Here is a 72,089-nt window from a genome sequence, read left to right as displayed (position 1 = left end):
TGTTTGCTGCCTTGTGATCCCTCCCCTGGCCCAGGCCTGGACCTGCGTGGGTGTGCTCCCCACCATACAGAAAACTGGCAACCAGGGAACAGAGTTAAGGTTGCATATTTATTAGGAGAAGCCATCTGGCGTCAGCCTGTCTATACAAGGGGCGATCGCTTCCTAAAACGGTTCCTCCCCTCCTCTGTGTCCTGTCCTACGTGTCACTTTCGCACACACTTTTGCAACCGATGTTTTTGTAAGGTTGTCAGGTCCTTGAAAGCCTCTGTGTCTTTGAACGGTTTGTCATTGGTCCTCGACCCGGCTGTGGGCGTGGCCTTTGTACCTGAGACTCTATGGCAGCTGTCCCGCTCATTAGGATTCGTTCCCCATTCATGCTTGGGCCTATTTTCTCCTTAAACATCATATTCCCGGGTCCTGGAGGCAGAAATGTGTTAACTGTGTTAAAGTCTGTCCAGCTACCACACGTTGCAGTTCCTCAGTTTATTCGGAATGCAGTCCGGTTCTGATGCTGCCGGTCCCGGCCCGTAACACAGTTTTTAAATGCGTAGCCGTCCACTTGTGAAAAACGTGTTCCTGCGCTCCCTTTAGCCTATGTGGTCAAGCATCCAGAATCGAAAGCAGAGGGGACCCAGTGAGGTTTCAGACCCCAAACGGTGCGCGAACCCTGTCCCTCAGGATTATGTGGGTGACACGTGCAAGCTTAAGCGTTTGTGCTTACCTCTCAGGTTTTGGTAACAGACCGAGATCATGCCGCGTTTGTAAAAGCCATTCAGGTGGAAATGGCCTCCATGAAAACCCAGGAGGGCTTTTCACGTGTTTATTTGTTATATTACCTCACCACTGTTTACTTAACTGCTACAGATCAGCCTAATATGATACAAAGTAATACAGTAATGTAAGGCAAACGAATCCTGATTTATGGTGTTTTGTAAAGTGTGAAAATAACAGCCACCCTGATTTTGAGTGATGACAAGAAGCTCACCATGAAAACAGAAATGTCTCCTTTTTAATGTCTTGTAATGTTTTTTTGGCTTCTAAAAAGCCCGGCATTCTCCTTAAAAACATCTGCAGCAGAGATAATAACTTCTCATTCTCGTAGATGTTATAAAGCGTCGGCTTCCAGGGAATAGGAAAGAAAAAAATTAAATGTTTTGTGTTATAGGTGTGCTGCATAGATACAAATTTCAGAGGAATAAAACCAACTTAGTTCTCATTATTGTCCAGGAACGTTCTAGAAATGTAGTCTTATGAAGTGCCTGCAAAGTAAATACCTTGCCAACGCCATGAAAAATGACACCAATTAAGACTGAAATTGCTTGTTTTCTCATAACAAGCGTATTTTCATAACTCTGAAATCAAATAATTGCTACTTTTATATTAAGTACAATAAAATTGTAAATATTGTGCCTCACAAGAGTTAGTGTGAGCACTTTAATAGACTTTTCCGGTGACTTCTGCAAAACAAAGGGAGTGATGGAGAAAAAGTGGAAAAACCAGGATATCAGTGGGAGGAGCTGCCAAAGATGGTGGCATCATTTATTTTTCAGAGCAGGAAATGTGCTTATGACTCTCCTTTTCATTTCATTCCTGGGAGAAGTGAGCAAGAAGAAGTTTAACATACAATAATCATGATTGCACACTGCCCTGCGCTGGACCTAGTTCCTGGACAGTTAAATCGCAAACTATATGTTGTTTTGTTTGCTTTGTTTCATTTAGAACATCGATTGATGGTCGCTATCAAAAAATGGAGCCTCCAGAGGTCCAATCGGAGTTGAGTAGTGATACAACATTCAGACAATTTTACCCAGCGAGCCTCGGGGCAGTAAGTTCATTTGTAAGGGCTCAGATGATCAGACGTGATTGGGCCGCTCACGCTCTGTGTATCAAAGTCCTTCGCTCTCATCACACGCATTCTCTGAAATGTCTGCCTGCCCAAACAGAGGAATAATTCATGTTGCTGGTCGACATTTTGTCATAGGGACCAGTCAATTAGGAATTTCCAGGGGGATCTGATTATCGGGGGCAAGGCATCATTCTTAAACGTTACATCTTCACGACATATTGGTGCCTCTAGAAAGAGGCTCTAATTTAGCAAAGTATTTGTCATTCACTGGAACAGCTGGATTCACGGATTTAGACTTAGAATGAGGCAAACCTGCCTACATAGTGTATGTAGTCGTGATATTATGTGTGTAGTTATGCGATATTAAGCTATACGTACTGTACATAGTCAGGTGATATTAAGGTCTACATACTGTATATAGTCATGTGATGTTACTGTCTACATATTGTGTGTAGTAATGTGATATTACTGTTATTCTGCATAGTCACGTGATATTACTGTCTACATATTGTGTGTAGTCATGTGATATTACTGCTACTGTGTGTAGTCATGTGATATTACTGTCTACATATTGTGTGTAGTCATGTGATATTACTGTTACTTGTGTGTAGTCATGTGATGTTACTGCCTACAAACTGTGTGTAGTCATGTGATATTACTGTTACTTGTGTGTATTCATGTGATATTACTGTTACTGAGCGTAATCATGTGATGTTACTACCTACATACTGTGTGTAGTCATGTGATGTTACTGCCTACATACTGTGTGTAGAAATGTCATATTAAATCACTGTTCAGTTCTCCTAAAAGCCTTTTACTCCGCTGTTTGTTGTCATTGTAGTAATGTGATATTACTGTTATTCTGCATAGTCACGTGATATTACTGTCTACATATTGTGTGTAGTCATGTGATATTACTGCTACTGTGTGTAGTCATGTGATATTACTGTCTACATATTGTGTGTAGTCATGTGATATTACTGTTACTTGTATGTAGTCATGTGATGTTACTGCCTACAAACTGTGTGTAGTCATGTGATATTACTGTTACTTGTGTGTATTCATGTGATATTACTGTTACTGAGCGTAATCATGTGATGTTACTACCTACATACTGTGTGTAGTCATGTGATGTTACTGCCTACATATTGTGTGTAGAAATGTCATATTAAATCACTGTTCAGTTCTCCTAAAAGCCTTTTACTCCGCTGTTTGTTGTCATTGTTTTTGCGACACTCCCTCTGGGGTCGGCACAGTGGCTCTGCGGGTAGCACTGTTGCCTGGTACTGGCAGGCTGGGGGTTTGAATCATTTGCTCCCCCCGTATCGTGTGGATTTCCGGTTGCAGTGGTGTGAATTTTCACCGGACTGGCATCCCCATCTGGAGGGCTCCCCTGATCCCAGTGGCCTGTACTGGATAAGCGGTTGGAAAATGAATTCGATTTTATTTGTTTATGTGTATTTTGTTACTTTTGAACCACATTTCCACAGGTAGAAGGTCAGGTCTCTGAAACATCCGTCCCATATTTGGATTTCTGCTTCTCTCAGGTCTAAACCACTTTATGTGACACCGTATTTTGAATGGTGAACTCCGTGACGGTCACACATGTGAGCCCGGCTCCCCGCACATGGTCCCGGGAGACATCTCGGGAATGGGGAGGAGCATCCGCATACGCGGCCGGCCATGGGAACGCGGCTCATGACGTCACTCCCCAGCACACGTTTTAATTACCGAAACCACGGCCATCTCAGATCTCAGGGCTGCTTTCGTCTGTTTTTAACTATCAGGCCCGCAGAAGTAGAACACGCAAACACACTTCTCCTGGTGTAAATTACTTACCCCCCTCAAAAAAACAGGGCTATTTCATCTTCATCGTGGCCACATTAATCTTGTCTTTGTTCTCCATGCGACCCGCCCACATTAGCTGCGACTTTAACTGCGTCTGTTCGTGCGCCACTGGAGGAGGGGGGTGGGGTGTTCGTGGAATAACTCGCCGAGAAATGAATGCCATGTGCTCGCGGGATGCCCGACCGCCAGCTCCGCCGCATACTTGTGGTGGCGCCGCCACGGCCTGGGCTGGCAATTGTGCTCACGCTGGCAGGGGAGTATATTACTTAACCGTCAGACGTCGATGGAAAACTCCCCTCTCTTCCCACATGGGCGAGCCGTGTGTCGCAAACAGTATCTACTCCCACCTATCGAAGAGCAAATGGATCTTGCTATTGGCACAGGAAGCGTTCATGCTACACCTCCTTTAAACCTCGCAGAACTGTGCCGCTTCCCATCTTCACTGGACCCCCAGCGCAAACGGCCAGACTCCTCCCTGTGGTAAAGTACCTCCTCTGGAACAGCACCGCTACAGCCGCCTGTTGTGGCTGGTGTCCACTTTAATATTTAATACGCTTCTGTGAGTCTGCGCCTGTTTTCTGGGTCCCAGTTGTTCTGCCCCTTTAAGGCCATTGCCCCTCGAATTGAGTCCTGGGAACATGGTGGATTTGATAAGCCGTTGGATAAGTGGATACTGAGTTCCTGAGCGGAAATGGCTCGGCTCTCGGGGTCAACCAGGTTCCACCTGATCTGCTGTCCCCCCTGTCAGTCCCCCATCATTCCACACTGTCGGTTCCCCTTATCAGTGGTCTATCTGTCCCCCATCAGTCCCCGCTATTGGTTCCCCTTTTTAAGTGGTCCATCTGTCCCCCCTGTCAGTCCCCCATCATTCCACGCTGTTGGTTCCCCTTTTTAAGTGGTCCTTCTGTCCCTCGACAGTCCCCCATCATTTCACGCTGTCGGTTCCCCTTATCAGTGGCCTATCTGTCCCCCATCAGTCCCCGCTACTGGTTCCCCTTTTTAAGTGGTCCTTCTGTCCCCCCTGTCAGTCCCCCATCATTCCACGCTGTTGGTTCCCCTTATCAGTGGCCTATCTGTCCCCCATCAGTCCCCGCTATTGGTTCCCCTTTTTGGTCCCTCGACAGTCCCCCATCATTCCTGCTGTCGGTCTCCCATCATTCCACGTTGTCGGTCCCATCTGTCCCCCCTGTCAGTCCCCCCTCGTTCCTGCTGTTGATTCCCCATCATTCCCCGCTGTCAGCCCCCTTATCAGTGCCGCGTCTGCCCCCCCATCGGTCCAGCCTTCATTCCTGCAGTCGATCCCCCATCATTCCCCGCTGTGGGTCCTCATTATCAGTGGCCTTGACCTTGTCAGTTGCCTATCTGTCCTCTGTATATATCACCCCCATTCGTCATCTTTTCAGTCCTGTGTTGGCCCGTCTTTGGTCTTCCCATCAGTCCCTCCATCGGTCTCCTGTCAATGCATTGTTGGTCCCCCATCGTCCCCCGTCTGTCCGCCCTCTCAATCATCCATCAGTCCATCCATGGGTCTCCAGTCTCGTTTCCCCTTTATGTCCCCCTTACAGCAGTTTATGACATGATCCTGATGAAAACGTTGACAGTCATCCGTAAATTAAAATACTCTGCATTTATTCTTGATAATTCTACAAGAAAGAACAGATTCTCTGCTTCAAAGACCACATCAGGAGAGCAGTAAAAGTAGCTAGTATCAAAGGTGTTTTATTGAAATCCAACAGAAAAAGAGAATATCCAATCTGCCATGTAACCATGAGCTTTAGTGTGTGTGACTATTTTCTCATGTAAAATCCTACAGAGAAGAGCATGTCTTTCTGTTTAGGCCTTGTGATGCACAAGGGAGGTCCAGCCCCCTCCATTCTGGGATATTCTAACCTTCTAGAAGCATCTCAGGAAGCATACCAACTGCTACTGAAGGAGAATCACTGAAACTAGCTGATCTTCAGCTTGTATTAAAATAGAAGGTTACTCAGTGGTTAGAAATAATCCAAGCAATCTGTCATCCAATCATAAACCAGATCTGTGTCACATGGTGCCATGGTGGCCACGGTGCCTTGCTCTGACCCTTCCGGAGAGTGGGAAATGACATGGCTTGCTGATCATTGAGCAACTGGATTTTTCGGTGTCTCAGACACATCCTACTGGGATTTTCTTTCCTGGCATTTTGACATTCAGCTCTAAGGTGCTTTCCCAACAGCCTGCCACGTCCATCCCCAAGTTCTACAAAGCGAGGGATGCCCATCAAGGCCGGGGTGTGAGGTGGTGGAGAAGGCATAGCTGCAGAACAGGAAGTGCGGAGATGACATGTTGGAGCCTAAGGCATAAATCCCACTGTGCTGAACCATGTGATGCCGAGGGGGCACCCAAGGGGGGTGCATGGACCCCTGGGCTTGGACGAAGCTGCTGTCTGCAGTCTTGGGGGCGTCCTAACTCCCCTAGCCTCCTGCTCAGGTGATTTTGAGGAGCCTGCCAGCACCTGTGAGGGCCAAGGAGAGGAGTCCCGCTTTCTCCTTAGAGAAGGAGAATCCCAAAGCAGAGAAGCTGCAGAAGCGAAAGCTTATCGTGGTACTTCAGACTGCCGGTGTTATTTTTTATCATTCTCAAATGAAATATGTAAATCTGATTATTCGAGTGCCTTTTAATATGAAGATGAAAGATATTAATCTTTTAGGGAATCTGAGTAGATTTATTCAACACTTCATTTGTTCATTTCTCCATAAAACACCCAGGAGGAGTTTAGAATATGTGCTCTGTGTGTTTTTTTGAATTAACACAGACTTAAATTAATTATAATCACCATCCACCGAAGAACTTCTTAAAAAGTGTCGTAAAATGTTCCAAAGTACCACATTTTGTCAACAATCAAAGTCTATTAGTTGTCAATACTGCAGGGTTTTTTTTTTTTATGAATTCCTGCTCATTCTTGATTGGAGAAGATGCCGGCCCTTGGCCTGATTGGAGGTCAGCAAGAAGAGACGGGCCTTTATTGGTTTTCTCTCATGTACAACAGAGTGACATACTTAGCAATATATGAGACACGGGGATGTGACATAGACACATGGAAGAAAATTACAGTTTTATTGCAGCTGGGATGGGGTATGACAAAATGATGTCTCCGGTCCGGAGGGGAAAATACTATAATCCAAAACAAGACCCAGGCGGTGCTTAGGAATCCTGGGACTGGAGTCAGTAGTCGGGTCTGGATTCCTGGGGGAACAGCACACACTAATTTATACACACAGGGAATAAGGTGCAGGTGGACTAAATTAACCTTAAGAAATGCGGTCACCCAACTCTTAATCCAAAGATGGACTGCCCCCCCCCCAACAGTCCCCAGCATTTCACACAGATATCCCACTGGAGTGGGATTCATGCATGTGAGCGGCCATTCAGTCTAAACACTCTCTCCATGTCCCCAAATGGTTAAACAAAGGGAACCTTCTGACACAGTTTATGCAGGCTTCGCTTCTTGAGAAATCATTTCAAAGGTGCACCGTTTCATTATTATTTCGACACTGATTTCCCCAAGTGAGGTGATCTTTTCCAAGCAAAGGATATTGTGCAAAACCGTACAAACTCCCCCTTTTGAAAGAAAAAAAACATACACAGTTGGCGCCTGTGTGTGAATCATTGGCTTTGAAGCATCTAAAGACGTTATATTGTTCAAAGGTCCCCTTTGACTGGAGACTCTCTCGATCATGCCTTTGATCCTGCTCAGCTGAGAGTGAAATCGTTTAAGCGGCGGTACGGATCCGCTGGCGTGTTCGTGCTCCTTGTGCCTGTCACGCCATATGGCAGCAAGACACGGTGAGCTGCCCGCTGCATATCTGACAATGCCGTCTTCCTTTGATTGGAAAATGCTTTTCTCCAGAGACAGGTATGGTACACAGGTTCCAATTTGCACTCATTAGTACAGATGGTTACTTTATGGAAGTTAATTTGGGTGATGGGTAACACCTGTGTCTAAAGGTACAGCAGCGTTTGGGACTTTTGGGGGTCTTTTTGGCGGGTCGATCACACTCCCATGGCCCCACATGGCTGGCTCCTTCCCAGGAGGCCCGGAGATGCTGATGTTCACCTCATCACAATGGACAATGCAAACCAAGAAGCAACACAAAAAAGGTCTTTTACGGCCTCAAAATTTCTGGTCCCTCCCCCACAATGATCCGGTCTGCTCTCAGAGAATATGAATATCCAGCAGAGGTGGAAATTTCAGGTCCAGAAAAAAAAAATCCAGACCACGTCTTAGTTTACCATCTGAGACCAGCTAAAACCTGCTATAAGCATAAACTGGTTTTTAGCTATTTTTTCAGCAGGAAGATATGCTATACGTGAGGATATCCCCATGAAGTATATAGGGTAAGACAGCACGACATTCACACGAAAGACAGAGATGGTAAAAGCATTTATTTCTTGTTTCCAGTGTGGAGGAGGGATTGGTGCCTGTGGACTAGTTGGCACGCAGTACACCACTGTAACAGGTCAAGGTTTTCGCATCTTTAAATCTGAAGTTCACTGGGCGTATCTTCTCATCTGGGATACCAAAGAGCATCGAAAGGATCCCAGAGCAGGACGGATCTTCAGCACTCAAAGCTAATAGTGATTTATGAAGATTCAGCCCAGCGACATGACAGGAGTATTTGTATAGTCTGTCCAAAATACATACACAGTGATTTAACTTGAGATGTGTTACATGTCCTTTATCAAATGGAAGGCTACTGGAAAGCCTTGGTCATATTAACAAGCATTTATCAAGTTGGAGACAGAGCCCCTTAGTGGGATCGAGCAAGTCTGGTGAGGATCAGCCAGTGAAGCACTTTGAAGGGCCCATGTCTTTGCAGACTGGTCCAGTTATGTCTGCAAGAACAAAGTCCACAGTCAACATGTAACTGAGAAACCATTACTGTCCATAAACTCCAGAGATTATCATTGCTGCTACTGCTCAAAGTCTCAAAGTAACCAGAGATATATGTTAGCAAACATGAGAAATGATCTTCTCAGACTTCTCAGATCAGTCAATTTTAGAAGGAGATTCCTTCATAAAGACCTACCTGCGATTTACCCATAATAATGCATAGATGAGCCAGCCTTTTTGGAGCTCCACACCATGTAATCTTACATGTCAGTCAGACCCTGAAGATCATGCAGTCCAGGATCTTCCCAGCTACGGTGGTTCTGAGCCACTGAGCCAATCAAAATCACTCAAACTTCCGGAATAAACAAACTAACGGATGCTGGGACATTAGCTCACTTCTAAAGACACTGGGGAAGGGCCGGATAGGACTGATAAAGCAGCCCAAGGCACCTCTGTCTTCCTGCTTTGGGTAAGCAGGACTGTGAATGAGAGTGAAATGCTGGATGAGTTCAGGGCGTAGAAAGAAGCAGATTAAACATCTAGGACCTGCTGGTGCCAGATCTTTGTGATCAAGAAGCTGGGCAGCCTCATTTAGGCAAAGATACCATCCTACGGTATTACCAAATGAAAGCCTTTCGCAGGAAGTACGAGGGGAAGGTGATGACAGATGGGAAAGGATGTGTGAGCGCAGAGCCTGGAAGCTGATTACAGCAGAAACATCGAGGCTTTCCTGCTTGGAATCCGAAAGGCAAAAAAATGAATTCAAGTTAAACAAAAAATGCACAATGACTCATAGGCACAGTGCTGCGAGGAGCTCAGAAATGAACGAGATGGCTAAGGGTATTCAGGATATCCCAGCTGGCAGGGCAGAAAAGGCACCAGAAACCTTTCATCAGTGAAGCTAGTCTTTGGAGCCACGGGCTGGTCGGGGGCTGACACTGAGTGACGCAGTATAAATTGGCAATGCTACAGCTAGCCTAATTATCACCTGCTCCACCCCAAAAGAAGCAGAAATCGACAGGTGTACAGTTTGGGGCTTAATCCAGCGTTTACATGGTTATGTGACCTACAGATGCATATATCTCTAGGCCCGTCTATCTAGAGCAGACCCACACTTAGGCAGCCGGGTTTCCAGACCAGCCAATGGCACCGCTACCATGAGTTAAAAGTGCGGGATAGTGATGGCTTATTGTAGACTATTTCCAAAGGAAGCCGACCACCGGAGAGGACATAGAAACACATTATTTCACATTGTTGTTTTGTGGAATCGTCAGACAAAAAAAGCACACAGATTCCCATGGTGCTTTGCTCTGACCCGTCTGGAGAGTGAGAAACAACAAGGGCATCGCATGTTGTACTTAACACTGGATGCAATGACCGCAAAGTCTATTTTTGGAGAGTATCTGAGTATCTGTAATGTGGGAAAAGGCTGTCCTGGTCTCCCTCCTGGCTTTTGATGCACCCCAATCCAGCTGTGCGTTTGTGTGTGTGTGTGTGTGTGTGTGTGTGTGTGAATGCATGTGTGTGTGTTCGGGTCTCTGTCAGGGCTGGAGGAGAACTTCCTGCACGGATCCTCTCTGTTTTCTTTCGAGAGAATGACATTCCTAAGCTGTTTTGCTCCCCGACAGGAAGTCGGCTGGGGCCAGAAATGATTAAAGCTGATGGAAAGCGCAACAGTTCCAGTGCGGCCGCAGGTCTCCGGCAGTTCGGAGTTTGACACTGTGTCAAACACGTGTGAAATATTGTTTAATAAATTTGAATAACATGGCAATGGGAGGTTGGCCCAGGAAACTGGCCCTCCTTCCAAGATGTGCGAGAGGCTCTCAGCCATGGGAGCAGATATGCACATCTAAATAATACAGAGCAGGGGCAGATACAAAGCAGGGAAGAGTAACACCTCTCTGTCTTCAAGCAGGATGACCAGGAGCACTTGTTTGCAGTCGTTCCTCAATCATTATAGTAGATGTCCTCTTAAAGACCTCTATCTTTTTCCTTCAATTGGACCTAAAACTTGGGCCTCCTGTTCCACGTTACAGGTTGCTCTATTATGAATATAACCCAATTATCTGTGTCTATAATACAAACGTGGTCCCATCCTTCAGAACAGTGAACTTTTATGGCTAAATTAAGATTAAGATAATTAGGGGGTATCGCGTACACACCTTATATGCCACAACTTGGGTCGACTCGGTTCAGCTTCTGTCCAAACGCAGCGTTTGTATCATGAACTGTGAGACAATGGCTTGCGAGACTCGAAAACAGGCATTTGGGTGAATAAAAGGGTTTATTGAACTAAACGGGAGTAGGGAAATAAAATGAGACTGCAAGGGGTCAAAACAAGAAGGCGAATATGGGGAAGGACGCAGGCAGACAGGAGGAGCGACATCTATGACTGGACTGGGGCTGATGGAACAAACAGGTACTTAAATATAGTGATAACAAGGGGTAACAAGTAACAGGCATGGCTCATCATGGCCATATCAGGAAGGAGACATGATGGGCAGGATGTAACAGTACCCCCCCCCCCCCCCCCACGTCCATAAAGTATGAACATGGGAGGGGGATAAAGGGGACTGAACGCAAAGGCAAACACAGAGGTTCTAGTACAGATAAGACTGAGAGAGTACACAGGACAGATGCCTCACAAGACTAGAGGGGCAGAGCCACCGGAGAGGACAGGACAGGACACACGACACAACAATAGACACGAAGCAGGCAGGGGCCAGACCAGGGACCAAAAGGACAAACACCAGACATCAACGGGGACAAGGGAGCAGGAGAGACAGAGACCAAAACTGAATATAGCACACCTGGGAACACCACACGAACAAGACCAAGGACGTGGGACCAGACACATGACACAACTAGGGTCACGGAAAACCAAGGCAAAACCAGGGACAACAGAGACGACATCCAACATGACACACACAAGGAGAGGGCAGAGTGGTAGAGGAACCACAGCAACAGGGACAGAAACACAGGAGAGGGCCACAGGGGACACAGGCCATGACAAAACAAAAGCAGGAACCAAGGCATGACCGGAGGAACGGGGAATATCTGGGAATTCTCCTGGACTCAGGGGAACTGGTCGGTGCCCCAGATGCGAACCCTCCTGATCCTGTTCATGGGCAAGGCGGTGTCTGTCTGGACCATATGACCTAAGGGACATATGACCCAAGATTGAGTGGAGTGGGCCTTTATGGGATGGGCTTCAGAGGATCGGACAGAGCGGACCCCTGTGGGCCGGGCTCAGGAGGCTCGGGCTGAGACCAGGGCTCTGACTGCACCTGGTGGTAGATGGGAGATGGGAGATGTTGGTATTGCCAGCTTCTTCTGCTTTTGCCTCCTTCGGGGAGAGCTAGGAGCTGCAACGAGCTGGTTGGCTAAGTGGATCCATGCCCAACTATCCACCGCACGTCATCCTAACCCTAACCCTAACCCTAACCCTTTTTTGCCTTCTGGGCATTAACATCCGGGGTGAGTTTTGCTAGCACCTTCCCCGTCTCCTGGAAGAGATCCTCAGTGATCCTCTAGACCATAGGATTACTCCTCCACTCTAGGTAGGTATCCAGGAGGGAGAAGAAGTCTTCAGCTCAAAGGCGGAATGGCTCCCGCAGTGCTGGTAATCGCTTGGTCCTCGAATCCGAGGCACTCGGGGTATCCGGTCTGCTGGATGCAGGGAGGCATGGAAGTCGGAGTGGAGGGGCAGACTGCTGGAGTTGATTGGGAGTCTGGTCATTCTGTCACAAGATGCAAGATAAAGGACTCAAAATCAGGCGTTTGGGTGAATAAAAGGGGTTTATTGAAGTAGAATAGGAGGAGGTAAACAAAACAAGACCACATAAACGTATATTTTTAGATGAAAGCACCCCCGAAGTATGTGAAATATGCATGAGACCATCCAAGGGTTTGAAGCTCGAATGCACATCTCCTATCTCTGACATGGCTCCATGAGAGGTCCTGCATATCACCGTTTTTGCCGCTTAAGTTCAGAGCGCCTTGACACTCCTCATCGTTAATAATTCAAGGGTTACAGGCATCTACAGAGAGCCAGCTATGCGTAAGCCTCCATTCTCTGCACACATATAACCATCATCATAGACGTGCGGCTAATAAGCTAATTGGTTGTCAGATGAGGGAAAATTAGCTTTAGCATCCTGAGAGCTCATTGCCGGTTTAATGTCACATCTGTCTTAACAAATACGACCTGACGTTCACCTGCAAAAACCCTTTCAGCAGCTGACTTCCCCTAAGCTTTAAAAGCAAAAGAATGACAGATGAAAGAGGACCTGAATGCCAAATCCCACCCAACCCTTCAGTACTCACAAGTTCCAAAATTTCACCTGCGGTTTCAGCCAGGCTGTATTTCCTCCCGTTATATCAAAGAAGAAGAGCGAGAGGGAGTACCCCTTAGCTGGCGCATAACAGCTCCCCTGGGATCTGATTGGCCACAAGCCCGGCGTCCTTATCCAATTAATTACCTGCTCACCAACATAGCAACAGATGTAAAATGGCGAAATTCTAATTAGCCCTCTTATGTGGAGATCCAGGTGAAGGCAGTAGGTAAGCTTTTAAAACGGCTCATAACTCATATAAAAATATGTGTCATGTGATGATAAAGACAAAACAATACAACACACGAACATGCTTTATTTGTCACTTGCACAAGTACAGGTAGATTGGAATGCTTCACTTTGCTGACCCCATCTTGCTCTCCATAGCTTGGGGGCCAACTGATGTGCAGCACCTCTGAGGCTGGGAGCTAAAGGCCTTGCTCAAGGGTCCACAGACATTTGACTCTTCTGCCGAGGCTTAAACCAGCAATCTTCTGATGACAGACACAGAAATGTAGCCCACCCCTGTAGCTATTTTCCATACAGGAGAAAGAGAAAGCTTGACTGGTCAAGATGATGTGTCTTTCAAGTCTGACAGTGGCTCCTAAGCCAAGACAAGGCGAATTGATTCAGTTCATGTCACGCTAAACAAGGCAGAGGCAGGACACGTCTGAGCACCGTTTAAACACATCCATCGGACAAGTCCCATCAAACGTCACGGTTAGATTCCTGAACCGTCACCTGTAATTGCTCCTGTCCCTTACTGCCACTTCAGCTCAGTCCTGCCATCCTTTAAGCGTGTTACAGAGGAAGAGGAAGGCATCTCCCCCGAAACCGTTAGCATGTATCCACTAATAGATTTCTATCATCGGATCAGTGATAAACTTTTAGCATTGCCTGTCTTGGTCTTGGCAAGCTCTCCTACCGCTGCCGATGATTTCTGATTGGCGCGTTGCAGAGTGAGACCGTCACTTCGCCTGCCATCCAGCAACGTTGCACGATGGGTACACAAACACTCCCCCACAGGGGATCAGTACACCAGGAGGTAAAACCACACTTATCTGCTCAGCTGACCTCGGTGTCCAAAGCGGCTTACCGCACATCATTTCCCCCACCTACACGTTTACTCTGCTGTTTTATGTTAGTATCCCTGTTTATTAGTTTGAGGGCCGTTTCCCTCTTAGGCTTGCAGTCCTCCTCCTGTCCACTGTGTCAAAGGCCACGGCAGAGAATGTGTTAGCAAATCGACAGCCGCTCCCTTATTTAAAATCAGTTCCGCATATCAAACTGGATCATCGTCTCCAGCATCATGCACTGAGAAAATGTAATGACCTCCCTCGTCACTAACTTGGCAGAGGGTTTACGTTGCACAAGCGTTTCTGGGCAGGTAATTAAATCAAAGGTAGAACATGATAACTGAGCTCTGTAAAAATATTAACCCAGACTTTAAATACATTGTAAAAGGCCAAGTGACTTACTAGTCTGCTGGGTTCTGTGCTCCGGAGACCTGCTAAATCCTACTGGGGCTCCTAGCGAATAACCTGGCCGGTAAGCCCCTTAGAGCCAGAGGCGGACTCCCGGCAGCATCTGGCAGGATTACCTTAACCGCAGGTGCTCCGACGCCAGCGATAATGCAGAGCACTCTCTCCCAGATGCAGGCCTGAGCCCCCAGGCACCGGTGATGCGTGAAAGCGGCCGGCTAAAGTGCTTTAGGCGGAGCATGTCTGAATTACGAGGGATGCGCCGTATAAATCCTTGAGCCGGCCCGCCACGACACAGATGTATGGCGGCGTGTGCGGTAGCGATCTCGCCCGTCAGCATGCGGCGGACTTGGGGCCCCGTCCGGCCATTAGGATGCAAATCGAGATCCGACCGGCGGAAGGGAGGCGGCAGGAGGCGCAAACAATAAATCTAAAAATCAAAACTCAGCATAGCGGAGGGGCAGGCACACCGCGGTGAGGAGAACACTGCCATCGACAAACGAGTCTGGCGGAAAAGGTCAATAGCTAATTAAATAATCTATCAGCTAGGGGCCAGGAGCGCGCACTGCCGTACGCGATCAATGCCTGTGGCATTAGAAGGTCAGCGGTGTGCTGTACCGAGGAGTCACCTGCTTGATGTTTTCTTTGGGTTATCAAGTGGACTAGTAGCTCTGATCAGGGTTTGATACACAGCCCCGCTTCACCTGTCTGTGAGGACCCAACATAACATCATGGTGCGGGTTTCAGAACGGGGATTGCAGCAGACAGGTGCATTGTGGGAAATCATTTATTTCAGTCATTGGTTTGTTAATATTTGCAAGTAGGGGCCCTGGTGTCTTTTGCCAAAAGAAGGATACAGTCTAATTCATGCTCCCGCTCTGCTCTTTCCCAATCGAATGCCGAGCAGGAGGGTCATCTGAACACAAGGCTACGAAGCAATTTCAACAGATGCTTCCAAAAGAAGCAATAATTATGCAAATTCAAAACTGAATAATCACTATCACATTCATTATTTATAAGGTTTATTTTCTTTTTTTTTTGCTATTATAGACTGGCTATGAGGTAAATAAAATTGCATGTTTTGCAACTTTAATTATGCATATAGTTTTCTATCATTTGTTTCAAAAATTACTTTTATAATTTTAATATGACTATAGGGTAGAATCACGATGATTACTAATTTGCTAATTTTTGCATTCATATGCATAGGATGCGAGAGTTTCAATAATGGAAAGGGATAGTATTTCTCATCTCACAAAAGTGTTTGAATGTGGACAAACTACAGATGTAAAGGAAAATCCGAAATGATCTTTGGCTGAGGTTTTCATGTCTGCTTTTAGCTGGAATGTTCTGTGAATTTACAACATCGACGTTCCACAGCCAAACTAAAAGAAATACAGTTCAAATGAGAGCAGAATAGGTGTAGTGTCATATAAAACATGTGAATGAATGCAGGGGAGTGATCAGGGCAGTGAGGCCTAATGAGATGGATTTAGATCATTGCGTCACCGGCCGTATTCCCAGAACTGCGGCCCGATCATCTGCACTACAGTCAGACACTGATTATTTATTTAACTTCTTCCTGAAATATGGCTAGATGACAGGTTAAAAGACGGAAATATGTTTCAAAACCTCAGACATTATAATGCATCTGGGCATTGGCTTCACCTTAGAGCTTTACAGAACAGAAAGACAGAGAATCTGTTAAAATTCATAAAGCTTTGCAAAATCACCACTGCACGCTTGATATATAATGCAGACTTTGTTTCTAACTCGGATGCTGGAGCTTCCAGCACAGTTAATAAAAAGGTATGCATATTTTCCCTTATAATCTTCACACAATAGGGACTGAACTTTCTTTCAGAGGAACGTCAGTGGGTGGCAGCCCGTTCTTCCGAGCAGAACCGGGGGACAGGAGCGCAGTTAGAGGTAAGACAAGTCAGTTACGATGAAAGGACGCGTTGGAATGCTCTGAAAAAGGCGCCGATTCGCAGTAGCGGGACAGAATTCTTCGTTTTTCATGCAGGATTCCACCAGAGCACGTGACATCATCCTGCCATGCATTAAAAGCTGCACGGCTGCACCACCCATGCAGACGGAAGCATCCCGTGCTGACGGCCTGCAGCTGCGCGTGTCCGGGGTACACAGGGACGCTGACTTATTTACCGACAAAGTGAGAGTGCGACTGACTGAGCTTGCCATGTGACCAAACAGAGGGCCGGAGAGGAGGGTACTGATCCCCAACCTAAGCTGAATCTCCAGGTCCTTCTTGGAGATTAATTCAATGCAGAGATACATCTGCGACACAAATTATTCAACTTATACTCCAAACGACAGTGAAGGTCTGAAATATTTAAGGGAATGCAGCCGCCTTAAGTGTGCTGAGTATTTCAGTGTGGCCCACATTAAGGTACTCTGTGTGTGTGTGTGTGTGTTTTTTTGCCCCCCCCCCCCAGAGCCTGAACTGATTTAATTCACCGTATTATCATTAACGTGTGAGACCGACTCAGCCCCGTGCGCGGTGACGTCGTTCATCTGAAGTGCAGCCTGACCCACATATAAGAGACTATATAAAGCGGTCCACAGACACTCAAAGCCCAGGAGTCATTACCCACCTCGGCACGTTCACCTATTTTCCGTTCGGCAGGTCGACGTCCCGCCCACCCCATCAGTGTAGCGGAACTGCTCCTGGTGCTTGCACGATCTTTTCAGAGCGCTTAGGTGCGGCGTTAGGGTGCGTGTGCGTGCGCGTGCAGGAAGAGAGACAGCGAGGATCAGTGCTGGGCCGCTCTGCATGCTGGGCCGCTCCTCCGCCTGCCATGGACCCCGCGGCCGTGCCGCCGATGGGCTCCTGCCCTCTCCCCTCTCCTGTATCCGGCAGCCGGAAGCCAAAAGCTCCTTGTATTTACCAGATGTCATTTTTTAGTTTTATTATTATTGTTTTTTTGTCATTTTCCCTCTTATTCAAAGGACAAATAACCTTTTTTTTTCCAAACAAAAGGCACAGTGTGGTGGAACAGGAAGTGTCTTGCTGGGGCCAGATATGGAACTGGAGGACACAGCCAGTGAGCCAATCAGACGCTGCCTGTGGAGATGTTTTTGTACGCTGCATTTTCACACATATTCATTCAATAAAGCTTTTCCTTTTGGGTGACGCAGGAAAACAGCTCCCTATTATCCTGTGTTGGAAAGTGACAGGGCCTGGGGTGGCCTGGGGGGGCCTGGGGTGGCCTGGGGTGGCCTGGGGTGGCCTGGGGGGGCCTGGGGTGGCCCGAGGCAGCATTAAAAGAGAAATATGAACTATAAAAAAAGTTGTTTTATTAATTTTTTTGGCACTATGGTCAATATTTATCAATACAACAAACGGTTACTATTTTTTTTCAAATATTTTCATAAGTACACTCCATTAAAATGTACGTAGCTAAAATGGGATCACAGTTTGGTGTTTTTATAAACGATTTTCTAAAGGGACACATTTTACTGGATCATTTTACACATATTAGTGCTAGTTATTTTTTTTCCCTGTACTAAAAAATCTTAACTGGTAATGAATCAAATTTTGAAAAAATAATACTTACGATGTACGAGTAAAGATTATTTTCATAATTTTATTTTACATTTGTGTTCGTTGTAATGGTGCATATTACCAAACTTATTTCAGTAATAACAGTAATAACTGAGAAGAGTGTGCAGTATGAATGGTTTCTGTGATGTAACCAGCACTTCTGTGGGATGTACAGAATAATGAAGCTGAATATCACCAGTGAGTTACATTACTCTGCTGGACAGGGCCATGATGTTTTAGCATTTTTAGCTGTCCCGCTGATGTGCTGTTTTGACAAACCTTTCCACCCCCACTAAAAGACAAAGGGTTGGTAAGTAGCACTGCATTTGAACACCCCGAACATCTTTGAGGCCACATTTCATAGAGACTTATATTCAAGGCAACATGTAACTTGAAAGAACAGGATCAGACCCAGAAGCAATCAGGAGTTAAGGACCTTGCTCAGGGGCTCATGGAGACTTCACTCCTCCGACCATGGGATTTGAACTGGCAACCTTCTGATCACAAGCACAAGGTCCTAACTTACTGTGCCACTGAGCCCCTCCAACTGTTCCTGCCATTACTGTCCACTACACCCCACAATCCCAAAGCAGACAGAAGTTGGCAATGAAGGCGGCTGATTTGATTGCTCACATCATTCGATGCATTTTCCATGTGGATGGGTGTCCAACTGATGAGACTCCTATTCCAAGTTTCCCATTAACTAGGGTGACTAGATAAACCATGTCAGGAAGGACACTTTAAAAATTTACTTTAAAAGGATTCTGTTCTTGGCTAATTAGTTCAATCCTTCTAGTAGTTTTACTGTTTTGTTTGCTTGATTGAAAGACTCATCCAGCTGTTTCGCATTAACATAAGTGACAGATGATGACTTTAGGAGGCGGACCAATCAGCACACGGCAAGAAGTCGGTTCTTAAGTGAATTTCTGGTCCGTTTAATTGAAAAGGTAGTTTACAAATCCTGTCCTAGTTCATAGTGTCCTCGCTGACATGGATTATCTGGTCACTCTACATTAACCTCTCCTTCCTGTTCGGTACACGACTGAAGCACAGCGACGAGCAGCCTCATCTTTCATTTCCGTGTATTTCACTCCGCCAGATCGGAGGCCCAGCAGCCTGGGGATTTCCGCGAGCCTCTCCCGTGCCTGAAAGCGAGGCTGTGTCTTTGATTTCTGAAGCATGGGCCGGAATGGAGGCAGACGGCGCTAATCAGCGCTCACTCTCAGACTCGCGTTCCTCGCTCCAGTCTCTGCCTTCCCACTAGGTCCCACTTTCACCTTGTTCATTTCAAAGCAGAATCTGCCAGCAGAGATGGTTAATTTAACCAACCCCCTCTGTAGCACACGAAGAGCTTTTCTCACGCGTTTCTCCTGCTGAATGAAGGTTAATTATACATAAGAAAAAGATGAGGTGGAAATCAGTGCCAGGTACCGTCACAGAAGTGTGTCCTGCTAGCTCTTTCAGCTCTGGGCGCCGGACAAACGGCATGTTTCTGTAATCGCTTTTGGAATTATCAAGCTTCCCGTCGTGGCATAAGATGATGCACTATAGCCCATTGAAGGGCCGAGTCCTTATCGTTACCAGGCCTCAGAGTAAATGAAGGGTTTAGCAGCATTAGCGGCTAAGACCAGAGGGATTCCTCTCACTGTGACAAGCAAAGAGTCGTTTAAGTACCTGGGCTCGTCTCTGAAATCAGGCAGAGGACTGCTACGAGGAAAAAGGAGAGAAAAGCGTGCCATGCTGCAAGGTCTCTTTTTTTTGTCCTCGTCTTAGAAGCGACATTTGTTGCTGATTAAAGGACCACACAGATCCCACAGTGCTTTTCATGGCCAAGCGAACGGGGCAGCGGCGGAATGGCCCCTCTCCTACTCCGACGCTCGGGAAAAACAATGCGAGCGTCCATAACCGTAACTGTTGATCAAACCCATCCAATGGGATTACAAGACTTTCAGTATATGTGGAATATATTTACACTTGAACGTCTTCCCGTGCTTTTATGTAATCCCTCCTTTCAGGTCTGCCAAGAAAAATGACAGATTTGTTTGCTCATACTGCCTTTGTTTTTTACGCTTGTGTCGGGAACAAAACTTAGCCTGGGAAGAAGTTAACAGGGAGATTATTAATGGAGGGGATGAGGAGGTGTTCAGCGGGAAGGAGCTGAACGTCAGCCATGGAGCCGCAGGCTGAAAGTGCACTCTAAGTACTTGTAGCCACAGGGGAACTGCACCCTCGCCCCCTGCACCCTCGCCCCCTGCACCCTCGCCCCCTGCACCCTAGCCCCCTGCACCCTCGCCCCCTGCACCCTTGGCAGAGCAAGCACTCTACAGATGATGTCACGCATCACACTGTTGGCCGGTGCGGGGGGTGGTGATAGACAGGCATCATTTTGAGGCAAAACTCGCCTGTCGAATCACGGCAGATGCCACAGAGCAGTATTACAAGAACACTGCCCGTAAATCATGTCATATTTCACAGGGGTCATAACTTGACAAATCAAAGGTGCCTTTAGGCAATACCCTTAACGAAAAACCCATTACTTACCGCACATCCCGCTGGTATGTAGGGAATGGCTTGCTAATGTTGTGCCAGTAACAGTGGGTTGTACGTCATTCAGAACTAGGAGGTTCTGACTAGGGTCTTTGCACCAATGTGACTGAGCCTGTGTTACATCTGCCTTATTGAAACATCACAGAAAACACGACAGCCAACAGTATCTTCTAGAAGAATCTGGCTGACAGTGAATGACAGCCAGTCCACATGTTCAGTACACTTTCACTTAAAAACTAGAGACGGACTAAAACCCCAGAGCTTTGGTACCATGTTGTTGGAGATTTTACACACAGCCTCCAGCTACGAGACCCCCTGCTTTCCTGAAGCAAACACTGGTATCAATATGTCAAAAACAGGCTTTTGTTCAGACCAAATGGACAACGAACAAAACTTAGAACAACATTAGAGGTAAAATTACAATACAGCTGCGAGGGATTCACCTGCTCTGAAGCGCATGGAGATGCCATGGTCATCCTACCGTCAGCTAATTCAGAAGGCGGCATCTATACACACCACGGAAAGAGCTGGAAACGAGCAATGAAAGACAGACCACTTGTGGGAGAAAAAATAAGAGAGCAAATGATGCAAAGGCCGGCTGTGCAGTGGCGCAGGCCACAGGTAGGCCAGCTGTGCAGTGGCACAGGCCACAGGTAGGCCCGTCACTTTAATAAGAGCGACGGAGTTCCCACTTACTGCTGGCAGCCCTAATGTATTATTCCTGTAGGGAGACAGTCCGAGTGAGTCGGCAGCCAAGGAATACACTTTATAGACACAAATAATCATAAATTGGGAATGTCACCTTTAAGCTGAGGCATTTTTATTACTGGGAGCCGAGCAGCTGAGTGAGCCTGATGTTTTATTCCGCTTAGGATCCCTGCTCCTCGGAGCCCGCAGCCCATCGATGAGCACGGCAGCGCAGGCAGCCCGGTTCCCAGGCCTCCGTGTGATTGATAGCAGATGGCACGCTTTAAAATAAACCGATCCATTACCAGAGTGCGCCTGCCAGCTTCCTTCTGTTTTTTCTCTTTAAGGTAGGGTATTTACAGCTGTCTGTGAGCTAAGAGAAGATCGCCCTCATCCAGCTGGCTCATGCTCACGGTACAGGTGTGCTTCTCTTTATTTACAGCTGTCTGTGAGCAAAGAACCGGTCATCCTCATTCAGCTGGGTCACACTCACAGTACAGGTATGCCTCTCTTTATTTACAGTCGTCTGTGAGCTAAGAGCAGTACTTGTACTGCCCAGGAACTGACACTGGGCTTATATTATCAATCTGCTCCCATGTAACTAAGACTGTTAAGCAGAATGGACAAGGCAAACATTCATATATTCAGATGAGATTTGAAACACTTCACTGGTTCCGCCGTGTGGGGAAGGTGCTCTGACTGGCTCACTCTGTTTTGCATTACGTATGAGTGCCAGCACAAATTAACTCAGGAGGCCGCCTTTCCGTTTACTTCTATGTTAATTGCCAGGAATCATATCAAGGATGTGTGATGCCCATTGTTGTATATATTTTGTATTATAATAAGTTCAGGAACACAACCAAGCACAGTTATTAAGGGGGGTTGGGGAGGGGGTGTTCCAAGTAAAGCCTGGAATGAAGATGTATTGCACTGTAATATATAAATGAACTTATGCATGCAAAACATAATGCGTGGTCTGAATATTAATTAAGGCATAAAGACAATACATATGAAAGCAATTTCACAAACAAACCTAGTTATTAGACATGCTATTTAATTCCGACCTCAAAAATAGTCTGGATAGAAAAACCACACTCATCATCTTTGGAACGTTCTTCAGTCATTGGTTGGGTGAAACTTTAAAAACATAGAAAATTTAAAGACATTTTTAAATTACAGGTTGGGTAGACGTATGAAACGAAAACTGAGGTGAAGCCACATGATTGTCACGTATTCATGATTGTCCTGTTCGTAAGTGCTGTAAATCAACGTTACATTAATTAATTATAACATCTGAAGCTTTTTCGCCATTGACCTAGGGGCAAAGGATCCATCAGAAAGTTACAGTGAAGACCCAGGTGCTTAAAGTCACCCCCCCCCCCCCCCCCGTTTGGTCAGTGGCCTGTACCACACCATTCTATATACCGAAACTCATAACGTTAAAATGCTGTCATATTTGTGTATGTGCCTTACATCTGACCTTACAGGGGCATCTCACCTTAATTTATATGTGTGCATGTTTATTTATTCATTTCACACTCTCATTTCTATTTTTATCTCTATTTTTATTTATTGTTTTTTTTCTTTGGTCTTGGTTGTCTTTAATTGTATAATCCATGACTGCATTGAAATAAATTCCTTGTACTTTTTATACTTGGCAAATAAAAGGATTCTGAACAATGGTTTTTAAGAATGTATCCTGCATTACTATGACATTAACTGGCAATATGAAAACGGCATCATGAGTGATGGCCTTTAAGAGCCTACCCCACTATATCCCACATGATCGTGACATTAACGGGGAAGGCAGAGCCATGGAAGAGCGGGCTGCATTTGATTAAGGTGGACCTCAAATCAGGCAAACCATCATGTCGTTTTCAAACAGACCACAGTCCTAATTGCATGTCAGAGGAGAACACTTTGGAAGGAAAAAGCAGACAGACTCGGTCATTTTCGGAAACCAGCATGGTTTTAGTTTTCTCTCGAGCTTGGTTAAACTCCCCCTACACTCCGGTGGAGAGATAACGAGAGCGAGTTCACATACTGGATTTCCCCCCATTTGGCTGGCTCCATCGCCTGGTTCTTAAAACGTTTTAACCCATGAGATGCACAAATGGCACCGTCACTCTGGTCGGATGTTTCCAGCCCGTCTCAGTTTCTTCTTATGGAGAGACACTTGCATTTCCCAGAAAGCTGTGCTCTTCAACGAGCGACGACCTTTCTGGCCACTCTCGTCAGCATTACAGCGTACCCACAGTGTCCCCGTCACCTCAGATGATCATGGCTATCTCATGCTATCTGATAGACACCCTGTGATGGAGTCTCAAATATACCATCCGTTCCCAGCAGTTTGAGACAGATCCTTTCAACCCGAAATGGAAGGCTGCCAAAGATCTGTAGTGGAGAGATAAAATGGTAGGTTTCAGCCTAAATTTTAACCCTGTGGCCGGAATGAAGTTCATCTTCCCCAGAAAGGGCTTTGAGAAACTGGTGTGTGCAATGGGGAATTGAGACGAGGGAAAGCACATGCTGTTTGCCCCAAACGTCGTCGAGGAAATGGCGTTTCACAGTTTTTATGCAGCAATTCCAATTCTGGATTATATTCATAGTTTTATTACAAACTGTTACTTTCACTACTTTTCCTATATAATTCTGGATCTGATGTGTTGTTTTGTAGTAAAATTAACCTTAATGGAACACATAGTTGGCTGAATGTATTTGCACAAATTACTGTAGGTTTCCCATGATACCGTTTTCACACAAGGAGTTGTAGTAAACTATTCCCGCCCACTACAGTACTCCAGTACAAAGGATTTTGCAATTGTTAGGGAATTATCTCAGTGATATGATTTCAAAATAATTTGGTGATACAAAACACGGATTTGTAGGATATTACTTTGTAAAGGTCTTAACAAGAAATGTTGTTTTGACTCAAGTTCTCAGAGGAGTCAATGGCTACCTCATTGTTCTTGCATCCTATTGTTTATGCAAAAGTCGGTGTTAATTCCATAGTTACGGTGATGATCTGACAGCGTACATTTTTTCTTTCACTCAGATGGTCTACCTGTGTCTTCTGTAGATCTCATTACTGAGTCTTGAAGCTTAACATTACACGTGTCTGCCAGAAATCCTCTTCAGTGCAGCAGAAGAAGCCCTATTAGTGTTGCACATCGGCGCTTAGTCACAGGGAACATTCAGAGCCAAGAGAACGTGTGAGAATTATCAGCAATACCATGTGGAAATTTGTTACTAGAAAGAGTGCAGCTACTATACTGTGAGCCACCATTGTGCCAATTAACCGCAATGTCAATTAACCACGTAAAGACGTGATGGTCCTGCAGCTGCGGCGCTCGAGGGGGAACTCTCCGGGAAAAGGACAGCTCCTTTAAGCATTCCGAAGGAGTTGCAGATACGATCCGATCCACGTGGAAAATACGCCTCCTGTCCTTCCAGATGTAAAGCTTCAAAATATCACTTTTAGAAATGTCTGCTTTGCCAGGGTTAGCGGCGAGGAGACGTAACGGCTGGCGGATAAAGAGAGTGGGTGTTCCCACGGTAACAGAGCGGAAGGCTCCGGCCTGCTCAGGGCCGCACTCACGGGTGTGACCGGCTCTCAGCACCGCTCGGCATTTCAAGCCCCTGCTTGACAATCTTTGGTTCCCGGGGGGAGAGGCTGTGGTCTGGAAAAGACTCGTGTTTAACTTTACTGCCAGAGCTTATTGCGCTTGGCGATCCTCAGCAGAATTAAAAGTAGCGTTTCTTGTCACCCACAAATCACCCCCGCCTACCGCCAGGGCACGGCCTTGCACGGTCCCGGGTGATTTACTTCAGCTGTTCACAGCCTGTCCCACCTGCATTCAGGTATACAGTCATTCTTGTCCTTATTCGCACCTGAGGTCAACAGAGGCTTGATGAAATAGCGCCCCCTAGAGTGTCTTGGTTGATGCCCCAACCTAATCAATCACAGTCCCTACTACAATCCACACTTCAAGAAAGAAAAATCAGCTATTATTTGTCCCACAATGCAACGCTCCAGAGACGAGTGGATTCGTACTGCAGATTAGTGAAATTAAAACCCTGTTAAAGAGAGTAATGTTGTTTGACCAGACAAAAAGCGAAAAAGAGACTGAGTGACTAAGAGCCGGACACAAGCACGTCTGTGGAACATTCTGGAAATGGGGTCACTGTGTAACACAGCATCTGCACCCATATTCCCGGCTGCCTCCGGATCGAGCGACGGACTCGTAATTCCACGGATAAATGGTCTCGCAAAGCTGCCTGGTATTTCTGCACTTTGCGTTTAGGGTGCTTAGTATAATCTGTTTATGTGCTGCTTGGAAATGACCAGTTTGGGACCCACAGATTCAGGCGTGGGAGCTCAGTCAGTTGTCTTCTTGTTTTGGTATTATTTACAGAAATACTGAAATGCCATTCTCTGATCATAAACACACAACATCAAACGCACAATATAATTCCTTTAGTCGCAGGAAATCCTTCTGAAATTCCAAAAAAAAATCCAAAGTGCTGAAATCTATATTTTCCTAATGCTAGCAAATGAAATTCCCATAAGGCTGTATTTCATCTGGCATTTGCGCCTCTGGGTGCCTTTCTCTCGAAAGCACGTATTCATGCAGCCAATAAAGGACTCTTCTCCAAATGTCCAGTTGCGGTGTGTTATAATATGACGTACTATATATTCTAATCTGGGCATCAGTCCTGGACAAGCATTCAATACAATGAAAGCTTAACATGAAGATACTCTTGCATGGAGATATGACATGCACAGTGCTCTCAAATGACACACTGCATGCAGGATATAGACATGGAAAATTATAGTATACGCACAGCTATGGACAACATGTAATTTAAAATGCACAAAAAAAAGCAAAAAATAAAAAAAAAACACACATATACGTACCACACCAGAATGTAAATTACTCTCCAAAAGTTCAATTGATTTGGATACAGCAAGCTATAATTATCCAATTTCATGGAAAAGAAAATACTTGCTTACTTGCTTCTCATCTTTCATGTTTAGCAAAACAGGTCCGAGAGAATTTTTTGGCTGCCTTATACTGCTGTTTTTTTTTTTTTTTATTATTTTTTTTAATTTTCATTAAGCCTTAATTAAAACATTAGCTTGCTGTGATGATGCTAGTCAGTGATACTAAAAGGCAGTACTTGGAACAATATTTTTTTTCAGAAAATGGTGGGAAGCACATTAACTACAGTATCAGGTATTTATGGAATGATCCCAGACTAAGGAATACAGGGTAACAGTTTGTAAAGTACACCATTAAAATCACTGACAGGTGAAGTGAAAAACACTGATTATCTCATGACAATGGTACTTGTCAAGGGTGCCATTATTTATTAGGCAAGTGAACAGTCAGTTATTTAATTTGATGTGTTGGAAGCAGGAAAAATAGGCAAGCATAAGGATCTGAGCAACTTTGACAACGGCCAAATTTGTAATGGCCAGATGACTGGGTCAGAACATCTCCATAACGGCAGGTCCAGTGAGGTGTTCCCGGTATGTAGTAGTCAGTACCTATCGAAATGGTCCAAGGGGGGCCGTCCAGTGAGCTGACGATAGGGTCATGGGTACCCAAGGCTCACTGATGCGCATGGGGAGCGAAGGCTAGTCCGTCTGGTCCTATCCCACAGGAAGGCTACTGTAGCGCAAATTGCTGAAAAGTTAATGCTGGCTATGATATAGAGGTGTCAGATCACAGAATGTATCGCAGCTTGCTGCAGAAAGGGCTGTATAGCTGCAGACTGGTCAGAGTGTCCAAATTCCCCAGATCTCAATCCAATCTAGGATCTGTGGGATGTCCTGGATAAACAAGCCCAATCCATGGAGGCCCTACCTTGCAATAGGAAGCCTTCAGAGATCTTGGGCATCCATGCCTGAATGGGGACCTACACAATGAAAGGTGGTTTTAATCCGATGGTTGATCAGTCTATATTATACCCCTCCTGTAAAGATACTCATCGGGCAAGAAATCATTTTAGATTTGTATGGACATTTACACACACCATCTCTCTCTCAGGTGGCCCTATCAGCACACGGCTGGGCACTGAAGCCTCAGCGCTGCCCCCCCCTTGCCTCCTTGAGGCTGTCACTCTCCCTGGATATGAAAGATCAATCACTTCATTCAGTGCAACCCTGGCAGGCTGTATCACTCGGGGGTGTGACCTGAGAGTTGGTAAGCAGCGGTAATCTGTACATCCATGACAGGCCCCCCCACCCCCCCGTCTCATGTGATTACCTCTGACGCCTCGTTAGAGGCGGCTGCACACACAGGTGCTGCCTCTCTCTCCGGCTGTCGGGGAATGGCGTTCCCGCTCGCGTGAAGGAACATCTGTACGACGATCATGTTTTTTAAAGGCTGATTAGTGAAAACAAACGTTAGGGGAAAGCCACGTCAATCACCTCATGTTCCAGAAGTGAAGAATCAGATGGTGTTTCCTGAAAATACATGCAGGAATCTGTATGAGAAGTGGAATTTTCTGTAATCCTCAAGACACTCCAAGAAACCCAAGAGAAAACAGACAAAATTCCTAAAGTTTTCAGGAAATAAATAATGCACATATTAACATGTACCCTGTTCATGGTTAAACGCACAAACACAAAATGACAATGACTTCAGCAGAGCCCAGAGCCTTCACCTTCATTTATGCTTCTCCACTCAAAAGTCACTTAATAATTCTGGATTTACGGAAATAGCAGGTTGACTTTTCTTGTTCCTCCTAATGCAAAGTGCTTAACCTCCCTGTTTCTGGGAGATCATTTCCCACGCTGATCTTCTGATTCCTCTAGACAACCGTGGCTTAAAGACGCAACGAGAGAGGAAGTTGGCATGGGAGGGGCAGGGTGCAGGGTTTGGGGAGCACAGAGTTCACACCGCCGACCCACAGGAAGCCTCTCTCTCCAAGTCCCCAAGCTCACGACGCAAGGAAAACCCAGCCAGTGCAGGGAACATGCTCAGGACATGTGGGGGGACCAGCCCTCTGCCGGATGGTCTTCATGTGACATAAGCATTGTGGGTAGTCTCACATCTCTCCCCCAACCGTCCATGGGATGACATGCCACCCCCGACCATTCACGGTCTCATACGTCACCCCTGATCATCCCCGGTTTTGCATGCCAGGCCTTACTGTCCACGGTCTCACACATCTCCCGTTACTGTCTGTGATCTTGCACATCTCCCCTTACAGTCCACAGGCTCGCACGCTGCCCCTGACCATCCACAGTCCCGCACACCACCCCTTACTGTCTGAGATCTAACAAGTCTCCCCAAACTGTCTGTGGTCTTGCACATCATCCCTTATTGTCGGTGGTCAAACATGTCTCCCCTTACTGTCTGCGGTCTTGCCCACTACCTCTTACTGTCCGCGGTGTTGCACATCTCCCCTTACTGTCCATGGTCTCGCACATCTCCCCTTACTGTCCGCGGTGTTGCACGTCTCCCCTTACTGTCCATGGTCTCGCACATCTCCCCTTACTGTCCGCGGTGTTGCACGTCTCCCCTTACTGTCCATGGTCTCGCACATCTCCCCTTACTGTCCGCGGTGTTGCACGTCTCCCCTTACTGTCCATGGTCTCGCACATCTCCCCTTACTGTCCGCGGTGTTGCACGTCTCCCCTTACTGTCCGCAGTGTTGCACATCTCCCCTTACTGTCCATGGTCTCGCACGTCTCCCCTTACTGTCTGCGGTCTTGCCCAGTACCTCTTACTGTCCGCGGTGTTGCACATCTCCCCTTACTGTCCGCGGTGTTGCACGTCTCCCCTTACTGTCCATGGTCTCGCATGTCTCCCCTTACTGTCTGCGGTCTTGCCCACTACCTCTTACTGTCCGCGGTGTTGCACGTCTCCCCTTACTGTCCATGGTCTCGCACATCTCCCCTTACTGTCCGCGGTGTTGCACGTCTCCCCTTACTGTCCATGGTCTCGCACATCTCCCCTTACTGTCTGTGGTCTTGCCCACTACCTCTTACTGTCCGCGGTGTTGCACATCTCCCCTTACTGTCCATGGTCTCGCACATCTCCCCTTACTGTCCGCGGTGTTGCACGTCTCCCCTTACTGTCCATGGTCTCGCATGTCTCCCCTTACTGTCCGCGGTGTTGCACATCTCCCCTTACTGTCCATGGTCTCGCACATCTCCCCTTACTGTCCGCGGTGTTGCACATCTCCCCTTACTGTCCATGGTCTCGCATGTCTCCCCTTACTGTCTGCGGTCTTGCACATTGCACCTTACTGTCCACAGTCTTCCCTTATTGTTCACGGACTCACACGCTGCCCCTTACTGTCCATGATCTCGCACATCTCCCCTTACTGTCCGCGGTGTTGCACGTCTCCCCTTACTGTCCGTGATCTTGCACATCTCCCCTCACTGTCCACGGTCCTGCATGCCACCCCTTACAGATCATGTCTCGCAGGCTGCTCCTTACTGTCCGCAATCTCGCACGCGGCCCCCCCGAATATCCACCTTCCAGTCAGGACCCTGCTGTCTGCTTTTGGCCCATATCGCATAAGCAGGGGATTATGGGGCAAGTGCTGAGGTCCCTGTATTGCTCCCTTGTTTATTCTGCGGTTGGACCCTGGTGTTCTGCATTTGTCCTGCCAACCCTGGACATCTGCGATGCAGGAACAGTAACGGGGGGGGGGGGGGGGCAGCAGGGGCCTCTGCACCAGTCTTTTCCTCGTGGCCTATTCACCCACTGCACACATATGCTGGGTACGCTTTTAGCTGCAGAAAGCCGCTTTTTCTTGGGTGGCAGAATTGTACTCTTTTGACAAATTATCTAAAATATACGAATAGAGCATCCACACTAAGAATCCCAGTCAGAGTGAAATATCTTGCTTCAGAATAGTTATTTTGGACCTGTTCTCTCCTGATAGTAATACCCCTAAATCCAAAGCATCGCTTTCTCCTCAAAACCGAATGAAAGCCATGAGCTATCCCCACTACGTTCTGTCTTGGAAAGCATGGCACGGCTCAGGGGAGTTTTGGTGAGAGTTTCAGGCAGGCATTTGGAGCAGGGCATGATTTCCAGCATCCCCGCAAAATAAATACCCCTAGAGACTCAAGCCCATTTATGTTTGAGTTTATGAAGAAGCAGAAGTCCACCCACCAGCTCTCTGGCGTAGGGGGTTACGAGGCGGTCTCCTCTGCCAAGATCCTTTTAGGTGAGTGGGAGTGGGGTGGGGGGGTTGGGGGTGCAAGATCCCATGAGCTGGAACTGAGGTTGAAGGGCAGAAGGCCCAGGGATGTGGGAGGGGGGGGAGGTGAGGGTAGGAGGGGGCCAAGCTTAACAGGACAGCTGTTCTCTCCCAGGTACACTTCAGGAGTCAATCTGTGGGATCGCCTTTTTTTCTTTTTTTCAAAATCCTAGAATTATTCATTATTGGCCCCCAAGAGGATTGTGGTAATGCTCTAAGTCGTGTATGAACACATGCTGGAATTGGAGAATTGCATGTGGAAAAACCATTACGGCACTCGGGTCCGTGCTACGGCTCTCACTACCCTTCCAGTTTGAGTTGGAGCACCCATGTTCCACTTTCAGTGGATCCCTTTACTCCCACGATTCCTTTTGACCTGCGGAGGTGTTTAATTACCAGAGGTGTTCAGATCAAAACTCTCTCCCCTGGTCTGACAGGCCCATGTTCTGGATCTGTGCCTGGCTTTATCGCTCTCCATCTCAGCTCTGTATGCAGATAGCAGGACACAGATGCATCCACTTAAAGGGGGTCAGGCAGCCAATTAAGTCTTACACAGTGCAATGTTTATTAGTTCACTGCCAGCCATCATTTCTTTCTAATGAATTGCAGCTTAAATATGAGGAATGTTATACTAACAAAAAGTAGCATAGCAATAATATACATCATAGTCATAAATGATCCACAGTGAATTTAGGAAAGGTCTGAGATACCGTGTTGCCGCCTGTAATTCAATCCAAACATTATAAACGACAAAAAAAACATCCTTTGATACAGCGCTTGTTTATCATGGCAGACAACATGAGAATAACAGACTCCTACGAGACGGAGACTGCTCTCAGTTCCCGTATAAATGAAATAGCTGTTTAAATTTCCAGTTAATAACAGGTTTCTGTGATTCTGGAGACGACTTTCTGCTGTGGTTCCCAGTTTTATAAGTTTCATCTGATTTTTCCACACATTAAAAATACATCTGAAACCACAGTGTGCGAATGTAATACCTGCAGTGTCTGTAAGAGCAAAGCGATAAAGATAGAAAATGGAACATGCTGAGAGGGTGAGAAAGGAGGCTGTCCATCCTTTTTTCCTAAGATGGATGTGAGGAGGACAGGAAGAGTGAGTCAAACGTGTGTAGAGTCAGTCGTGATGGGAGGGACACATGATGCTTCCATGGGGGATCCCATACACTCTGCTTAATGTGTATGCTCTGCACCTACTAAGGTAACATACTCCACTGAAACAACACGGTAAGATCTCCCCTCTCGGTCATGGAGTCACATGGGGCGGGGGGGGGGCAGCTTCTCACAAGGATGTAATGCCTCCCCAGTGGAGACCAGGCTTCACATACGTGCGATTTAAGCAATATTTAAGCACAGCTGATAACGTCAAAGCCAAAGTACTGCAGCTAATGCTGCTAATGGTCAAGCAACTCGGTAATAATTAAAAATTTGCATTTCAAAGACTGTGAGGCTATAACACAACTTTATATTTATTTACTTTTGGGATATAAGCATCTTATATTTTGTCACAAAATAGATTGTGTTGCTCTGTTCTCCCCAGGAGAGACGTAGAATTTATTAAAATATAATTGAAATGGGTATTTTAATAACTTTTATATATTCAGCATTTTCTGTTTATCTTTACATAGATTTTTTTTATTTTATTTGAAACAGAAATGCCTGTTTTGTTACATTTAGTGAACAGTGCTTTACAGGGTCTCAACCTGAGATATATAGCATAGCAAATAAGATTATGATTAAGTGAATACATGCTTAAATAAATAATAAGCAGCTGTATTTCGATATTTATAATTAAATGCTGTATATAATTTTTGGTGTATCTGGGCAATATGTTATCAGAGATGAGGGGACAGGCAGCAGCCTCAGAGTATTACTGTCCAAGGATGACACTCTCAGGTCACACTGGGAAAGCTGGGACATCGGGACACTCTCAGGTCACACTGGGAAAGCTGGGACTTCGGGACACTCTCAGGTCACACTGGGAAAGCTGGGACATCGGGACACTCTCAGGTCACACTGGGAAAGCTGGGAAATTGTGACATTCCCTGGGAATATTTCCTAGATTTTTAAGACGCTATGAAGTAAGACAAAGAGTGACCTGTCATCTGTTTCTGTATCAGATAGGCTGTGGAGAATCGATGGTAATCTCAGAAGACCATTTCTCCAGCTCTTCCTGCTAAAACATGAAACTTATTTCACGCTGAGGAGATCGGTTATAAGAAAGTTCTCTGTCCTGGTTATGCTTTGGCGTTGCTGGGGTTGTTATGGTCATAGGTTTTCCGGAAGGTTTTTCCCAATTGGGAGCGAGCGTGGTGAGGCGGAGCCCCGTTCTGCTGACTGGGTCCTGTATGATATATGACAGGGGCTCCGTGGGCTCTGCGCTCTTTGCTTCCAGGAAGCGGAGCAGGATTAACACGCGCTCCTGCCGAGGGGCTGATGCGGAGACGGACGGCGCCGTGCTTTCGGGATAAATACCGCCGCACTCACGTCACCACCCGGAGTCGTCGAAAACCACGCGCCCTCCTCACTTTTCTCGTTCGTCGGCCCCCGCACCCACAGCCTGATTCCGTGTGGGGGCTCAAAGGAGCGGGGGGCCTGCCATCTCTCCATGGGGGGAAAATCCACAGAGTTTCCCTTTTTAATACCTACCTCAGAGTGACTAATCAGAGCCAGATGTTTTCCGCGTCCGCTGCACGCGTCCGGTCTCTCACCCCTGTCCGTCTCCAATGGCAACTTCACGCCGGATGTCTTCACCTTCACCAGCAACATCAAACTCTCTTCTTCCATCTTTCCACTCACAGCACTAAAAAACATGGGAAATTTTGGAAACTAGTGGTACTGCCTGTTTGTATGTATATATTATATATTTAAAAAGCCATTGACTTTTTATGCGTGATGTTGGTATAATGTTTTCTGTATTCAGTCCTGAATGGAGCTGGACCCTTTGGAATAGAGCTTTGCCCATTTGTGTTTATTTATTAAGAATAACATTTTCATTACAAGCAGCCCAACTCGACAGTAGGGGAAAACATGCTCCCAGAGACAGAACAATGAAAGCCGCACTGCCCGCTGGAGACCAGTTAAAGGAAACCACTGCAAAATTGCTCCCTTCAAACACCCGGCAAAAACCCACCAGGAACGTAGGGGCGAGGGCTGTCTGACAGAGGCCAGGTGTGGGCCTTGCATGCCATGTTTGGGGGCCGTGAAGTGGCAGGAGGACAGGGAAGTTCTCTGTGCCCACGATCGAAAGGTTGTCGGTTCGAACCCCGTGAAGCCACATCTTGATTGGTCCCTTGGGCAATGCCCTTAACCGCCCCCCCCCATAAAACTTCTAGTGGCACTGGATGCATGGCTGACCCTCTGCTCAGACCCCAAGCTTCACTCTCACCTCTATGTACATATGTGTGTGTGTCTCAAAGGACAGCGTGAAGGGATATGCAAAAAATAACACATTCCAAGGTACCAGCTTTCGTCCTTGTTCAAATGGCAGATAAAGCATCTTAATGATCACCATGACACGCCCTAATCTCCCAGCTTCAGGCTGACCCGTTGGCCACCATGCACCAGACCAGAGAGAGTTATGTGGAGAGCATTGCTGGGGCTGGTCTTCCAGTTATGGTGCCCAGAGGTGGTGCAGCAACACATGCCAGTGATGTCACATGTCCCTGGGGGCACAGTGTCACATGATAGCTGGGACCACAGCACTGGCGACATGGCAGCAGGATATAATAACCCCTGTTAATCTCCCTAAACCAGGACCACCAAATATATGTGTGATCAGAAGGTTGCTGGTTTACATCCCAGCAGTGATTTCGCCATTACAGCCATTAAACCCAAAAACTGTATGTTGCTTTGGATCAAAGCATCTGCTAAATAATAAGATAAAAATAACAAATGTAAACAATCAGACATGTCAGTCAGAGATGTCCTGGGGTGACCATGTAAGGGAGAGAACATCCGTCACCCAGCTCTCACCCGGGAAAGACGCCTCAGTGCTCTCAGCAATGCTTACTTAAGTCGTTAAACTTAATTAAGCACGTCGACTTATTTAAACAGGGACAGACATTAAGCCAAGACATATGACGGCCCATATATTTTCATATTATCAATAAAAACAAATGATTGGTAATAGAGCGCATTAGGAGGAATGACTCATTATAACGTAGTAAAAGCAACAGGCAGTTTAAATACAGTTTGCTTGGTGCTCAATGTTCAGTGAGAAGCATATGTCCGTGAATGAGGCCCTATCCTCTGTGCCCCATACCTTCCCACTGAATTTTCACAACCCGGGAGATGTGGGGGATGAGGGAATGTGGGGGTGGGGAGAGGTAGGGAGATATCCACATCTCTGATGATGTAATGGGGCTTTAGGTTGCAGTGTAGAGGGATGAAATCAGGAGGTCATCGGATGAGGGCCCTCAGAGTCTAATAAAATCCAGGCGGCGCTGACTTCCTGTCGGCGGCCCGGGAACCTGCGCCTCACTTCCTGTGCTCCACAGCGGGCCGCCGTGTGAAAATCCCAGGCCGAGCCAGGAAACATCCCTGCAGGATCAACAGATCACAGCCCGAGGAGGGGGACCGTGTCTGTGCTGCCCTGCACCGCTCTCCCCCCACGCCACGTACAGGATGTCGTTTCCCACAGAATAACGGCCTCCTCAGCCCCGCAGGAGTCTGTGCAGAACAGCCCTGTGATCTGGGGGATCACTAAACTCGTGGGGGGTGTTGTGCTTTCTCAAAAAAGCTGCCAAATAAATGAAACAATAAAAAGAAATGTGAATATAATGTCCACCTCCGACAGTTGGCGAGCGGCCTGGAGATGCTAGGGTTGCATCGACAGTGTGAGAGACACAGGTGGTCGACCCCCCTCGGACCTGGGCTGAATTGGGTTGGAACCCCGCCGTCGGAGTCCTGGGACGCCACGTTTCGATCTGCGGGATGTGAAGATCAAATGACAGCATAAGTTAAGGACAACTGAACGGGAAGCAAGAATATAAATCAGGAGGAAGACAGCTGTGTGCAGTTTCACGTCTGCTGCGCTTCCCCGCCCATCAGCGGACAGACCCGCCCCCAGAATCACCTGCAATCTCATTCGGGCAGAAGGCTTTGGGAAATCAGAAATAATTGGTGTCTAATTTGCTCGGGGTTCAGGAAAATTAAATATCGTCGGGGATCTAATTTGCTGGGCTTTGGGGCAGACCCAGCGCCAGGCGGACGTGTGGGGAAGTGGCAGGCTCCAAGGCGGCTTTTACTGGGGCACCGCGGCAGTACAAAGCCTTTGGCATTCACCAAGCCACACCAGCTAACTAGATAACCACCCCGCTAACTAGCTAACTGACTGATTCAGGGACCGTTTGAGGTGATTCCTACAGTGATGAGTTCCAGCTCTGTGTTGCCCTGCAGTGAAGGTCTAGTTTTTATAAAACAATTTATATATAATAATTAATACATTATAATAATTGACATATAGATGATTTTCACCATGTGCCCCCAGAACCGCCACAACCCACACACCCCTATGCCTACACACACACACACACACATAGGTCTGTAATTATATCTTTGTGGGGATTCCATTCATTTCTATGGGAAACCCTAATCCCAACATGGCGATCTTAACCCCTACCCAGCCCTAACCTTAACCATAAGAAACCAGACAAAATACGAGACTTTTAGTTTTTTATTTGCCATCACAGACTTTATAAAATTGAGTTTTATATTGTGGGGACCTGAAAAATATCCCCACAAGCTGAAAAATAACAGGTTTTGCCACATTGTGGGGACAAATGTCCCCACAATGTGGTAAATACAAACCAGACACACAGCCATATGCAGACACACTGTACCCACTCGCACATCACAGCCTCGCACGTGCAGAAATAAGTGCCTCATATTCACATCGAGGCTCCTGTTTATGAAAATGGGAGGTGAGGCAGGTGAATTGGGCAAAGCATAGACAGGTAACGCCCCCCCCCCCCGCCCCACCCCCACAAAATGCACATTCAGCAGGGCACCTGCTCAACACTGCGACCAAAATCTGGATGCGGAAGGTAAAGTGAACGCTGTTAATTACCATGTTAGAGGCCAGGGGCCATGTAATCATGCATCTCCCCTTAGTAATTTAACGTCAGATCCGTTAATTAAAAATCTAATTACTGACGATCCCGTGAAAATGTACAACCTGAAGGATAAAATCTTTCACGTGTTGTTGTTTTCCTGAAAATAAAATGTAAACGGGGTCCCGTGCTGATGCAAGCCGGCCAAAGCCAAGGGGAGACCCGTGATACACATGCGGAGAATCGAGTCTCCAGCCAAAAGGAGAAACGTAAAAGCTGCGTGTGAGCAGGGCACAATTTCATAATTAGTAATTAGTCTGCGTCCACCTCTCTCAATTTTAATGGCAAGCAAAAAGGAAAAAGAGGAGCTCCCTGAGGGTCTGCTAATGCCAGAGCAAGGACAGGAGAAATCTTTATTCTGAGAGTCCGCCCCCGCTTATGTCACTTGGAAGTCATTTGTCTACATCCTGGACGGCACGTAGGGGGAAAAGAGCGCCTGGGAGTGATCTGCCGGAGGAATGCAGCAGGGCATGGGAATGGTGCAGGGTGCGAGGCACCAGGGCTACTTCTCTGGCTTGGAGCGCCGCCGCTGCAGGCCGCCACTGCAGGCCGCCACTGCAGGCCGCTGCCGTCCCGCCACCTATCACACTCTCAGCAGGCGCCTGAGAAAAAGGCTATGGCTTAACTATTTATTTATACATCTCAGGGGGAAGGGGGGTCATTTCAGCCCCCCCAAAGACCCTGGGACAGGAATAGTCACTCGTTGAAGTCGGTCATCCACCCCTGTTCTGCTACACGCTCGTTTGGGCCCCAGTCCGCCCCCTCCCCATGAAGCAGAGTGGACGCCTGTTCCCGTGGAAAAGGGGAAGGGGTCACGCTCTCAGGCTACACGCCGCAGCCGTGCAGCGGCTCAGCCCCCCCCCCGGCACGGGGGTGTCGTGGAGCTGTCCAATGTCCTTCATGTCACGTGCCCTGAATGCCGCAAACGTATGTCTTTACACCAAATGTTTGGGCCAAATCAGTTAGTGTGTTATTTAAATAAATAAATGGTTGCTTGTCAGGTCCTTGATATCAAAACCATGCTATCTGATCCTCCGTTTTGTCTCTTACACATTCATTATTATATAGACAAATATGCATATATTATATACATCTTTAGCAGTATATGGAAACACACACACACACACACACACAGGTTGCTATATTAGTCTCATGTGTGCCTGTGTGATTCAGCTGCTACTCTCCAGCATCACCACGGAGGCACGGCCCGCCCACGTGAGTGAAACCACAGATTACCATAATTACCATCTCGATGATACCCTGCGCTTCTGTGAGAACACTTTGTTAGTGCCGGTCTGCAGTGCTGGGCTACCGTCACAAGAAGTGTGTCGCTGTCATATGAGAGTGACATCATTTCACTGCTAGGAGCGATGACCTGTGACGCTGGGTTGAGTAACTGGAACTCGAGGGTAACTAAATATTTTTGGGCCACTCGTGCGCACATGCCGGATTTGGCACCTTTTCACAACCGTTTCGATTTTCTCCTACCAGCAGTGGTTTAGAGGCCACACAAAAGCAAGCGTCGCTCTGTGTTACTGAACTATAGTTAATGTTAGTGTGAGGTTATAAATATGTCCTTCGAGATAAAGGTGTGATTACGTGGATTCTGCTGTCATCACTAAGAGAAACACTTAAGAGTAATTCCATTTAAAATACCCCTAGTCATTTATTGTTATTTTTCCCCATTACAGTAACAGGCAATCGGCTGTTACAATTATCACAGAAAATATGCAAATGAGGATTAATTTGATGTAGTTCAATCTAAAACAAACAACTATTCTGACAAATAAGATGTTCATGGTTAAGACTTGGGCCTAATAACAAGAAAAGAAATAGTTGCTTCTAGATGGAATTCTGAATAAATAAACAGACCAGATATGAACTCTGTATAAACTAAAAGTTAATTAACAAACTGTTAATTGAATACAAGGTCTATAATTGTTGTATTACCAGCATAAACATAATTTTCCTCAAATATTATTAATGCGTTTTTGTTGTACCTATTAGAGATTCTTGTCTGCAAGTTAATTTCATTATGCTAATGAGCTCTCATCCTTACAGAACATACGCTTTGATCCATGTTAATTGTCGTGATCTTCAAAGACAAAGTCGCTACTTACTTTAAATGAATTTTACATTTTTTTTTAAAGAATCGTATGGAAATGAGGGGAAGTAATTAAATTTTTATTACGTGTCTCAGGATTTCCACGGGAGGAAGTCAGTAATTCTGGCCCGATTTCTCTTCGTGTAACGGGGGAGAGTGAGAAGGCCTTAAAAATATAAACCGAAAGACGTTCAGATGCGACAGATTAAAGAGACAGAGAATCCCAAACTTACCATAATTTGTCCTGATAAACTCTGCTGTTTAACATGCTCCTGTGTTTTTCCAGCATGGAAGTGTCTTCCTTACGGGTGCAGAAACTTTGCCCCCCTCCCCCCCCACCTCAGGCTTCCCACCGGCCTGCCCGACATGCAGGACAGCCCCGATAACATCCGCCACAGACGGGAGTGAGCAGCACGTCACACTGGGCCAGGCTGCTGTGGGAAAGGCGAGGCCCCCCGGCTCCTGTCGGCCGTTTGGGCCTCAGCTTGTCTGCCAGAACCCCGGGTGGGGGAGGGGGGGCAGTCTGACAACCAAATAAGGAACCAATTATGCACTCAAGCACTGGATACTCACATTATCAGTGCATTTCTAAACAAAAAAAAACACACGTACAAAGGCCTCCTAAAATCAGTCATGCTTCCCTTTTCTCCCCCAAAAAGCCAGACCTTCACTGAAATTTGCGCAGCCATTCCCATGGGACTGGACGCTGAAACATTGCTGAAAGTCAGTACCGCTCACGGGGGCTGCTCACGTGGTCCACTGACAGGGGCTGCTCAGGTGGTCCACTGACAGGGGCTGCTCACGTGGTCCACTGACAGGGGCTGCTCAGGTGGTCCACTGACCGGGGCTGCTCAGGTGGTCCACTGACCGGGGCTGCTCACGTGGTCCACTGACAGGGGCTGCTCACGTGGTCCACTGACAGGGGCTGCTCACGAGGTCCACTGACCGAGGCTGCTCACGTGGTCCACTGACAGGGGCTGCTCACGTGGTCCACTGACAGGGGCTGCTCAGGTGGTCCACTGACCGGGGCTGCTCACGTGGTCCACTGACAGGGGCTGCTCACGTGGTCCACTGACAGGGGCTGCTCACGTGGTCCACTGACAGGGGCTGCTTACGTGGTTCGCTCCTGACCAGCAAAGCACCACTATGATACTCTAAGCAAGGTTCCGCCCCCAAGCTCTGCTCCCTGGGCGCTGAGTTAGTTGCCCCCTGCTATGTCACATATGGGTTAAATGCAAAGGACACATTTTGTTGTTGTGCACGGTGTGCCATGGTGTGTCAACAATGACAATTAATCACTAAATTCTAATTTACTCACGTGGTCCGCTCAGCCACTGCGACTTTTCCACAGTGCCACACGGACTTCGAGGTGCTGCCATAATGTGGGCCTGCCTTGTTATTAATTAGCAAATGCTGGACCAGCTCACAGACGTCATAAGTAAATGTTTCCTGAGACATATACGGAAAGGAGCGATAGAAATTTGCCCTTCCGTCAAATTACAATACTACAGTTACAGGTTTCTTGCAGTTAAACGTTACCATCTCAAAGGTTAATTGACCCTAACTTATTAATCCGCACGTGAAGCAGGACTCATTCCCATATCACTGTGATTTTATCATTTGTCCAATTACTCAGAATGGTGATTTCATACTATCTAAAATGTCTTTTTCCAGCGAGGGAAGTTGGCTGCCTTGTTTGTGTTACCTGAAACAGTCCAGTCACATTCCATTAACATCGCATTAAAGGACAACTCCATACCCTAAAACAACATGTTTGACGAATGAATGCACGCTGGCATGCCTTTGCTCGGAGACTCCAGACCCTCAGCACCAGGGGCACAAGCCCAGAGCTCATTAACGCGCCACTCATGCATCCTGCCTACGACTTAAAATAGCAGCCAGGAAGTTCCATACAATAGCTATGCTAAGCTAAGCTAATGCTACCCAACCTTTATTATTATTATCCTGAGGTCATACCTGTGTCCTGCCCAAGGTCGTCCAAATGTCCTGTCAAAAGATGTCCCCACCCCTGTCTGAGTTCGTCCCCGTGCCCCGTCTCAGTTAGTCTGCGTGCCCCATCTGAGTTTGTCTCTGAGTCCTGTCCAAGGTTTTCCCTGCATCTTGTCCAAGAATGTCCATGCACCCCATCCAAGTTCATCTCCATACCTCATCTGAGTTTGCCCCCACACCCCTCTGAGTTTGTCTGAGTGCTCAGGCAGCGAGCCAGGGGCTGCTACCTTTGGATGCCCCCCAGTCGCCTAAAACTGCACTGGACCAATCAGAGACCCCCATCGCAAAGTACAGCACAACAGGGATCACATGATGTGGATGGTTCAGGCTCCCCCGTGGCCTTGCAGTGACACCAGGTCACTGGGACGAGCGCTATTATCCAAAGGGCCAGCAGAGTGTCTGAGTGATATGGGCAGGAACGCCCCCTTGCCTGTCCACCTCGATTGGCGTTCCAGGCCCTGAGCAGGGGCCCAAGGAATCGCCCCAGAGCGGGGGTCGATCTTTAAAGCTTTGAGTTAAATTAAGTGCACTAAATTGAGGGGGATACTGATCTAAAAACCCTAAACTGATTGGATTTCAAAGAGCTTGGCAAAGGCCACAGGAAGTGGCAAACTGCCAAAAAAGACCCCCCTACCTCAGTCCTTTTCTAGCGCTGAATATAGCAGGCAAGTTCAGTATAAGCACGATGCTAGGCTAATGCTACGGAAACAAGGTAACTATGACAACGTTGGAAAGGTGGATGTTTGTTTACCTAAGTGCTATTATTATTATTATTATTATTATCATTATAAATTATGGAAATTCTTGTTCCTTATGTGAAAAGCAAAAGTCTTAAAAAATTCTTTTTTCACATACGTTTGTGCATAACACGATGGCCTCTCCACACGCCACACGGCCACAAACGTAACCGTCTGGAACGGCTCCTGACATCTAGCACATCTCTGGTGATGCAGTATAAAACACCTCAGCATGCACCCGGCCTCTTATAGTGCGCTCCCTACAGCATGGGCCGCAGCACTTCAGCCATGCGGAGGTTATTTTTATAACGTTGGAAGACGGCCAGCGTACACCTCACGGCGGATTAATTATGTAAAGAATACGGCATTGTACATCAGCAGGGTTATGACCCTGCATCGAGAAATAGTACAGGGCTGTGGGGATGGGAGCCAGAGAGCACGGGGGGGTTGGGGGGTGCTGGTAGTGAAAACACGCTGCTTGCGATCACGTTTGGCAGACTATCCTCGAATTCTCACAAATTTATGTCACCACACCCACAGCATAATAAAAGTCCTCTGCCTCCCCTGTGGTTTTCTTTACCGTTTTTTGCCTCCTCCTCGCTTCCCCGGTTCACTCTGGCGACATCCTGGGAGCTCTGGATGCTGAAACACGGACACTGCAGTCATCCAGATGTTATCTGTATCGGAGGAGCCTGTTTTTACTTAATCACTTTCCTCGTGCTCTGTGCAACTCACTTGGTTTTTCGATTTTTTTTTTTTATGTTCCAGCGCATTCTTGTGTGCAAAGCAGGGCTGCGATCGAGCTGGCTGGCTCACCGCGTAACTTTGGCCTGCGTACATAAAAAAAGTATCCGGCGCTGTTTGCGTTTCATACTTTTTAAAAATATGCCTGTGATTACCTAATGGAGCCCACGGCGATATCCAAATGAGTGAGACGTTGCACAATAACATGCAAAAACTTCCTTTTATGTGACTGTAAAAATCCTTGTCACCATAAAGCCACTGTCACCATGCAGAAAATATTAGTTAAATTGTTTAATCCAAGAAACATGCTTGGAAATCATATCCTGAAATACTTTCCCATAATCATATTGCCAAGAATGTAACTGTTTCATAGAAAAGCATAGGAAGGAAAATCACTTTTGTTCTAGGCTTTGAAAATACATCATACACTGATACACAAAGTAGATAAAGCATAGTACAGACCCCCAGAAGTCTCACAGAATGGGGGGGGGGGGGATATTCTGAGCATCAGTGAGCCGTCCTCTTCTTTTGTGTGTGTGCATGCGTGTGTGTGTGTGTGTGTGTGTGTGTGTATACCCGTGTGGGGAATTACCAAGCACAGCGTGGAGGCTTCACCTGACTGAACCGGCCTCACACAGCTGCTGTGTAATGCATTTCCACCCCAGCACCCTGTTAACCTAACCCTCAATTTGCTGGGATTTGAACTCTGAATTACAGCTTACTAACAGAGTTTAACAGCTGGTACAAGATCTCCTCCTGAATTTTTAATCACATGAATTAAAGATGGACCCAGCCGCTTCCCAGGCGTTCTGAAGCGCGGTTACAATGCACAGAAAGTCAACCATAGGTGCTCTGGGGGTGCCTTTTTGGCTCCGTGTCACTTTTAGAGTGGTAGGGTTTCTGGCTGAAAGACAAACAGCGCAGGAAAGCCCAGGCCTGCCTGCAGCGCCGCTTTGAACGTCAGGGATGTGGGCGAGCTGGCGGGGCTGAGTGTCACTCTCTGAAAGGGGGCAGGGCGATGTAGCGGCTGGCTGCACGCCGCCCCTCGCCGGAGCAGACGGCCCTCTCTGGCAGATGTGTGCTCAGACCTCCTCTGCCTTTGATTCAATGTCTGATCAAGTGTGTGACTTTCGGGGGAGACAGGATCCCCTCCACCTCGCCTGGGGCAGACGTCACCCTCCCAAAGGAGCCGTGTTTCGCCGTGAACACCCTGAACACCCCCTCTGCCCGTCCTGCAATACTGAGGACTCCTACCTTAACGCCCCCATTACTGGAAGACATGTTGGCTAGTTAAACACATGAGGAGAGAGACATTAGCACATGCGAGGGGGCTTGCTGGGCTATTTTGCTCCTTTATGATTGCTGTCGTCTGTGTCCGTCTGCATATTGCCAATTAGGGGAGAGATATGTGTATCTCTGCATTGCTTTTTCCACTCTGAACTGCTCTCTCTTTCTCAAAACAAAAGAGAATATGTATTCCCCCCTCCCAAGCATGACTCCCGAATACACTGGGCTCCTCCCGTGTCAGCGAGGAATCTAAAGTGATGCTTTATGTTTACAGCCCATTATCTGTACCACGGCTTCCCCCGGTCCCCCCCTCTAATCACGTTAACTGGCAGCAGGCTGCTTTGTCCGCTTAATGGCACTTAAGGTGCTGCCTCACACCGTTCGTATTCTGCCCAAACACACAAGACATCCTAACTGGTGGGGCCTTGCTTTCGTCAAGCAGATAGGTGTCACAGTCGCAGTGAGGCGGCTGGGGTCGTGCACGGCCGGCGCTCTGTCGGGCGCTGGAGCGGACGCCCCTGACTCGGCCCTCTGAGTTATGGTCCTTCCAGGCGCCTGGGCAGCCCCTCTATCATTAGTAATAATTATGCTGTTAAAACTACATGCTGCTGCCCCCTCCCCAGCCCACCAGGGTCAGCCTGATGTCTCGCTATCTCTCATGTCCTTGTTTGCTGTCTCCTGTCACCCCAACTCCTCCGAATGTTGCAGTTTTTCAAAGCCCCTCAGGACCACACAGTCACTGACTGACTGACTGACTGACTCACTCAGACACACACACACGCGAGTACACACATGCATGCACACACACACACTCACGCACACATGCATGCACACACACACACTCACACACACACTCAGAGGTGTGCAAACTCCGCTGTTCTCCATATACACCGGTCAGCACTCAGACAAACATGGTATGGACTGCATACAAATGTCAGGAATCAGTGTTACACAGGAGCTTCCCCTCCATGCAGGTGAATCAGCAGCCGTATGAGTAGCATGTAACTGAACAGGCCATTTTAGAGAGAGGACAGGCCTCTTACCACACACATCCTCACTCAAAGCCCATATCTCAGAAAAGTCAGAAAGGCTCTATGGCCCCAGTACGGCCATGGTCTGCATGGCACTGACCGTGCGGTGAAGTCGGCTTGGTCAGGTCTTGCTCCCCCTGGAGGCCTGGATGGGGAGCGCATGCCGGCAGTCAAACACGGGTGAATAAATAAACACTGGAACAAGCTTGGCGGTTAATTGAACACAAAGAGTTGGGGGGGAGGGGGACAGAAAACGATTTCCCCTGGGAGCAGCCGCACGGGGGTGGCAGGTGTGATTAAACTCTGCCTGATTTATGGGAAGGTGAGCCCCCATCTGACATTTTGCATTTTACAGGCAGAAATAACGGCAGATAAAGCTCCTTGCATCACCCCCGACTGGCACGACAGGAGTCACCTGATGCCACGTGTCCCCCCAAGGAATCTGTCCTGGGGGGTGCCGCCAGCGTAAATATTGACTGGGATACGGCAACAGAGGCGACCATGCAAATAATTTACAGAGAGATGCGAGAGCATCTGTCTGTGGCGGATCAATGCTGAAACACAGGGATCGATAAATTAAAGAAAAAACACACACAAAATAATATCAGTTTGTTGTGTGAGACATGGATGGCTTGTTTACTGTGGGCACAAGGCGGCTGTTTCAGAAGCGAAGCTTTCAGCATCGGGTGTATCGCTGCAAGCAGCCAGGCTCGAGAGATCAGAGGGAGTTTCTTCATAAAGAACGCTGCAGTATTGGGCCTCGTTACCATCACGATAGCCGGCATCAACCCGGAACACCATGAAGGGAAAACCTGAGGAACGTAACTGTTGTATCATGTGTGTTGATGCGAAGAAAGCCTAAACGTACACTTGGTCTCTCATGTGTTGACATGTGCAGGCGTGAATGTGCCTCTCATGAGGCAGTGGTCAGTCCTTAAGGTGGGGTGGCTCTCACAGCTAGTGGTCCGTACACCAGGTGGTCTTTACAGCAGGTAGTCCTTATGGTGGGAGGTCCTTACAGCATGCAGTCCTTACAGTGGATGGTTCTTATGGTGGATGGTCCTTACGGTGGGTAGTCTTACAGTGTGCAGTCCTTATAGTGGGCGGTCCTTACAGTGGGCGGACCTTATGGTGGGCAGTCCTGATGTTAGGTGGTCCGTACGGTGGGTGGTCCTTATGGGGGTCAGTCCATATGGTGGACAGTACTTACAGTGGGTGGTACTTATTGAAGGTGGTACCTATGGTGGGCAGTCCTTATGGTGGGCGGTCTTTATGGTAGGCGGTCCTTATGGTGGGAGGTCTTTATGGTGGCCAGTCCTTATGGTGGGCGGTCTTTAGGGTGGGCAGTCCTTATGGTGGGCGGTCTTTATGGTGGGCAGTCCTTATGGTGGGCGGTCCTTATGGTGGGAGGTCTTTACGGTGGCCAGTACTTACGGTGGGTGGTCCTTAAGGCTTTCTGGGTTGATGTTATACTACACTGGTTATCTCTCTGTTTGGCTTGTTTCCTATGTGACTCTGCTGTGTGGCTGATCCTCTGCACATCCCGCCTGCAGAAAGACGAGCAGGGGGTCACTTCCTGTAGACGGCAACATTCAGGCGGCGTGTCACGAACACGGGACGGACGGTGTGTCTGTCCCAGCGTGCCAGCCGGCCGAGCACGGCATTTAAATTGCACGCCATCGAGCCCAGCTCATTTGGGTTTTTATGGAGATTAATTACTGTTAAGACCTTGCTTGTGTGATGTGCAGATAGCAGCCATTTTAATGAACATGACCGGAGCATTAATGCTGCAAAACAAAAGCAGAATTAAACCAAGCGATCCCACAACCGGGTCTTATCTCTGCTCTGGTTACAAAACCCGATACACGTCAGAAATAAACAATGCTTCATTCTGACACCTTTAAATTTTTGGCTTTAGATTTGAAATACTATAAATTCAGACATGGATGCCACTGTTGAAGTATGTAAATTTACTTATTTGTTATGAAACACAATACCACACAGGCTCGCAATATGTACTATGCTTTTGGATGGATTTTATACTGTAGTCATGGCATCCATCCATCATTTACCTATGACAGAGTCACTGGGACCTGCAGCCTATTAGACAGACAAGGGGACACCCTGGATGGGATGCCAGTATCAGTGAGGCGGCTGCTGGATCAGGGGCGTCGTGTGCTGCAAAGAGGACTCTGCGTTCAGCGCATGTAATCGCTCTTGCCGTGTTCCGACAGTACGGACCTGAAGGATAATGCCTCTGATTGCTCCCGGCTTTCTGATGAAATAACCAGCCGGCCCCTTCCAAAGGACCAATACATTAATGCCTGGTCCTCTAAGGCAGCATCTGACACAACATTGACCGGGAACGAGGTCCATAGCACCAACAATACAATACCTCCAAGTCGATACCGCGTTTCAGGAAGTGGCAGCAATCCACCGCGATTGCATCAAACGAGAGTGTTTATCTGTTTTTTTTTTAAATTTCTATACAGAGAATGTGAGTGAAAACCAGCGTGAAAAAAGCTCTGTGCGACAGTGACACTTATCAATCCTCCCCCACCCCCTTGATCACGAGGGCCCCGTCCGGCTAGGAGCTCAGGTTTGTGAGTGAGCGGCAAAGGGATCCTCCTCAGACGGCAGTAGGTCTTGGAGCCCCCCCAGGAAACAGCAGCTTCATTTAAGAACACAAACATCTACCCGGACGGGTTGGACACGATGCCTGTGTCACGGAGGGGCGGGGGAATGTGTGTTGGTCCGCGATCCTTTGAATCACGCGACTCCTTTTCTCCCCTTATGATAGGAATCTGACCTTTCGAGGGACAGAGCCGTGCTGGGGCAGGCGGTTTGTTCCAGACCAGTCGTGCATCCATATTTATGGGCCCAGCCTCGCACTCTCTGTCTCTCGCTCGCTCTCTCTCTCTCCCTCGCCCGCCCCACTGCAAACCTTATCTCCCGGATCCACGTGCCGCCTTTTATTAATTAAAGTCGCGCAGGTCGGGGTTCTGCTTGTAAAGCAGCCCGGATACTGCTCCGTATCAGCACACATTTGACCGTGAACAAAGGGAGCGGGATCTGCCCGCCTGCAAGCGCTTGCATTATACCTGCTGAATTACAATGCAGATTCACGCCTCCGCAGACTCGCCCAGATAATGGGACATTAACCAGCCTCGAGTACGTAAACAGCTTCCTGCCCTTGTTTACTCCACGCCTTATAAAACCCGTACTACTCAGGATCCGATTGGGAACGCTGCAGGGAATAACATCTTGGAGCGTCTCCTACACAAGGCCGGGTCCCTCATTCCGGCGGTGTCCGCTTCAGCCGACGCCTGTTTGGTTTTCGCTCCATTTAGCCAGGAATGTTGAATCACCCGGGAGTCCCTGCGGGGGCAGGATGTCCCGCAGTTGACTCGGAGCTGGAGGGGGAGCCGTCGGATTGGTCAGGTCGTAAACTGAGGACCCAGCTAACCAACCACAGTGCTCCCAGAGACTTAGAACATCACGCCCGAGCAAATGGTAATAAATACCAGGAACACCTCTCCTGGTCTACACCACTCTCTGTTCCCAAAGTGCTATTAATTCTGCTCTTAATGTTGCATTTGAATAGCTGTCTGATGGGGCTCTTGCTTTGTTTGGAAGACGTTGTGTAGCTCCTGCTCCTATCCGGCTTACACTCATACTGGACCTTCACTGGAAGCTCAGCCTAGCTGCACGTACGCCTAGTCGACTCCCTGACAGCATGAACGTTTGTAATGTGCTCTTCGCCTCACTTGTGCATCTGCTATATAAAGAAAATGTAAATGGACTGATAAAAGTTTGGTAGTTATTCCTTTAGAGCTGCATTTTTTCTTAGTTCTAGTATCTACACTATATTGCCAATAGTATTGGGACACGCCTCCAAATCATTGAATTCAGGTGTTCCAATCACTTCCAAAGCCACAGGTGTATAAAATCTAGCACCTAGGCATGCAGACTGCTTCTACAAACCTTTGCGAAAGAATGGGTCCCTCTCAGGAGCTCAGTGAACTCAAGTGTGGTGCCGTGATAGGATGCTACCTGTGCAATAAGTCTGTTCACGAAATTTCCTCGCTACTAAATATCCCACGGTCAACTGTTAGTGGTATTATAACTAAGTGGAAGCAATTGGGAACAACAGCAACTCAGCCACGAAGTAGTGGGCCACGTAAAATCACAGAGCGGGGGCAACGCATGCTGAGGCCACAGTGTGTGCAGAGTCAATAGCTACAGACCTCCAAACTTTATGTGGCCTTCAGATTAGCTCAAGAAAAATGCGTAGAGAACTTCATAGAATGGGTTTCCATGGCCAAGCAGCTGCACCCAAGCCTTACATCACCAAGTGCAGTGCAAAGCGTCAGATGCAGTGGTGTAAAGCACACTGCCACTGGACTCTAGAGCTATATAGAGTTATAGCTGCAAAGGGTGGCCCAACTCCATATTAAAGCCTTTGTATTAGGAATGGGATGTCATTAAAGTTCATGTGTGTGTAAAGGCAGGTGTTCCAATACCTTTGGCAATATAGTATACATTCATTGCCTTCGTCTATGCAGGTAAAAATTAGCTGGTCACTGGAAAATAGCACAATCAGTAAATTATTCACAAGTGAATCACCTGACTGCTAAGAGCCAATGAGAATCTCTGGCTGGCATGGCCAGCTGCCCCTGGCTGAGACTGGGGGGGCTGCCAAAGATGTTAGAAGCACGCAGGTTGGCCAGCTACCGCCACGCCGCCACAGGAACAGAAAGCCAGGAGCGGGGCATGTGGGAAGATCGTGCTCAGTCAATGGCGGCACAAAGGTGCACCTGGATCTATACAAACGGTGAGAGATGCATCACGCATCTCCGGCTCTGGCATCGATCGCGTGACCCATTATCAACGCGCAATAGAGGTGCTTAAATGGCATCATATCATGGAGCATTTGTCTGCATGCAGAGCCGCGCAGCCACGACGCATTCAGAGACGTCGTCAATGTGCTGAGCGGGCAGGGGGGCGAGGGGGAGGAGGATGGGTGGCTCTGTCTCCTATAAATACCCACGGGCCCGGCCCCTCCATGGGGACGGAGGAGCAGAAAGGTAGCAATCAATATTGAAACAGGGGGATTAAGCGTTTAAGGCGGTAATTAGGCAAATTGCAACACCTGTACAGCATGGCGGCCGCCAGCCCCCCGCATCTGCCTCCGCGCACCTGCCAGACACCTGCCGCCTGCCAGATACCTCAATGCTGCCTGATTGCGCTCGACGGCGCCGCTCCTCCTCGATACTCCACATCATCTCCCGCTTGTTTGTGTCCAGGTGTCCCACGGGAGTCTTCGAGGGCCCATCTTCTGCTCCTCGCTCAGATTCCCGGCTCTGCAGAAGCGCTGCGGTGTGGAGTCAGACGCGGAGACCAGCACTGCCATTCGCCTGCTAGGATCGCTGTGCGGGAGTGCGCACCCTTCCGCTGTTTCCATGGAATAACTCTGGCCACCGTAGCTATGCAACAATAAAACAATGTATGCATGTATATTCTCAAGTGCATCCCTTAGGTAAAGTTCATTCATCTGATGACACTTAACGGATTTTAGGAAGCTCTCTTTTTTGCTAGCCCCATCTTTCTCTCCATGACACACATGTAGGACAGAGGAAGCTTGGCAGCAAAGGGCAGCCGCACCCACAAATGTGGGGGATTAAGGGCCTTGTTTAAGCTGCCCTCAAACCAGCAACCTTTAGGTTGCAGGAATAGAGGCTTAGTCCACTGAGCCACATCTTGTTGTCACAGTCAGGGAGACAGGCTGACTCAGGCGTGACAAATGGTTGGCAATGTCAGTACATAACGGTAACAGTAAGAATCCATATCAGGCTTTACGTTTTTTTTTTTGTATTGTATTTCTTTGATGCATTTTCCGTCGCTATTTTTGATTTCTTAAATACGATTTACTGCCGGTTATGAACTTTATTAAAATTTGAATTCAGCAGGCCCGTTTCCATGAACATGTCCGATTAATGACTTCTGTGTCAGATACCGTTTGCTCAGCCCTTTGAAATGGACGTGGAATCCGTTTCGTCGATACGGCCCTCTCCATCGGTGCGCCGGCAGGGTTCTGCGTGGTTCTGTGTGCATCACAGCCTTTGCGGGTTTTTCCTTAACCTGAGTCAGATGTGAATCTTGCTGCCAAAAGGTAAAGTGCTTTGTTTAATGGCTCTTAATCTTTCCTTCAATTAAACCGTGCAGCCATCCTGAAAAATCTATCTTCACGCAAATGGGGAGTTTCTTTGTCATCGCTTCCTGTAAGGCACTAATAGGGTTAATTTAATAAAAAGCCGTCACAGTTTTTTTTTTAGAGATAATAGCAAATTCTCTTCATCTTCTCCACTTTGGAATTTGGCAGCTGAAGGAAGTAACCGATTCAGTACGGAACAGGACTTAACAACAAAGGATTCTGGGACGTTTTTGTCTCTGCAAACTCCCATAACACCCACACTTCTGGCAGAAATCAAAAGTCCATCTAAATCTCACTGGCTGGTACGTATTTGCTTTTAAAAGTGATGTTACTTGCGGACAGATTGACAATGTCGATATTCATGAGGACGTGAAAAGTACAGACACAGCAAGCACGTTACTCATTTGTCACACACCTGAAGCTTGTCATGCAAAGCTGAGACTTGAACAACCAGGCGTTGTATCTGGGACTTTGTATCTCTTGGGCTTGGGATCTGTTCAGCTCATCGTTAAGGCACGTGACTCTGGGCCCTTCCTGGGACTTAAGAACTTATGATCTTCAGGCAAGAAGCCCAGGGCTGTGATACCCCATGTGCATCTGATTTTACACTTCCGAAGGCAAATAACTGACACAAACTTTCTAATTCTCTTTGCTTTGTTGAATTGATCTATTTGACCAATAGGGCAAAACTGTGTAAAAGGCAAAAATACATATGAACTGATCCTTCATTGGAATGCGTCTTTTCACATATCCCATTGAGCTCTCCTTTGACACACAAACACACACACACACACACACACACACACACACACACACACACGTGTGTATGATTTATGTCAATATACAGTGGATCATTCTGCATTGCGACTTTTCCCCACTCCCCCATCGCGGGGTCGACTTAAGAAATTAAATGGGAATGTTTTGGAAGTTTTTGGGAGTTTTGTGAAAGCCACAGACGACACACGAAGGCCACCAGACAGCAGAAAAAAGGTTTTGACTCATTAATGCATAAAATATATGTACAGTGCTGGTTTGGAGGATGTAAAGAGTGTTTACGGCAGCCTCTCACGTGATATCTCGCAGTGATCTCGCAGTGATCTCACAGTGATATTTTATCTCTCAACTGTAGTATCATTTTACTTCTCTTGGCTCACTAATTCATACGCTTACCAATTGAACCAAAAAATTGTAGACGGTTTGTCCAGATCGTGGGGGGCTTGCACCCTGACCCCTGCAATGTGGGGCACAGTCAACTTTATACACACACACACGTGCGCACACACATACACACACACACACACACAAACATGCACACACACACAGGAATGTAATTATATCTTTGTGGGGACTACATTCATTTCTATATGAAAAACTCTAATTCCAACATGGTGACCTTAACCTCTACCCAGTCCTAACCTTAACCATAAGTAACCACACAAAATACGAGACTTTTGATTTTTGATTGCCATCACAGACTTTATAAAATTCAGTTTTATATTGAGAGGACCTGAAAAATACCCCCACAAGCTAAAAAATAACAAAATTAAAAACGTCCCCACAATGTGATAAATACAAACCAGACACACAGCCATATGCAGACACACTGTACCCACTCGCGCATCACAGCCTCGCACGTGCAGAAATAAGTGCCTCATATTTACATCGAGGCTCCTGTTTATGAAAATGGGAGGTGAGGCAGGTGAATTGGGCAAAGCATAGACAGGTAACGCCCCCCCCCCGCCCCACCCCCACAAAATGCACATTCAGCTGGGCACCTGCTCAACACTGCGACCAAAATCTGGATGCGGAAGGTAAAGTGAACGCTGTTAATTACCATGTTAGAGGCCAGGGGCCATGTAATCATGCATCTCCCCTTAGTAATTTTTACTTAGTTTTTTAGATTTTTGATTACATTCACAGATCTCTGTGGAGAACTGAAAAATAGTCCCCACAATGTCAAAGTAACAGGTTTTTATTTCTATTTTTTATTATTATTGTGGAAGACATTTGGTCCCACAATGTAATATAAACATAATCCACATGCACAGACACACATACACACTGTGTATATATATACTGCTGTTCTGCCGAGACTCAAACCTTCTTCTAAATTAACAGACGAAAATCAGGTTAGAAAAGCACTTCGAGACCCTCAGCAGGCTTTAGGATTCAAATCCTGAAAGTGATGCCTAATGTAAGTAAAGAGGATCAGGACTGTGTTAGGCCAGCCATGCTTATTTTGAGAAATGTAGATAAATATACAGATTTATTTCAATGGTTGCATCATTTCAATCTTTTGTACACATCCACGGATATGCATGCAATCTCCTGTATGAAATCTCACTTGTAAGCTCTACGTCCTTGGGGATTAAGACGACCTCCCCTCCTTCGGAGAAACTGGTCACCCCGTTCAGGAGAACCTCCTTCTCTCAAGTTGTTATTGTACATGGAAAAACGAATGTCTCTCCTGCACATGAGGGACTGGGAATCCTCTGTATTACCTTTCCCACAGAGATCATGCTGGAACAACCTAAGGTTGCTCTTTAAAGAGACGGCGTGCTATTTTTCCCATCAAGCTGTCCCATCGGGAATTTCAGATTCCTCTGCGCCGGATTCCCCTCTGTTGGTTTATCGGCCCAGGGGAAGTGTATCGTCACATAATTTACTTTCTTTGCCTCTCCCTAAATTACCGTAATATTCGCTGGTGTTTATTTTCCTCTTCCCCCACTTGGCAGGTCTCGTCCCACGTGAGCGGGACGGGCCACGGGCTCAGAGAGAGGGAGCGGCGTGCACGTAAATCCCCACCACCGCGGGGAGGTGAAGGATGGCTCCGGACCGCCCAGGCTGGCACCCTGAGGACTGTGGGACATTACTTGCCATTCATAACCCCTGTTGTTTTAAATGACAGCCTCGCTTTAAGAAAGTGATTCATTTTATTGTTTCTTTTCCTCCACCGTAGGGTAATATCTGTCTTCTGAGGGACCGCGGTGAGAAAACACAGTCGTGAGGCCTCTGTGCAATTCATCACCAAAAACAAACACGACATGAGCAGTGGGGGTCTAGTAATAGCCCCCCCCCCCCCCCCCCAACCTCACCCCCGCCTGGCCAGCGGGCCTGGACCCCGAACTCGACACCAGGTGTGTTTCGGATAAATGAATTATGTACTTTACGACGGAGTCAAGCGCCGGTCGGGGCTGCCACAGTGGGCTAGCCGAGTGGGCTGCACCATTACGTTGGGATATGGGGGGCACAGTCAGGCCACAGCACTCAATATGGAGGGGGAAACAGGAGAGCAGAAGCGTGACGGTCCAGAAGCGTGAGGGGCTAAAACCTCGGGCTTCATGTTTCTGTGACTATTTGTCCCTCTAACTTTTCAGGGTCATTAGCGTAATTGCATTCTGTTGGTAACTCTAGCCCTGTCAGTGCCATGCACTCCACTGCAGCACTGCAACGGCGTGCAGAAAAGCAGCAACGAGCTGTAAAAGGAGCCGACGGGGCGCCAAGGGCGGCAAACGCGGGACATGGGAAGGTGTGAAGGCTGAGGCCGCCGGCTTTAATTTAATGGGAGGGTCCGCCGCCATGAAAGCTGGGCACGCAGTTATCTGGCGGCCATTAATGAGATTAGTGCAGCTTGGCTAGCTTACGGGGGATTAACGTCAGGAAACGGACACACCTGCGGGCGGCTCCCAGCGTGTTCGGCGGCGGGGAACAGCAAGCGGCACCGCGTATGAGCCGTCTTACCCCAGCCACCGCGCACCAAAGGCAGAGGGACGTAAGTGTCACCCACGGCCACCCGTCACCGCGCCAGTCAGGTGCTGAGCATCGGGGGTGCCAGCGAAGATGACCCCCACATCGCACCTATGGCTAATTAGCTAATGAAGATGCAAAGATGGCATGTCCTTTGGTGAGATGTTGGGGGGTCTTGCTCGTTCACAGTTCAGGCAGCAGCTGCGGAGGGGGGGGGGGGACCAGGAAGGCAGTGCCAGTAAAAATGGTGGCATGGCAAATTTTTAGATTAAAAGGAAAAGAAAGTAATTATGCGCAGATAACGAAGCTCCTTGCTCCAGTGTAGCATCTCCAAACTGTTGCCCTTATCTGGAGCAACGCGATGCAAACGGTCATGGAAAATTAATTTTTAATATGTTCAATTTATATAAAAAACTCTTGCAAATGTGATTTTATGCCACGGCTTGTAAGTTCCCCTAAAGGTTGTTAGAAGTGGAAATGGAAAAAAAAAAAAACAAATGAATAAATACATGATACGACATTTGCAGGAGTTTTATGAAACCTTATATAAGCATTTTAATATATGGTTATTCCTTAAATACCTGGCATTAAAGTGTGTAATCTGCTTATGGCAATATTACCGGATGGGCCGTGCTTGTGTGACAGGTGTTTGTGAATTAGCATCTATTACAAAAGATTACGCAGCTGGGACAGGGAGCTGGGTGGGCGGGGGAATGGGGGGGGGGGGGGGGGTTTACGGCAGATAATGCTGACTGCAGATTTAGCCTGGGCTGTGGAGAGGTGTGCGTTCACACAGCCAGGGAGAGACTGGAAGCGGGATGTCGACGGCAGCAACCCGCAGAGAGCGACTCGCTGTTTCCAGTCGTCTGAACTTCACATACCTTTGTCGTTGTTTTGTTAAGTCAGAGGTTCACCTCTTTGTGACGAAGGTCAGTGCCTTTTGAAGCCCCTGAGGACCCCCCCCCCCCGAGACACTATCAGGTAGCTGTTCTGTGCCCCCAAGACAGAATGGATTCGGCTGGGTAGGCCAGTGCCCCTTCAGAAGATGCCGCCCTAGGCGGCCGCCTATGTCAGCCAGCGGTTTCACCGGCCCTGCCGGTGGTGTTCAGACGCCTGCAATGTTCGCACTATGGATACCATTCCCACATCCAGCCCTAGAAGCAGGTGACGTTAAAGACGGTACGAGGATCCCAGTCAACAGCTGCAGGGGGCACATTGGTTTGGGGGAGGGGGAGGTTTGCACTGCTGAGATGCACATCTGCACTGTAGTCAAAAGGCTTTAACTTAAGCCATACAGAGCTCAGTACATAAAGGACCCTCGTCTTCTGGAGGACTGCCAGTTCACACAATGCTCCCCTGTACCTAAATTACCCGCCGTTCCCAGTGGGCCAGCAGCTCCCATCTTCCCCTCCTGTCTGAATTCCCTTCAGTTTATTTGCAGCACCTGTGTTGTCCGTCCTCCACTGGTCATCAGCGTCAGGCCTGTGTTGTGTAGCAGCATGCGTGAGGGGCCTCTCTGAGCTGACACCACGCTAAACATGTACGTCCAGGTTAGCGCTGAGAATCAGCACTACTGGCCATTCCATAACTTCTCTTGTTTTTGTATCATTTTGTATAAGTGATGTTGAAATGTATCACAACCATAAGCCTCTGTGTAGTTCAAACTCTGATTACCACACACTCATATGGAGGCCCGGTGGGACGTGCAGCGTCTCTGCTGGTATGTCACTGCCTTTCCTCCAGCAGGACCTGGTCCCTCTGTCAGGCAGCGCCCATTACAACGATCCGGGCTCCACAGAGTCCTCGGAGGGGCTGCCAGCTCTTCAAAGGTGCTCAGGGAATGATTATGGGGTGATTGTCTGCAGAGGCTGGAGACACTTGGTAAGGGGTAACTTCAGCTGGCAGGGGGGTAGAATGCCAGGGAGATGTAGAGCAAACAGGGACGTTGTTCGGGAAGAAAGGGGACCCATGTAGAACGAGGAGCAGGGCCTTCGAGGGAGTCACTGTCCTGACAGGAAGTGTGCAGCTGTGTGAACCCGCCTCTTCCTGTCTCATATAAATGAGCAGGACAAACAAAAGTGAGCGGGACAAACCGGGGGACGCCAGAGACGGCCTTTGCATCACTAATCCTGCAGCGATTCATGACGTTCCCCATTCTCGATGGCCTGGATTTGGCTGTTCCCGGTACTACGACAGGGAATGGGGAACAGCACAGAATGACCCCCCACTGACACACACTAGAACAAAAACAACAGCGATTTAATCAATGCCCCTCCCCCAGCTCCTGATATCAAACAGGGTACAGTGCTGGACACCATGCAGGCAGATTTTTCCAGAAAAGCTTCGGCTCAAACCTCACCCATCATGACTGGCGTCTCTCTCGGGGGATCCCTGACGATTTCTGAAAAGAAAAAAAAGCATTAAAAAGCTGCGGAGATGATCACTGTAAATGCAAAAAAGTGATATTCTTTGTGCCCAAAAAGGTAGAGGAGCGACTGACCACAGGCCTACAGTCTGTTAATCATCGGGGGCATCGGGAGCGACGCCGAGACTGACTGCGGCAGAGGAAGCTGTTAATTTATCAGGACGGTGAGGGGAGGAGAGCACGGCATGCTGGGAGCGTGCCGGTCGATGGCGGCACTGCGAGATAATCAATCGCCATTTGTAGTGAAAAGGGGAGGGGGGCAGAGGGGGGCAACCGCCGCAGATTATTGTCACCGCGTGTCGCCGGGCCGCGTTGCCAGCCGCGCGAGATGGATCAGGGCGTTTCGTCAAACCTGAGAGTAACAGGGACTTCGGCAGCAACTCCCCGTTAATAAAACTGAGAGGGGGGGGGGCTGCGTGACCACGTGACATTTAAGACGTCCTCGAACTTCTTCCACTCTCTCTCTCCCGCAAAAAGTGCAGAGACGAGTGACGGCCTTTCTCCTGGGACTGCATCCCTGCATCGGGCAGATACGTTGTATTCCTCGTCAAGCATTCCTGAGACATGGTGACTCCTGGGGGGGTCATGGGGGGGGGGGGTCCTCGGTGTGTCCACGGTGCCAGGAGCTTCACACAACAGGGCTACATTGATTAGCCTTCTCGCGGCGTCTCCGCGCCTGCAAACATCTGGGGCGACGGGAACAAGCCGCCCCTGTGTGCAGGACAGCTGTTCGGCGGTAGGGTTCACCAAGCCGGCCACCTATTAATGCCGACCTTCTCTGGATCTCCATTCAGGGCTTCTGTGAAGAACACTATCATCTATTATCTTACAAGCCGCATGGCGTATTAATAGACGGACATCTTCCGGGGTCCGATCGCTAAAGCTCACACAAATAAGGATGAATATATCTCTGTGGAGAAACTTCAGGGCCCTACAGGGACAAAATACCCCAGCTATTATAGCCAGTGTGGTATTCACACGCAGTCGGGAGAAGAAACAGGCCATTGTGAGAGACAGCGGTGGCGGACAGGGACCGCGGGACGGGAGAAGGAACAGGTGTTGTCTTCAGGGCAGACGCAGAAGAAGAAAATCCACTTTGGAGACAGCGAAAATAAAACATAAATTAATGGTAGTAATAGTCATGTGGAGGGGGGGGGGGGGTCTGAGCAGGATTACTGGGGGCAAAGTAAAGCATAAAGGAACCATTTATAGTGTCTAGAAGGGAAGGAGGCGGGAAGCTGTTGTGCGCAGATGTGCAACACACCTGACACCTTTCACACTTACATTACATTTGTCATGTCATCATAGCTGTGAACCGAATTTCACCGATTTGTGACAGCTGAAGGAAGTAGGAAATATCTGTTTACTGCTTAGACTAAGCAGCCCCGGAATTATTTATTACCGGGCTTTTTCTGATCACCCTGAAAAATCCCGGATATTACAGTAAACCCTCCCGACCTGCGGTAATTCGTGTTTTTTTGGACGTGGCGGGTGTTTAGTTTTGGTTCCAGAATTTCGCAAGTTTCCACGACATTACGTTTCTAAAACAATATGCAAAAATGTGTAAGCAGTGATTTTTCGGTTTTACTATTTCAGCCAAATGTGTAAGAACGCCTTGCACACACAAATGCACAGTGAGTACAATAAAGCTTCATTAGACTAAATTATGTTATTTATTTAAAATAGTTTCATCTAGCTTTTTTTAATTGTTTGACATTTGGGGGAAAATTAGGTTTTTCATTGGACAAAAAACATTATATTTTTCTCCATTTAAAATAATGAAAATACATCTTTTTCGATATACGATGGATTTTCGAGGAAAATAAACGTAAACTTAAAGGCAAATCTAGAGAAGACTATATAACTTTATAGTCACAACATTATTTTATCTATCTATGAATGAATGAACGAATGAATTTCAGTGGTAGGTAATAAGCCAATCAGGATACATGAGCCGAGGGCGTGTGCGGCTGTTCGCTGACAATCGCCATGAGATCTGCGGCATCCCGCTCTTATTTGTGCCGATGAGAAACTCACAGTTTCTGCCAAACAATAAGATCTGGCATCGCTTTGTCCGCAATGTTCCCTTTCAAAGGGAAGCGGCGTGACTCATATACAGTAAATTTCAGATTTAAGCATCCCTCTTTTAGAGATACGAATCACATCCCGATAAATCGGGACACTTTATTCCCATTTGCCTATATATGGGCAGCAGTGAAACTCAAACCACTTCAAGATAGCGGTTGTGCTCCTCTGTGTCAAAATATGGTTAGTCTGAAAGTGCGCTTCATTTTTTCTCCCTCGATGATATGGGAAGGGCCATCAGCATGGGCCATTGATCCTTGAGCAAGCAGGAATGTCCCCATTGATTTTAAATGTGTTTAAAAGGTCTTATTAAACAGCAGCGGCTGCATCCCGGCCTGGTCTGTAGGGCTACTCCGCTAACAGCTCACTTTACTGTATTATCGATTGTCTTTTGTTTTGCATGTTCTCACAAGATTTACCGGCATAAACGTGCAGTAGAAACATGCAAGCTGTAGATCATGATAAGATGATATCGGATTCTCAGACAGTATCATATGTAGCTGTTGTTTTTTTTTTCTTTCTAAATCAAAAATATTATGTGAGCTGTCTGGTATCCTCCCAGCTCTGCTCATTGTGCATACGTGTTCCCCCCTCAGCTGTGTAATTTAAGGCCTGGTGCAGCTCGACATGTACTGGAAAGGCTGGATCGAAATGCAGGGGGGGTGCTTTAGGATTAAGGGTGCAGACTGTAGCCAAGGGCCAGTGAGGAGCGGGACAGTAAAATAACTGTTTGAATCCATTCCGTTGTTCCTACTCATCCAGTCTCTTCCAGTTAGGTCAAATAAAAAACTGTGCCCCATACGTCATCCGCTGTTGGACATGCCCCCCCAATCACGAGAAGCGGGCGTGGTGAACACAATGCCTGGCGTGATGCTCTGAGGACCAGCCGGCTTGGCGGACAGTGAGACAGCCTTTAACTGGTTCCTGTGCAACTTTAGAACACCCCCCCCGGACGTGATCCCCTCGCTGAGGCAGGCGGCTCTTCATTTTTGGCTTTTGAGGTCAAGTTCAGAAACATAGTATGTGTTTAGGGTGAGTCTCACTGTGTCAGATGTGGAGAACACCTGACGTGGGTCATTTACCTAAATAACTTCTTATACTCATTGGTGAATCTATAATCTGTTGCTTCAAAGCCTAACATTAGTTCCTTATCCAATAAATATTCATACAGTATCCATCCTGTTCTGCTATGCACCTTATATAAAGAAACTTTGAATTGAGGGAAAAAAAAAACTGAGTACGGAAACCTAGTGATTCTTGTGTCATGTTTACCATTACAAACTTTCATTCAAGACATTGTTCATTTAGGAAGCATCAGATAAATATGCTTGACCTATGTACCCTGCAACAAAATAGGACCCGGGGGGGAGGGGCTCCAGGCCAGAGACCCCTCCCTGTAGAAGGCAAGGAGGACTGTCCAGTGTTCCTGGTCTCTTCGATGTAAAAACCTTTCCATGTCACATTAAAAGAAAATACAGTAGCTTTGCTTAAAGATGGACGTGAATCAGTCTTACGGGTGTGGATTTTGGGGTGGGGGGGGGGGCATGGGCACTAAGAGATCCGATGATGGATGTCAGCGGTATCACCAGAGGACCTCGTCAGTCGGGCCAAAGGCTGTTCAGAACCGCTTTGTGGATCCGTAATGCAGGGATGGCTTAAATCTGTTTTAAGATGAATGGTCCCATCATAAATTCACAAGCCATAAATTCCTAAGTGAAATGTCAAACTGTCACTGTACGACTGGCACTTCTTAAGATCAACTCATTAGCCTGTCCCCTACCTGTTAGAAAACGACATGAAGCAGCATGTTCCTGAGAGGTAATTTTTAAAAAGGTCTGATTTATTGAGTGTTCATGGGGAAAAAAGTCCATTATATTATTTCAAAGCAGTAACATTTTTTTGATGTCAGGTTCTTTAAAAATTGAACCCTCAGTTGTTAAACCACTATCCCTGTCTGCTTGATTGATTCACGTGAGAATATTTTGTTAGATGGAAATATCAGGTATTAAAATGTCACAGATTATTTACATGGGAGGGAGTCCCGCCTGTGCTTCCCTAAACGTGCCGGTAAACTGCGGGACCGACACGCTGCCAGCTGATGATTAAATGTGTTTACTGTGCTTTGCAAAGCAGTTTCACTAAAAGTTACGAAAATAAATAAAACGGTTACCGGGGACGCTCTGCCCTGTGACACTGTGAAACTGTGCTCATGCAACATTTATTCCTGCATGCGCCGGAACGTTTTTATCAAGACCCCGGATAGGATAGTTAGTTACTAGAGCTGGTGGATATTTCTAAACTAGTGGAGCATTTTAACTGCTTAGTTAGGGTTACTAGCTACCCAGGTTTCAGTTAAGCACTGAGTTCTTGCTGTGTGCTGATTGGTCAGTCTCCTATAATCATGCATGTGCCACTAATGTTAATGTGAAACAGCTGGATGAGTCTTTCAATAAAGGAAACGAACCAGTCAGATCGCATGAAGAATTGAACTATTTAGCCAAGCACAGCAGCCTCTCGGTTTTGAAGTAGCTGAAAGTGGCCGTCCTGACATGGATTATGTGGTAACCCTATGGTTAGTACCCTGCATCACTGCACAGGTAGCGGAGGATCTGCCTGATCATGCGGTCCATAATTCCTGCTAAGCGTCGAAGCTAATGCTAACTGCATGCTACGCTAAGCGTCCGCAGATGAGCCAATAGCGGGGCCTCAGGTTTCAGGTGGCTCTGGAAGGAATTGTAATGCCGGTAGCGATTGACAGCCCAGGGCTGCCTTTGGGGCAGCGACTCCTGGCTGCTTTTAAAAAACAGAGCAGTAACATCACGGCTCATTAGTCCCGGGAAGACGCGCGGGGCCCAGCTGCGGTTATAATCACGCTCGCATGCGTAGTGACCGGAAGACCCGCGGGTGCGTCCGCGGACAAGGGTGGGGGGGGGGAGAGGAGGGCAGTAGGGGCAGGGAGTCAGGCTCATCTCTGGATCAGCTGGGGCATAGATATAAAACGTGGCTGTTGTGTCTGTTGCCAGCACTGAAACACCATCATTTTATCTCCGTCCTATAAATAGCCCAATATGGTAATAATAATTGGGCATTCCCCAAGTGTAACTAATTTGTTATCCAGCTGTTGCAGTTCTCAAAAACAGGACATTAAACACGTCCTGCTTTCTTCGAATGTGGGAATAACTCCATATATATTCCTGTCCTTGGTGATGAGGTGTTGTCCTTCATCATTTGCTAAGGGCCTTTCCCGGTGTGTTAACACCACCTCCTTCAGCATAAGCTGAATTCCGCTGTACGGTCCTGTTATGTTGTCCCTGTTGTTAATGAACACAGTGTTTGGCTGTCAATGAATACCGACCTGGTGAGGTCGGTCCTGACTTCTGTTTGCTTCATATCCAGACCTTAGCGAATGACAGTGCATCAATGTAGAGCTGCATCTGTGTGTCAGTGCTGGAGGCGTGTCAGCCTAGAGGTGCGTTGGTGTGTCGGTGCTGGAGGCGTGTCAGCCTGGAGGTGTGTCAGTGCTGGAGGCGTGTCAGCCTGGAGGTGTGTCAGTGCTGGAGGCGTGTCAGCCTGGAGGTGTGTCAGTGCTGGAGGCGTGTCAGCCTGGAGGTGTGTCAGTGCTGGAGGCGTGTCAGCCTGGAGGTGCGTCGGTGTGACGGTGCTGGAGGCGTGTCAGCCTGGAGGTGTGTCAGTGCTGGAGGCGTGTCAGCCTGGAGGTGCGTCGGTGTGTGGGTACTGGAGGCGTGTCAGCCTAGAGGTGCGTCGGTGCTGGAGGTGTGTCAGCCTAGAGGTGCGTCGGTGTGTCGGTACTGGAGGCGTGTCAGCCTAGAGGTGCATCGGTGCTGGAGGCGTGTCAGCCAAGAGGTGCGTCGGTGTGACGGTGCTGGAGGTGTGTCAGCCTGGAGGTGTGTCGGTGCTGGAGGCGTGTCAGCCTAGAGGTGCGTCGGTGCTGGAGGCGTGTCAGCCTAGAGGTGCGTCGGTGTGACGGGGCTGGAGGCGTGTCAGCCTGGAGGTGCATCGGTGCTGGAGGCGTGTCAGCCTGGAGGTGCGTTGGTGTGACGGGGCTGGAGGCGTGTCAGCCTAGAGGTGCGTCGGTGTGACGGGGCTGGAGGCGTGTCAGCCTGGAGGTGCGTTGGTGTGACGGGGCTGGAGGCGTGTCAGCCTGGAGGTGCGTTGGTGTGTCAGTGCTGGAGGCGTGTCAGCCTGGAGGTGTGTCGGTGCTGGAGGCGTGTCAGCCTGGAGGTGCGTCGGTGTGTCGGTGCTGGAGGCGTGTCAGCCTGGAGGTGCGTCGGTGTGTCGGTGCTGGAGGCGTGTCAGCCTGGAGGTGTGACGGTGTTGTGATTAATTTGCCCATAAAAAGGGTCGAGAGTAGGTAGGCAGGCAGTCTGGAGCCATGGGCCAGACGTCATGGTCGCTGTCTTGGTCGCTGCCAAGTTGATGTGGGGACAGCGACAGGCAAATGTGCGTTTCACAGAGAGGGTTTAACTAGTTCCAACTCAAAACAGACCCACCGGGGACCTTCAGAGGAACCGCCACGCGCTAGGCCACAGATTTGCAGGATAATGACTTTAAATCAAATCCAGATTACTTATAAGTGGACTTAATTAAGTGCCTGTCAGCACAGTCAGACGCTCGACAGAACTGGATTCCCCCCCTGCCCCCCCTTTGAAAATGTTTGGTGATAGGGGCGATTTTCTGCGATGCTGTGTAGAGCATTTCCAACATTCAATCATCAAAATCGGGTTTTAGTAATATACACAAGAAGGTCCACACGAATTAAATGTCCTATGGATTACACGTCTAATAGGAGGCTGAATAATTCCCCCAGAGTTATCATGCAGTAATATCCAAAATAAGCATGTCTGATGCAGACGCGCAGTTTATTCCGACTTAACGTCGGAAATCAGGCAACTCGCTGTCAGACGTGCAAAGAGGGATCTGGCTGTGGAAAACCCAGCTGTGTTTTTTGTCTGAGCTCTTAGCAGGTACAGAACGGCATCTGGACCTTGGGGGATAAGTCAGTGGGCTCAGCTGGACTGGATCCGGGGTCTGGCCCGGCCCAGCGACCCTGCAGGTCGCAGCTGTAGTGCGTTCTGCCATAAGTTTGCCCAACAGCAAAAGCGCGCTGAAGATTAGGGCTGCGGCAAGATGCGCTCCTCCATAAATCACGTCGTCTTTCACCTGCTGCTCCGTCTCCCGGGCCAGACGAGGCGTAATTACCCAGAACCCAGCTCTGCGGCACACAGACGAGCTGCAGCCGCGCACAATGAGGCCGTCAGACAACGGCGGCGCTGGGGAAGCAGGTCTGTGTCGCCCTTGACAGCGGCCTGATAAAACGACACACAGGAGCAAACAGCATTAAAGTTTACTCTGACACATTTAAAGTGCATCAGCGGGGTCAATTAAATGCAGAACTTTCCTGCATATTAATAATCTAGCAGATTACTGTCATAGACGGGCTTTAGCAATGCACCGGGATTTTAAAGATTTCCCCTCAGGTGGAACGTAACTGTAACTATACAATATAAAGGCTCCTCTCTGTGTAAAAAGTTTTCTATTTTTATATCAGAACCTAAAGTATGCTTAAAAGACCATTCATTTATCAGTTGTGACTTGTCTCTAGTTTGGTGAATTTAATATATATTTATTAATACAGTCATAGAAAACATTAATAGACCAAAGCACAATTTTTTGTTTCACTCATTTCTCAATTTATGGGTGCTCGTCTATGAATAATATACAGTGGTACCTCAGAACTCGAATTTAATCTGTTCAGAACCTAAAAAGTTCAAGTTGTGATCGAATTTTCCCCATAAGAAATAATGGAAAACCAATTAATTGGTTCCCAGCCCCAAAAAATTAAACCAAGCATCTAAACAAAAAATGAACCGGATAAAACAAGAAGAGCATATACTGTACTAAACACATCTAAGCACATTTATCAAAACAGTAATTTGTAAAGTAAGAAAATAAATGTATCCAAACAATGTCTCCTGCCCGGATCGTCCGCTCCTTCCGTGTGCCACGCCCCCTCGTTAACCCCATGTGGAATCCCCGTGTGATCAGCTGTGTCTGGTTGCTGTCATTAGTCCTCGTCCGCATTTCAGTTTGTTTCCCCAGTCCGGTCATTGTATTGTCCGTCTGCGTTTTGCCTGCCTTACCTGTAATTAAACCCCGTATTCCCCGATACCCTGACGTCTGCGCCTTTGTCTCCGTTCCGTCCCCGCTCGGCACCACAATATTATTATAATTAAATGTATTAATGGTTTATTATTAATATTAAAATAATTCATAAGAAATCTTTATTTTAAAATGTATTTTATTATATAATAATAATTACTGTTACTGTCTATCATTGTCTAAATGTATTTTTACTGTCTAAATATGTATTCAGCTTGTGTAAACATGCAGGATGCTATCACAGCGAATGCGATGCTGAGACTGAAGTGTTACCCTGTGTTTCCGCTGAGTGACTTGCCGCGTGACTCATTTCCCCGCGTGTACAAGTTATCTTAAGTCGGCGTTCACGGTTTGACTTCTGAGATTCAGATCGAGCTTTAGGTAATTTTTTTTAGAACTGGTTGGTTCGACTTTTAAGAAATTCGAGTTCTAATGAGTTTGAGAACTGAGGTACCACTATACAGTATATATATATTTTTACTATCTGCAGCTCTGCTTCTCATTAATGAAAGGCTACTTCCTTGCTTTATGGGACTTCAGTCCTGCTTCTAGGAGCCTGAAAGTCGCTTCCACCCTTTACCTGGCTGGTTTCTGGTTGTTCCCAGTGTCTCCTGCTTCACCTTGTTCTTGTGTACTGCTGTCTAAGCAATTGTGAACCTGGAAGCAACCTGCTGCTCAGCGTAACCTTCTGCCAGCAGAACCACGATTAATCCAGGATTTAAGGTTTTTTCCATGGCTGTATATGCAGATATTTTTCCTCAGTGGGAATACTTAAAATAAGACTGTGATTTCCGGGTTTCACCAATGTAGGTTATGCCATATGCACTGTTAGAGTTGGGGTGGGTGATACAGCCACAATGTCCTGTCATGATATTTTTGGTTAAAATCACAATCCATGATATAGATCATGGTCTTTCTTTGTTGACAAACTAACCAAACATGAATGTTGTTTTGTTAATTAACCCTTTAAAACTTTGAGTCCTTGCATTAATTTGGGTGGAAGTGTACACTAATTAAACCACAGAAACACATGATGAAATGAAAAATGAGGATCTGAAATGAGACCATGAGGAGGTGCTGTGTGGGTCCGCAGGTTAGCACTCTGTGCTTGGTACCGGAAGGTCACTGGTTCCGATCCCAGGGCCCTTGGGCCCCTGAGCAAGGCCCTTAATCCTGGCTTGCTCCTGTGGTGCTGTGTGCTGGCTGACCTGGCACTGTGACCCCTAAGCTTTGCTTTCAGCAGAATTTGTGTCTGTGTCTCATGGAGAGCAAGATTGGGTAAGAGATATTCTGTTAATTTTAAATGGTACAGCTTTGTTTGGGACAGGAACTGAAGTATGAAAGTCAGCCTTTCTGTAGGGAGCCACGGGAAACGGAGCAGCCATTCACGACAGAGAAAGCAGTGAGATCCCGTCCTGCGACACAGCACTCTCTCACCCAACCCAAGTCCGGCACCTAATACTCCCCCCCCCCCCTTCCCCGCAGGCACAGACAATGCAGGGGCAGTCCCCAGTACTTAGGGCACCATGGGGGGGGGGGGGGGGGGCAGGCTTTCGGCTGAGCAGAGAGGTTGAGGCTGTAATTATTGTATTTACAGCCTTTTCTGAAACGGACCCTGGAGTGAATCAATGCACGTTCAACGGGGCTTTCGATGGGTCCAAATTCGGGCCTGATTATGGCTCGTTCCCAGAACCAGCACCACGCCTGCTGCTGCTTCTGCTGCTCGAACGTGTATTATTTCATCTAAAGGCACTTTCATGTATAAAATTTTGTGACTATCAGTTATGTGTGAAACCTGGGAAATGTTGGGAATTGCATTAATTATTTGGTGTTAAGAATATTGCAGGAATTAGTGGCTGATTAAAGTGACTGGAGCTGGAAAAAGGCCTTGATTTGGACTTTTCCTGGCTCTGCTCTGACCTTGTGTTAGACGGGCATTTTGGCCATGGGGGGCACAGCAGGGTTCACCTTGCCGGCCCTGGTCTGGATAAGGAGGGGTGGGTACGCTGACTGAGCGTCCTCCAGCTGGTTCGAGGAGCGCGATGACAGGAGGGAGGGAGAGGGGAGCAGGAGAACAGAACGACAAAAGGAGGGGGATGGGGGGGGGGGGGTGCCGCTGGTGGGGCTTGAAATGAAGATGGCAGGGCCAGTCTGATCTTAGGAGGAGCTAAATGCAGACAGGAGAAATGCGCCTCCATAGCGAAGAAGCTGTCCCTCATCTTACTGCGCCTTCTTCACACTTGCTCCTCTTGGTGTGGGGAGTGTTTCCCTTGGGATACGTCCCTGAAAGCTTGAGAGATTGCCATGTGTCTGCACCGTGTCTCTGTACCGCGTATGTGTCTGCACCGTGTCTCTGTACCGCGTATGTGTCTGCACCGTGTCTCTGTACCGCCTCTGCTGGGATGAGCACACGTAGAACCTTCCGGGTTCCGGCTTGTAGACGGAGCGTCCCTGGCGCCCGCTGTTGTGTCTCATTGCAGCGCGAGTGTGTGTTTGTGTGTGTGTTTGTACACGAGGCAGGAGGGGGGCGATGCCGCCTGCCTCAGCCCCCTCCCCAGTCTTTGCTCCTGGAACCTGGCTCCCTCACTGGGGGGGTAAATGAAGATATTTGTTTCCACTCAGGTAGCGCCGTGGTGCTCGTCGCTGCCATGCGCTCAGAGACAATTAGCCCACACCTGCTAGCAGCAGATTGTTCTGCCACATCCCCCCCCACCCACAGCCATCTGTCCCGGTGTAGGTGTTGCACAGGTCACCATGTGCTGGCAAGCTCAGGGGAACTTCTGGGGGGTGGTGTGGGTATGTGGGGGGAGGGGGCTGTATCTGCCATAGCCTCTGCTTTGGGGAAGTCAGCTTGAGTGACTGGTCAGGATGGGGGAAACCGCAGGCACAGGTGATGATACGCAGGAAGAATCCTGCGGGGGGCGCCAGGGAGTACATAAAGGGATGCAGGCGTGAGGGCAAAACTCTCATCCCAACTTTGACAACCTTAACCCCTACCCAGCCCTAACCTTAACCATAATTAACCAAACAAATACGAGAAATGTCCCCTCAAGGTAAATAGTTATAGGGTTTTATCACATTGTGGGGAAATCTGGTCCCTGTAATGTAATAATCACCAACACACGCGCACACACACACACACACACAAACACGCACACGCACACACACACCTACACACGCACACACACATACACACACACACACACACACAAACACACACACACACACACTTGTGGTGCCCAGACCTCCTCCTGCTCCCCTTTTATCTCAGGCTTAGCGCAGCTGCTCACCTTCCGGCTACGATCAGCCAGGATCACTGCGACTCCCAGCTTCACCTCTCAGGGAGAGTGTGGGGGCCGGAAGGGGGGGGGGGGGGTACCCGAGGCTCTCGTTGATTCATTGTCGGGTCACAGGAAGTGGGGCAGGTCTGTCACTCCTGGATGCAGCTACTGTCAGCATCTGCCTCCTGATCCGCAGAACAGCAGAACGCGTGCAGATATTGTTCACTTGTGATTCCCGGAGACACTTCAATCAGTTTTTCCCCATCGATTTGTTGTATATTTCAAGAAAAGTTCCAAACTGAATTAAAAAACAAGGCCACTATCAGATAACTTTAAAAGGCATGTGTGTTTGCTCTGAGTAACTCAGTCCCTCAGGATTAGGCAGGAAACAGAAGACACTCCCTCCATTAAAGTATTTGAGGAGGTCCACGTTAATGGTCAATTATGAAAAAAATTCCCAAAATTTTTATGTTCTTGTATTAATTTGCAAGGCGATACAGTGAGCCACACGCTGGCTGGGACCTCGCCTATGTACGCGGTGTCGGACTAGGGGACCTCACTGATGTACGAGGTGTCGGGCTGAGGAACCTCACTGATGTACGAGGTGTCGGGCTGAGGAACCTCACTGATGTACGAGGTGTCGGGCTGAGGAACCTCACTGATGTACGCGGTGTCGGGCTGAGGAACCTCACTGATGTACGAGGTGTCGGGCTGAGGAACCTCACTGATGTACGCGGTGTCGGACTAGGGGACCTCACTGATGTACGCGGTGTCGGACTAGGGGACCTCACTGATGTACGCGGTGTCGGACTAGGGGACCTCACTGATGTACGCGGTGTCGGGCTGAGGAACCTCACTGATGTACGAGGTGTCGGGCTGAGGAACCTCACTGATGTATGCGATGTCGGACTAGGGGACCTCACTGATGTACGCGGTGTCGGGCTGAGGAACCTCACTGACGTACGCGGTGTCGGGCTGAGGAACCTCACTGATGTACGCGATGTCGGACTCGGGGACCTCACTGATGTACGCCGTGTCGGGTTCAGGAACCTCACTGATGTACGCCGTGTCGGGCTGAGGAACCTCACTGACGTACGCGGTGTCGGGCTGAGGAACCTCACTGACGTACGCGGTGTCGGGCTGTGGAACTTCACTGACGTACGCGGTGTCGGACTAGGGGACCTCACTGATGTACGCGGTGTCGGACTAGGGGACCTCACTGATGTACGCGGTGTCGGACTAGGGGACCTCACTGATGTACGCGGTGTCGGGCTGAGGAACCTCACTGATGTACGAGGTGTCGGGCTGAGGAACCTCACTGACGTACGCGGTGTCGGGCTGAGGAACCTCACTGACGTACGCGGTGTCGGGCTGAGGAACCTCACTGACGTACGTGGTGTCGGGCTGAGGAACCTCACTGACGTACGCGGTGTCGGGCTGAGGAACCTCACTGACGTACGCGGTGTCGGGCTGAGGAACTTCACTGACGTACGCGGTGTCGGACTAGGGGACCTCACTGATGTACGCGGTGTCGGACTGAGGAACCTCACTGATGTACGCGGTGTCGGGCTGAGGAACCTCACTGATGTACGCAGTGTCGGGCTCAGGAACCTCACTGATGTACGCGATGTCGGACTCGGGGACCTCACTGATGTACGCCGTGTCGGGCTCAGGAACCTCACTGATGTACGCGGTGTCGGGCTGAGGAACCTCACTGATGTACGAGGTGTCGGGCTGAGGAACCTCACTGATGTATGCGATGTCGGACTAGGGGACCTCACTGATGTACGCGGTGTCGGGCTGAGGAACCTCACTGACGTACGCGGTGTCGGGCTGAGGAACCTCACTGACGTACGCGGTGTCGGGCTGAGGAACCTCACTGACGTACGCGGTGTCGGGCTGAGGAACCTCACTGACGTACGTGGTGTCGGGCTGAGGAACCTCACTGACGTACGCGGTGTCGGGCTGAGGAACCTCACTGACGTACGCGGTGTCGGGCTGAGGAACTTCACTGACGTACGCGGTGTCGGACTAGGGGACCTCACTGATGTACGCGGTGTCGGACTGAGGAACCTCACTGATGTACGCGGTGTTGGGCTGAGGAACCTCACTGATGTACGCCGTGTCGGGCTCAGGAACCTCACTGATGTACGCGATGTCGGACTCGGGGACCTCACTGATGTACGCCGTGTCGGGCTCAGGAACCTCACTGATGTACGCCGTGTCGGGCTCAGGAACCTCAATGATGTACGCGGTGTCGGACTGAGGAACCTCACTGATGTATGCGGTGTCGGACTGAGGAACCTCACTGATGTACGCGGTGTCGGACTCGGGTACCTCACTGATGTACGCGGTGTCGGGCTCAGGAACCTCACTGATGTACGCGGTGTCGGACTCAGGAACCTCACTGATGTACGCGGTGTCGGGCTCAGGAACCCCGGCTCCTCTCCCTGCTCAGCTAAGTGGAAGATGTGACCCGCCTGAGAGGCCTTTACAAAATTGTTAATGTGTTTTCCTTTTTAATCTGTGCATTTCGGATGTCTTTGGTCTTGCGGCCATCGCATTCCCGCTCTCCGCAAGTCCATTTAAGTGCGCTCTGTTTTTAAGAAGTACATTTCCATTTATATGTTAATTTTATGCAGATGGTTAATGCATCTCGATTGGGATCAAATTCAAACTTTGACATGCTGGATAATCACGAATTAAGAGAGCCACTGAAGACCTCGCAACCTGACAGGGGGTTGGTGATTTTGAGCCTGTGGAGGCGGGGGTTGGGGGGGGGGGTGGTGTTTGGGTTGATGCTCCTCTGTGTTCATACTCGAAATAAGGAGGCGTGTAATTATGACTTCTGCTGGATGTAACATCCTTGCCCCGAATTATATAATTTCTGCCTCGTTTTGCAATCCGAGTCCAATGTCAATATTAGATTGCGCAAACGGGGAGAAAGGATCAGCTACAGCAACCAATCAGCAAGTCCCTAAGTACATCACCGTTTTAGCCTTTGGGGAACGAAGTATATTGTTGAAAATACAAGAATACGACCCCAGCTAAGTGGATTAACCTGCTTGGCGAGTTTCCTGTATAACGCTGGTGCCCCCCCCCCATCTCTGCTCTGGGGTGCTAGTGAGATACCCAACACTGCCTTGTCTTAATTGGCTCATTTAGTAATTATTATCATCAATTAGTAATTATAATTATCACTGTGGCATTTACACCTGTGTATTTCCTAATTATTAGAGATTTACCTGCAAAGGGTGGCACCCCATCCTGGGTTATTCCCTGTGTCCAGGTTAGGCTCCGGACCCCCCCTCGACCCTGTATAGGACTAGCGGTTTCAGAAAATGGATGGATGGGATAGATATTTACCATAATGATATATTTTAGTTCATGGTTGGTCTCGCAGTTGGTGAAATGCTAAACTTTAGGAATGACTTACGGTTTTCTATAAATTGTGAGGTGATCATATACCCTTGGGAACAGGCTGGATGGAATCCACGTGCCCCTGTGGACCAAGGCAGACGCTTTGGGATTTTAACACCAAATGGCAAGTCTAATTGCTAATGCTAGCGCTGAATCTGAGCAAAGTGTGCGATGGAAATAAAGAGAGAAGACAGGGGGCGTCACCGTCGTTTTGGGGATGGCCACCGGTGCTGGGCCTGCCCGTTTGCACGTGCCTGACAGGACCCCGGAGATATGAATAGCAGGCAG

The 72,089-nt window shown here is 48.0% G+C and overlaps 1 long non-coding RNA gene across 1 annotated transcript; it reads right to left on the bottom strand.

The window, feature by feature from the left end:
- Positions 1–32,985: 32,985 nt before the first annotated feature.
- Positions 32,986–39,015, bottom strand: LOC140578609 (uncharacterized). Its single transcript, XR_011982857.1, has 3 exons — positions 38,874–39,015; positions 35,213–35,351; positions 32,986–33,226 (listed from the first exon to the last, which is right to left on the bottom strand). It is a non-coding gene; the product is annotated as an uncharacterized lncRNA (long non-coding RNA).
- Positions 39,016–72,089: the final 33,074 nt, after the last annotated feature.

The sequence above is a fragment of the Paramormyrops kingsleyae genome, chromosome 16 (genome assembly GCF_048594095.1).
Source record: "Paramormyrops kingsleyae isolate MSU_618 chromosome 16, PKINGS_0.4, whole genome shotgun sequence".
NCBI classification, from domain to species: domain Eukaryota; kingdom Metazoa; phylum Chordata; class Actinopteri; order Osteoglossiformes; family Mormyridae; genus Paramormyrops; species Paramormyrops kingsleyae.
The sequence above is the reverse complement of the archived record's forward strand: the minus strand, read 5'-3'. Positions and strand labels throughout refer to the sequence as shown.